The 72089-nt window shown below is 46.8% G+C and overlaps 1 long non-coding RNA gene across 1 annotated transcript; it reads left to right on the top strand.

Annotated features, from left to right (window-relative positions):
* The first annotated feature begins 36795 nt into the window (after positions 1 to 36795).
* LOC130388014 (uncharacterized) lies at positions 36796 to 38929 on the top strand. Its single transcript, XR_008896368.1, has 4 exons — positions 36796 to 37433; positions 38112 to 38184; positions 38286 to 38417; positions 38637 to 38929. It is a non-coding gene; the product is annotated as an uncharacterized LOC130388014 (long non-coding RNA).
* Positions 38930 to 72089: the final 33160 nt, after the last annotated feature.

Here is a 72089-nt window from a genome sequence, read left to right as displayed (position 1 = left end):
CCATTCTAGTCAATGTAGGCTATTCCACTGGCTATGGTTGCAGCACGGCAAAGAAACCGTCCCCAAACCGGCACTTCATTTACGATACTCGCCTCTTCTGTTTTTGAAGGTTGTTGGTTCGCAGCCGTGTCTTAGAACACTTCAACAGCCAATCTGTTTGAATTTGCTCATGAATATTCATGAGCTCACATCGAGCCCTATGCAATTCACCTACAGGGTAATATCATACAGTCCATCTATGTGTCTCTAATGAGTGGCACCTAGGTAATGATAGAATACTACAACAATTACGACGTAGGATTTGCTACAGACTCACAGAGAGCATTACTTATTTTTATCTGAAAGCCTACCTGTTAAGAAAACAGTCCAACACATTTCTCCCGAGGCTGAATTAAAAGTAGGCCTACATGATTTTATAAATGTTGTTCATCAACAAGGTTGTTGATGAAGAGAAAGTTCTCTCACGGACACGTCGGACAGCGAAATATTTGATTTAATCTTAAGGCATGATCATGGGAAAAGTACTGGCTCCAAAGGTTACCAAGAACACATTCGAAGAGACAATAGGTGAATAAGATTCTTATAGGCAAACTTCTTCATTGTGGGTAGGGAGTGGGAGTGACCTTAGGCCAAGTAAATTTGTAATACAATAGGTGGATATTGGACATGTCTGCAGGTCTGTAAGACATGGCTGTAAGCAGTTTACACAACAAAGAAGTCAGTAGATTGGCCTGATCTCAATACCAGACTGGCTGGCTCCAGTTGAGGAAGGGATGTGTTTTAAGATACAGGGAGAATGAATACAGTTCCTTCTAATGTAATAATTATATAAACAAGGTTAATATAATTTGTATGTGATTGTATATTTATAGTTATGATTGATATTTCCACGACAGTTGTAAAGTAGTAACATCAGGCACCTGTCAAAACAAATGTTTTTTTCTTCCGTCGTTTTTCTGATCTTTATTCATTCATTACGCCGAGGCCGAACTGACGGGGATATTCTCTGATATTATGAATCTTAAAGACTGCGTCGGGTTCTCAGACTCTCTGGTACTTCCACAACAGGTAAAGACTCATAGTGGGGGTTGAGAAGGTATTCGGGGAAAATAACTTAACTCTTAAGTCAAGATTAAAATGCGACAGTGAGGAGAAAGGGATTGTTGCCGTATGCAGAATCCCGCCGCCGGAGGAGCTCCCTGCCAATCACGTAGCATAGTCTATGAGTATTCATCAGTTTACACTTTCCGCCAATTCCGCAGAGTCAACAGATGATGATTTTTTTATCCTCGAGGTGGAAAAACACTGTGTCATCCTGTGACTTTGCTGAGCCATATCTCAGCCGGAAGGTGTCTGGACCGCTTCTAGTGTGGATTGCAGTACGGATCACTGCCGCTTTGCTGCCGTACCGCTTCTGAGACGGATCTGGTTGAAATTGGCCTCCTCTGGCCCCCTTCCGGCTCTCTTCAGACCCTCCTCTGGTCCTCCTCTGGCCCTCTTCAGACCCTCTTCAGACCCTCCTCTGGAACTCCTCAGACCCTCCTCTGGCACTCCTCAGACCCTCCTCTGGCACTCCTCAGACCCTCCTCTGGGCCTCCTCTGGCCCTCCTCAGACCCTCCTCTGGCCCTCCTCATACCCTCCTCATACCCTCCACTGGCCCTCCTCTGGCCCTCCTCTGGCCTGTAATGGGAAAAAAATCTTTTTTCATATTCTGTGACTCTGTATTTGTTGGAATGACATCATGAATGACATCATAACATCATGGATGACATCATGATCGCCAGCAACTCCAAGGCGGAGCACTTGACGCATCTGCAAACCCTCTTTGAGTGGCACAGCCAGCATGGCTTAGTTTTCATCGAGCCAAGTGCCAGTTTGGCCGGATCTCCATTGACTTCCTTGGCCACCCCATCACCAAGGATGGGGCTGTTCCCCTGCCATCGAAGGTGGCCGTAGTAGCGGACTTCCAGTGCCCTCTCACAGTTCGGGTCCTGCAGGAGTTTTTGGGGATGGTGAATTTTTACCACAGTTTTGTTCCCCATGCGGCCCGGCTCATCCGGCCCCTGTACGAAGCACTAAAGGGCAAGACCGCTGAACATATCCTTGACTGGACCTTTGGGGACACGGTTTCAGAGCCATGGTCTGCCCGTCAGCAGCGCCAGCTGGCCTACAACTCGGAGTTTACAATGGACATCCGCCATGTTGCGGGTAAGAACAACCACATGGCTGATTACCTCTCCCGGGCCATCGCAGGAGCTGTCCACCTGGGAATTGCAGGTGATCAGGCGGCCTCCAGCCCGGAGGTCCAGGCTCCGAGGTCAGCTGTCACGGGCCTCAGTTTGGGAGATATTACATTTGACATCGTCGGTGCCAAGCTCCTGTGTGACGTTTCGACTGGACAGCCAAGGCCGGTTGTGCCCGGTAGTTGGTGGTGTCAGGATTTTGATGCCATTCACCCACCATAGGCGGAGGCCGTCGCAGCAGCTGGTGGCCGGGAAGTTCTGGCATGGTCTTAAAAAGGTAATTCGGGATTGGGCTCGGGCCTTTGTGGTTTGCCAGCACAACAAGGTGCATCGGCATGTGATGGCTCCACTTGTGCATCTTCCAGTGACGAAACGGCGGTCTTACCACGTTCTTGTGGACCTGGTGGGGGCCCCTGCCACCCTCTGACGGGTTCACCTACCTCCTGACATCGGTGGACATGACAACCCGCTGGCCGGAGGCCGTCCCACTGGCATCCACTACGGCCTCTGACGTGGCCTGGGCATTCATAGGTACCTGGGTCTCCCGGTTTTGCCCCCCTTCTGGCGTCTCCTCTGACAGGGGACCTCAGTTTACTTCCGAGCTGAGGAATGTGGTTGCCGGGGGCCTGGGTGTGTGGCTCCATTGAACTACCTTATTACCCACAGGCTAATGGGTTGTGTGAGTGGTTTCATTGCTCCTTGAAAGCTGCACTCTGGGCCAGCCTTATGGATGATGGTTGGGTCGATATGTTGGGTCTCCGGACTGCCCCTAAGGAGGACCTGCGGGCTTTGTCGGCCTAGCTGGTTAACGGGAAGCCGCGGCGGGTTCCCGGGAATTTCGTCCCCATCGCCACAGCTCCCTGATCGGCGGCCCAGGAGCGGGCCTCGCTCCAGAACAGGGTCCGGGGTTTTGCCCTGTTGCCCACCTCACACACAAGCCTTTCGCCGCCACCCAGCCTGCGGACGGCGGAGTACGTCTTCATCCGCCATGATGCCCATCAGCAGGGGCGGATAAAAAATCAGCCCAAGCATTTTGGACCCGACCGGCCCAGCCGTTTCGGGCGGGTGCTCAGGTCTCCTCCCCGTTGGCCTTGACTGTTCGGGGGAGTGAACTCTGGAGGGGGCTTCTGTAGCGGTATCGTAATTCACTATTGTGTGTATGGTGCATGTCCCCTTCAAGGAAACTTTATGCATGCATCTCTGGCTGTGTAGGGGTTGTCTGTTTGGGGAAATAAACATCAAATATGAAGAGTATATTCATCTCGAAATGTTTTTAAAAGGTTGCATGTTTTTTCTTTTTTGATGACTGTTAAATGCATTGTAACAGATGATTGATTGTGATAATTATGTGTATGATTATCAAAAGGGTTGAATGTAATGGGAAAAATCTATGTCGCAGCCGTTTTAACGAGTCTATTGATATTCTATTCACTCTTATGTCTGACTTGTTTATTGTTTATGGAAATAGAAATTGTGAAATGAAAGCTAAATTTTGAATAGTTTATTTAGCATATTATTAATACTATTTATGGCTGCTTTGTTTTCTGATACCTGCTGTAGGTGTCTGTGGGCGGGCTTTACGCACTGCTCAGGTACTTAGGCCAGGTGTGTGTTTGGTTCGGATGAATAAACTAAGTGTCAAGGGAAAAGAGGCGGTGGGTTAAAAAAGTCTTTCGACCGCTTATATAAGTTCACTCGTTGCTTTCAATGATTTATTCGTTTGCCAGTAAGTTTTCCTTTATTTAGAAGAAAGTTTTGTCCTTTTTTGGAGCTGTAAAATAAATACAATCATTTTTTTGAAATCGCGAGTGCTTGGAATTGTTTGGAAGCGCGTCGAGCTACCTCGCCTTCTGTACCCACGGCTAAACGAAGAACAGCCGAGACATTTAAGTCGAAAGACTTTTTGAATTGAAGAAAAATAAGTTGTCTTCAAAAGAAAAGGACCACACAAGCAGCGGAGAAAATGGAAGGAGTTTCTGCAGTTTGTGAGTAGATGGATTCCGCTCTTAATTTTGGAAAAGTTTGGAGCCGCGGCGCTCGCAATGAGTGTTACTGTCAGTAACAAGGAAACGGCGCCGAATAAAAGTGTTGGATGTCTCTTGTGTGCCTTGGTCTAAAAGTGAATTCAAAGTGAATCAAATACCACAACCTGTGTTGCAATGTCTGTCACTGGAAAGGCAGATGAAACGCTTTTGATAAAGGCAATCGCATCGCGCAGGGGAAACCTCAGCGTTTTAACGCGTAAAAAGAATGAAATCAATGCTTCATTGGAGTTTGGGGAAAGTAACGAAAATGTTCGCAAACACGCAGAGGTTTTCAATAAATATGTGGAAGAATTTATTGAGGCGCATAACACCGTGCAAAACCTCCTTTCAAATGAAGAGGAAAAGGAGGCAGATAATACGGACTGGCTTGAGCCAAAGATCGGCCATTTCAGAGAGTTTATAAACGGCATTAACAAATGGATGGATGGTGTGGAAATAACCGAGGAGGTTGAGGACGAAGAGGAAAATAATGATGATGACTATGATGATGATGCTGAAATGAAAGGCGTGGTGGATGAGGGGCATAAAGATAAAGCTGTGGGACCAGAGGACAGTGTATCTCAAACAAATAAAGCCCCAAGGAAAGCCAGCTCCTCCAGCTCCGCCTCCGGAGCGTCCTCTGCTTGTTTAAAGGCTAAGGCAGAACGTGCTGCTCTGATGGCTAAAGTGCAAGCATTGACGATGAAACATGCTCTGGATATGCAACAAGCTCAAATAATAGCAAAGGGGGAAAGGCTTGCTATAGAGGCTGAATTGGCTGCTGCAGAAGCAAAAGTTAATGTTTACATGGAGAGTGAGTCATTGGCTGCTGGACAAGCACCCCAACCATCAATAACCACACAAAGAAATCACAAACCATCAACATCAAAGCAATTACAATCAGAAAGCATATCACCTATACATCAGTTGGAAATGTCTGGAGCATGTACCGAATACCTGATTCCAGTAACAAACCAAAAGCCTCCCAAACCTCAATACTCTGTGAAATCAAACATTTCTCACCAAGCTCCTCCCTTTAAAGCAACATTTAAAAGCAAAAACCTAGATCATGACCAAGGAGATGGAAACTCATATAAAAGCAATGAGAATGGTCTCACTGACTTCATGAGAAAACAAAATGAAATAACTGAATTGCTCGTAAAGCAACACCAAGCAGCTTTACTTCCTTCCAGAGAAATTTCTACATTTTATGGTGATGCCCTACAATACAGATCGTTCATTATGGCATTTGAACAAGGAATAGAGCGCAAGGTGGACAATGCACAGGACAAATTATTTTACTTGGAGCAATACACAAAGGGAGAACCCAACCTGCTGGTTCGTAGCTTCCTCCACATGGACCCAGAAAGGGGGCTCAGAGAAGCAAAAGAGCAACTTGAATGGCACTTCGGCAATGTAATGAAGCTGACATCAGCACACATGGATAAGGTCCTGAGTTGGCCTCCAATAAAAGCAGAGGATGGACCAGCGTTAAGGTCGTATGCGCTGTTTCTGCGAAGCTGCTTCAATATAATGAAAGAAGTTCATCTTATGGAAGAGCTGGAGACACCATCTCACTTGAGGGCAATGGTATCCAAATTACCCTTTAAACTCCGAGATAGATGGAGAACAATAAGCTGCGATGTTCAGGAAAGGAGCAAAAGGCGAGCCAAGTTTAAAGACCTTGTTGAATTTGTGGAAAGACAGTCCAGAGTCGTTCTGGATCCTTTTTTTGGTGACATACATGATGTGACTGATAACAAATGTGTGCTAAAGACAAAAAGGCCAGCACAAAAAAAACCTTATAAACCAGCTAGTAGGGGGAGTAGTTTTGCTACAACTGTTGCAACCATGTCAGAGTGTTCAGAGCAAAAGGAAAGTAAACCAAACCAACCCAAATTCAACCAAAAGGAGAAAAAACAAGAAACCTCAACCACTCTTGAGAACCCCTGCCTGTACTGTAGCAAAGACCACTCTTTGGAGTTTTGTGATGTCCTAAAAAGTAAACACTTTTGAAGGTCTGTGCTTTGGATGTTTGGGAAGAGGGCACATGAGCAGATATTGCAAAAACAGAATGACATGTCAAGTTTGCCACCAAAACCACCCAAGCATTCTGCACTTCAATTTGAAAGAGAAGGTGGAATCTCAGGTTACCAAAAGAGATTTTGGGGAATCAGCGAAGGTCACATCAAGCCTTGTCTCCTTGGATGCTGGCAGCCTTATTGGGGCCGGTAACGATGCATGTAAGCTGTCTATTGTTCCTGTTCAAGTAAAGCTGTGCAAAGGAACAAAGGTTGTGCAGACATATGCTTTCCTTGACCCAGGAAGCACCGCCACCTTTTGCACAGAAGAATTAATGACAGAGCTAAATGCCAGAGGAAAGAAAGTGAAGGTTCTGCTCAAAACTATGGGCCAGGAGAAGCCTGTGACCAGTTATAAGATCCCTGGAATGGAAGTGGCTGGGCTCAAAGGTAACACATTCATTCAGCTGCCAGATGTTTTCTCACAAGAGTCAATCCCTGTAGGCAAAGACAACATACCTACAGAAGAGGACCTCAAAGAATGGCCTTACCTGAAGGATGTTGAACTGGAGCCAATCGAAGCCAGCATCGGGCTACTGATTGGTGCAAATGTTCCTAAAGTGTTGGAACCATGGAGAGTCATTAACAGCAAAGGTAATGGACCGTTTGCTGTCGAAACCCTCCTAGGATGGGTAATAAATGGCCCACTTGGTCACAAGGACTGCATGAGCAACTGTCATCCTGTATTGGTCAACAGGATAGACATTTCCAGTTTGGAAGATATTCTAACCCAGCAGTACAATCAAGATTTTGCTGAGCAGCATTATGAAAAGCAAGAAATGTCTGTGGAGGACAAGCAGTTCTTGAACATAGTCTCAGACTCAGCAGTTCTAGAGGATGGACATTACTACCTCAAGCTGCCATTTCGTGAGCCAGGTGTCAACATGCCCAATAACAGGCGCAGCGCCCTACAAAGAGCACAACAGCTGCTTAACCCATTCAGACCGGATCACGCATACGTGTGTATTTACCTTTAAGACCGGAACACGCATCTATGCGTAGTTACCATTGAGACCGGGAAACGCGTCTGTGTCATTTTCAGCAATGCGGTCTTTTTCAAGGCAAATGACCAGTTATACTCACTGTGATTGGTTGATATATTCTTGGGGTGAGCGAACGAGATGCTTGGGATTTTTTTTTAATTAATAGCGAAGCATTCTATTGGTCGAAATACACGTGGATCATGTTTTAGTCAGTGGGACGTTTAAACTTTAAATCGCCGAAGCGATCGAATATGGCATCGAACATCACACATTCGAGTGAAGTTAGTGACATCGAAGACACTGAATTAGATAACTTAGATGAATTAGATAACTTGGAAGAAAATATTTTACCATCTGATCGCGTGGTAAGAGAGCAATGGATTCAAGCGATGTTTGGGGAAGAAGAGGATTTGAGCGAGTTTGAAGGCTTCGCGAACGAGTGGAAGAGTGGCAACTTTCACTCGCGGGAAAAGATTCCATTCAATCGCCAACCTGGCATAAAGATCGAGCTGCCAATGCCAGATGTTATAACACCGGTGCAGGTATTCTCCCATATCTTCACGGAAGAAATGTGGATGCGTCTTATAACGCAAACCAACCTCTATGCTGAGCAAACGCGGAGTGCAACGCCTTCGAACAGCAAGTGGGATCCCGTCACAATCCATGAAATGAAGACGTTCGTGGGACTGTGTCTGGCCATGGGGATACGATAATGATTTGATCCTGATACTAATTACAATACGTTATGTCACAAGTCACTGATAATAATGGATGATTTGAATAATAATATGATACATAAAAACAATACAAATGACAATTATAGATTATTCTTACGATAATAATTCATGTCTGATGATAATGATTTGATCCTGATACTAATTACAATACGTTATGTCACAAGTCACTGATAATAATGGATGATTATGGATAATAATATGATGATAATATGATCCATCAAAATAATACAACAAAGAAAATGAACATTAATAAAAATTGAAATTATTAGGTAAAGAAGAAGTAACCCTCTGTTTTGTTTTGTTCTATATCTGTGTTTCAGTGTCTATCACTTGTCACTTTGGTAGCCTACCTCAAAAGTATGACATAGAAGCAGATCTGTATTGATTTTCAAAATGTTCTTGAGGTTTTTGATGTCTATTGATTTTTTAAAAATATGCAGTTGAAGTTTATGGCCAAGCAAGTCAGTCAAGTTGACAGCCAAAGAATTAATCTCTCAAATGCCTTTTACCTCATGTTTTTATCTGCTATAGAGCCTGAGAAATTAAGGTTTTATTAGGCGTTGACAAACTATGAATATTGTTCTGAAAACCTTCAGGTTTTGAGAGGGGGTTTACAGAAAAGTTCTTAGGCATAAAAAGGCCTTTTTTAGTAGGCGTTTTAGGCCTAAATGGGTTAAGAGGTTTAACAAAGACCAAACATTCTTTGAAGAATATAAGGATTTCATGCAGGATGTGCTGATAAAAGGATACGCGGAGGTCATACCCCAAGATGAGTTGCAAACAAAAAGTGGCAAAGTGTGGTACATACCACATCATGGGGTCTACCACCCACGCAAAAAGAAGTTACGTGTGGTGTTTGACTGTGCTTCGACGTTTCATGGAACCTCTCTGAATAGAGAATTGCTGCAAGGGCCAGACTTGACCAACAAGCTGATCGGGGTGATGTTGAGGTTTCGTCTGGGTCCTATTGCTCTGATGACCGACATCGAAGGCATGTTCCATCAGGTGAGAGTGGCAAGAGAAGATGTGGACTTCTTGCGCTTCCTCTAGTGGCCAGACGGGGACATTACTAAAGAGCTCATTGATCATAGGATGACAGTCCACATCTTTGGAGCTGTATCGTCACCCAGCTGCGCCACTTTCGCCCTGCTAAAGACAGCAGAGGATAACCAGCATGACTACCCAGCTGAGGTTGTGGACACTGTAAGACAGAGTTTTTACGTTGATGATTGTCTTAAGGCAGTAAGCTCTGTGGAAAAAGCAGCATGGCTGTACAGAAACCTCAAAAGTATGTGCAGCAAAGGAGGCTTCCATTTGAACAAATGGATCAGTAATCATCGCTCTATCCTTGCCATGATCCCTGAGGAAGAAAGAGCTAAAGAGGTCAAGACTCTAAATCTCGACAGGGATCAACTTCCCATGGAACGGGCCCTCGGAACTCAGTGGGATGTCGAAAGTGACGCATTCACCTTCAGCACAGTGCTGAAACCACAGCCAACAACAAGACGTGGCATCCTGTCAGTTGTGTGTTCAGTCTATGACCCTTTAGGGTTCTTGGCACCGGTCGTGCTATCTGCCAAGCAAATCCTTCAGGAGTTATGTAAGGCCAAGCTGGGGTGGGATGACAAAATTCCACAAGAACATGCCGACAGGTGGCAGAGATGGTTAAGACAATTGACGCTATTGGATGAATTCTCTGTGAGCAGATGTATCACGCCCAAAGGCTTTGGTGAGATCTCATCCATACAGCTGCACCACTTTTGTGACGAAAGTGAAGTTGGCCTAGGAACAGTGTCATACCTCAGACTCACTAACCGCAAAGATGAAGTGCACACTGTTTTCATCATGGGCAAGGCAAAAGTAGCACCCCTCAAGCAGACCACCATCCCCAGAATGGAGCTTGCAGCGGCAGTCTTGGCGGTGCGTATGGACCGCATGCTGAAAACAGAGCTGCAAATTCCATTGGAGGAATCAAAGTACTGGACAGACAGTACGTCCGTTTTGAAGTACATTGCAAGCACAACAGCAAGGGTCAAAACCTTTGTGGCGAACAGAGTTGCCATCATACGGACACTGTCCAAAGTCCCTCAATGGAACTACGTCAGCTCCAAGCTCAATCCTGCTGACGTAGCTTCACGTGGCATCCGGACAGACGCCTTTCTTAAGTCCAAAACATGGATCCATGGCCCAGAGTTTCTAAAAACACATCCATGCAAATGGCCAGGGCACGATGAAGATCCAGGCGTGATCTCTGTAGAGGATCCAGAAGTAAGGAATGTGGTACCGGTCTATGCAGCAGTGCTACAGCCCAGTGAATCTCCCACTGCTATCCTCCTAAGTTACTTCTCAAGCTGGATTGACTTAAAAAGAGCAGTGGGATGGATCCTCAAATATAAAGACCTGCTTAAGCAACTGCGTCAGGAACGAGCCAAGGCGCTTGCCATGCACCAAGGCTCCAGCAAACAAGATGACATAGTAGCCAAACACATGCAGCAGTTCAAAGCCAGCCTTAAGACACAAAGGCTTGCTATTGAAGACATGGCTGAAGCAGAAAAGGCCATTATATGCTTTGTGCAAAAACAACGCTTCCCAGAAGAACTGGCTGCATTGGTAAAAGGCACAGTCAAAAAGACAAGTTCTTTGGTCCAACTTGACCCAGTTGTAGTAGATGGTGTCTTGAGAGTTGGTGGGAGGCTGAGCAGAACAGCTCTTCCAGAAGAAACAAAGCACCCAGCCATACTGCCTAAATCCAGCCATGTTTCTAAGATCATTCTTCGTCACATACATGAAATGGTCGGCCACAGTGGGCGGAATCACATGCTTTCCACTCTCCGTCGTAAATATTGGATACTCCACGCCAACGCAGCAGCCAGAGCAGTCATCAGGGAATGCTTAGCCTGCAAGCTCCGACGCCAAAAAATGGCAGACCTTCCTGTCGACCGCGTCTCGCCAGAGCTCTCTCCGTTTACCCACGTCGGGGTGGACTACTTTGGGCCCATCGATGTTAAACAGGGCAGAAGTACAGTAAAACGATACGGGGTAATATTTACCTGTCTGGCATCACGTGCAGTCCACCTGGAGGTAGCACACAGTCTTGACACAGACGCATGTATAAATGCTCTCAGGAGATTTATATGTCGAAGAGGACAAGTGAAGGAGATGAGGTCGGACAATGGAACTAACTTTGTGAGCTCTAATCGAGAGCTGAAAAAGGCCCTTCGGGCGCTCAACCAAGGGAAGATCCAGAAAGCTCTTTTGCAAGAGGAAATAAAGTGGACCTTTAATCCTCCCCACGGAGCGCACCATGGAGGTGCCTGGGAGCGCCTCATACAGCAGGTCAAGAAAGCGCTCTATTCAGTGCTTAAACAGCAAACTCTTAATGATGAGACCCTTCAAACGGCTATGTGTGAGGCAGAGGCTATACTAAACGATCGTCCCATTACACCATCCAGTGATGATCCTAATGATATCGAAGCACTAACGCCCAATCACATCCTGCAGCTCAAAGGTAAACCAATAATGCCACCCGGTTTGTTCATGAAGGAGGACTCATACACTCGTAAAAGATGGAGGCAAGTGCAATATATCACAGACATGTTCTGGAAAAGGTGGGTCAAGGAATACCTCACAATGATGCAGAAGCGCCAGAAGTGGCAGAAACCACGGAGGAACTTCACAGTTGGGGACCTCGTTCTTGTGGTGGAGGATGCATCACCCAGGAACTCGTGGCTCATGGGACGCATCACAGAGACAATGGCCGACTCTAAAGGACATGTTCGCCGTGTTCGTCTCAAGACAAGAACATCCGTATTGGAGCGGCCCGTCACCCGGCTGTGTCTGCTGTTGGAGGCAGAGTAAAGTCCCCAAGTTCTGGAGTCTGCCCCGGCTCTAGGCTTACTCTGTTGCACCCACATGCACCTACATGCACACACATGCATACACAAGACATTGCGACGCTGCATCGTGGCAGCGTGAAGAAACCTTTTTTCACATAAGAAGAGACATTTGACCTTTTTGAATGAACTGTTCACACAAGTAAGCATTTAGGCTTCCCTTTTTTTCGTGTCTCATGGACAATTATGTTTTGCTCAACTGGATTTTGAATAGCCAACAAGGCTCTATGGAATGTAAAAAAAAAGAAAAGAAAAGTTGTTTTGTTACTGTGTTATAACGGCTTCTTAAAGATGTTTGATCTTTGATAATTGGTAATAGAGTATTACAATTAGGGGCCGGAATGTCGCAGCCGTTTTAACGAGTCTATTGATTTTCTATTCACTCTTATGTCTGACTTGTTTATTGTTTATGGAAATAGAAATTGTGAAATGAAAGCTAAATTTTGAATAGTTTATTTAGCATATTATTAATACTATTTATGGCTGCTTTGTTTTCTGATACCTGCTGTAGGTGTCTGTGGGCAGGCTTTACGCACTGCTCAGGTACTTAGGCCAGGTGTGTGTTTGGTTCGGATGAATAAACTAAGTGTCAAGGGAAAAGAGGCGGTGGGTTAAAAGTCTTTCGACCGCTTATATAAGTTCACTCGTTGCTTTCAATGATTTATTCGTTTGCCAGTAAGTTTTCCTTTATTTAGAAGAAAGTTTTGTCCTTTTTTGGAGCTGTAAAATAAATACAATCATTTTTTTGAAATCGCGAGTGCTTGGAATTGTTTGGAAGCGCGTCGAGCTACCTCGCCTTCTGTACCCACGGCTAAACGAAGAACAGCCGAGACAATCTATTTTCACATTCTGTGGCCCAATCCCATTTCTAGCCCTTACCCCTTCCCCTTACCCCTCCCCCTTACCCCTTCCCCTTACCCCTTCCCCTTGCCCCTCAATACAGAGGGGTAAAACGTTCCCCTAAGAAATGGGACGCCCCTCCATTACGTGGCTTCATCGTCGCTGACTGCGGACAGCTGACTGCTATGTCAACAGAGGCCACGAGTAGGCATGTTTCAGATCAAGCATACGTTGCGTTGCGTTGCCTCACATAACATAATGAATTAGTGGATAAAAACGTCAGAAATGCTGGCGTTAACTTCCCTATGTGATGTGACGCGTCACATGGCTTTAAAAACTCGCAGGATCTCCATTGTAACTCCGTCCGTCTGCTTTTCTGTGCATATGCTCTTTCAAATAAATGCAGACATAAGACACTCCCCTCAACATATCAAAACATTGCCATAGGATAGGATAGGATAGGATTTTATTTGTTGTCATTGCACATGTTACAGAGCAACGAAATGATCAGTTACATTCCGTCCAAGAAACATAAAGGACAAGGGTAATGAAAAACAGTTATTTTTATTTGACTGCCAGGTATCCACCGCCGGGTTACATGCTTTTAGGTGATGGTGGGTACCCCTGCCTCCAGACGCCCATATGTCTGTTGACTCCCTATAAAGAGCCGGTGATTGGGCGGGTGAAGCAGCGCTTTAATTACCGCCAATCCAAGGTGCGTTCTGTGATAGAGCGGGCCTTCGGGATGATGAAGACAGGAGTCGAGTAATGGAGGTTTACACACACACACACACACACACACACACACACACACACACACACACACACACACACACACACACACACACACACACACACACACACACACACAATTACAACAAAAACAATGGTCTCATTTTGGTTGATACATTCATTAGGCAATTGGTAATTGTTTATTTCAAACTAGACACATACCTTGTACTTCTTTTTAAAGTTCTCCCACTTCTTAGAAGCCTGTTGCCTGCTCACTTACCCCTCCACCCCCATTTCTTCCAGAAAAAGCCTACATCACAGCCAACGTACAGTATAACGACACAGACATTCAGTGGGCTATTGAGCTCAACACAGAAATACCAAAGTAGAAAACAGACGCAAGAATGAAAAGATTGAACAACGTAAGACTCACTCCCACTGTTTTCTGGCGATCATTTTCGATTTTAGGAACTCATTGTCCCTGGTCGCCCTGAAATTAATGAGCCGTCTGGTCTCCTGTGGTGTCCCTGAGGTAAAAGTGAAAAGGAAATCTTCAGTTTGACAGGCGAGTGACGTAGCCTAGGAGGCAGCTTTACCGATATCAAAGCAGTGCGCCGATATAATCAACCAAGTAATAGTAGTAGTAAGCAAATCCACTGCACACAAATTTTACTTGAAACCTTAACATGTCATGTCAAGGGTTATCGGATATCTATCTCAACAAATAGCGATAGCGGAACACATTAGCATCGGCTTCTAGTGATTCAAAACAAACTTGACTAGTGATTCAAAACTAACTTCACAACCGCTCGAAAATAGTATTATTACACAAGTCTGCCGTAATTAAATTGCTGAAAATACTTACATTTGTGCGTGTCCTTCGCTTGAGCCATCGCTGCTGTTTGTTTATTTGGCGATTTCGGTTGGCCACTAGAGAGCGCCAAAATCTTGTATGTATAGTTCAACGGTTATTTACCGTTATGTCATGTTTTATATCGAGCTCAGAGATCGCATTGTCCGTGTATGACTTTGAGCTGAATATACAGTCAACTTTACATCATGAGTCCGAATGATAACAACTAGTAAAAATGCATTTTCGGCCGGATTTTCCTCGAAGCCCTCCCTTTGAAGTGTGGTCCTTGGATAGCTTAGTTTCAAGGGCTACGTAGCCTTTTGTCTTCGCCCTACCCCTTAACCCAAATGAGAATTGGGACACCCTTACCCCTTCAAACCAAGGGGGAGGGGTAAGGGGGAGGGGTAAGGGGTAGAAATGGGACGCAGCCTGTGTCTCTGTATTTGTTAGAATGTGCCTGTGTTCAGTGAACCCCTTTCGGGGGATGTATCAAAGGCTGTTTTCGTGACCCCCCGGGGAGGGTCGTGAAGCCAAGCTACGTCCCCCTTTATTATAATAATAATAATAATAATAATAATGCATTTCATTTATGGGCGCCTTTCTCGACACTCAAGGTCACCTTACAAAATCAAAGATTCATAAGAGCAAACAAACAACAATAACAACATAATAAAACAGTGTACAAGAGAAAAACAGTGGGGTCATTCTAGTCCGAAGAATGCAACTAACTTAAAGGGAGTAGGCCTGGCTGAATAGATACGTTTTCAGGTGAGATTTGAAAGTGATAATGGAACTGGAGTGTTGGATGTCATGAGGCAGAGAGTTCCAGAGGTGGGGGGCTGAGCGACTGAATGCTCTTGACCCCATGGTAACCATGCGTGCAGGTGGGAGGATGAGATGGATGGAGGAAGACGATCTGAGAGAACGGGTGGGTGTCTTGATATGGTGCTTGGTCGTTTACTGAGGGGCAAGATTGTTGATGGCCTTGAAAGTGAGAAGCAGGATCTTGTAAATAATGCGATATTAGATGGGGAGCCAATTGAGTCGCTGCAGGACAGGTGTTATGCGATTGATGGAGGGGGTTTTAGTAATGATCAAGCTGCAGAGTTGTAATTTATGTATGGACTTATCAGGTAAACCAAAGAGGAGAGTGTTGCAGTAGTCCAAACGCGATGCGACCAGGGTGTGAACCAGAATTTCAGCACTGTTGGGGGAGAGAGATGGACGCAGGCGAGAGATGTTACGTAGATGGAAGTAAGCTGACGAGTGACATTATTGATATGGGACTGAAATTATAGGGTGCTATCAGGGATGACACCCAGACTCTTGACCTGGGGAGAGGGGAAAACTGATGAATTGTCAATGGAGATGGAGAAGTCATTTATTTTAGAGAGGGTGGATTTGGTGCCAAAAAGGAGGATTTCAGTTTTATCACAGTTGAGTGAGGTTGGAGGGAGGGTCGTGCTGGGTTTGGGGGACAAGTAGAGCTGGGTATCATCTGCATAACAATGGAGCTGAATATTATATTTATGGAAAAATGGCCAAGAGGGAGGACATAGATAATGAACAGGAGGGGTCCAAGGACAGAACCTTGGGGTACACCAGAGGAGAAGGGTGAAAAATTGGGATCTAAATGTTTTGAGTGGGACAAACTGAGTACGTCCAGAGAGATATGATTTAAATCAGTCCAGGGGTGCATCAGATATTCGAAGGGAGGCTAATCGGTCGATGAGGATGGTGTGGGAAATGCTGTCAAAAGCTGCACTCAGGTCCAGGAGGATCAAGATGGTGAGTCGTCCAGCCTCCAGTCCGTCCCATCTGGAGATCAAAACAATACAGTCTTAAAACAAAGATGCTCCTATTCAACAGCAATGTAAAGTCTGTTCTTCTGTACGGTTCAGAGTGCTGGCATGTTGTCAAAACAGACATGAGGAGAATGGAAGTGTTCCATAATGGATGCCTTTTGTTCCCCATGCGGCCCGGCTCATCCGGCCCCTGTACGAAGCACTAAAGGGCAAGACCGCTGAACATATCCTTGACTGGACCTTTGGGGACACGGTTGTCATGTCCACCGATGTCAGGAGGTAGGTGAACCCGTCAGAGGGCGGCAGGGGCCCCCACCAGGTCCACAAGAACGTGGTAAGACCGCCGTTCCGTCACTGGAAGATGCAACAGCGGAGCCATCACGAATATGCCAAATCTTTTGGATTACGCACAGACGCCTGAGATGGCTGGAACATGTTTTGAGGATGGAGCCGGACCGCATCTCAAAGGTCGCCTTAAGATGGACACCACCAGGCAAAAGAAAACCTGGGAAGCCAATCAGATGAACTCGTCATGGGGAGAGGCCCAACATGCTGCCAGGGACCGAGTGAAATGGAGGGTGCTCATTGAAGCCTTATAGGCTAGGGGACGAAGAGTAGTAGTAGTAGTAGTAGTAGTAGTAGTAGTCGTCCAGCGTCCGCAGCCATGAGGAGGTCATTGGTTATTTTAACAACAGCTGTTTGGGTGCTATGAAGTGGGCGAAAGCCTGATTGGAACTGTTTGTTAGGAGTATTGTGAGAGGTTATCATGAATCTGAGAGGCAACTGTTCTTTCCATAATTTTTGAAAGGAAGGGGAGGTTGGAGATTGGGCGGAGATTGTTGAAGTTGTTGGGGTCAGCACCGGGTTTCTTAAGAATAGGGATTATTGCAGCTGATTTGAGGGGTGACTGAACAGTACCAAAGATGAGAGAGGAATGGATAAATAGTATTGTAGGGAGAGGATCAAGTTGGCAAGTGGATGGTTTAGATTTGCAGACAAGGTCGGAAATTTCAGCAGAAGGGAGGTTAAAGTCAGAGAATGGACGGGAGAAAACTATTTGAAAATCAGGGGAGGGTAGGATGGTTGAGATCAGGGGGGCTAACTGCTGAAGAATTTGGTCAATTTTAGTATTAAATGTCATAATTGAATTACAGGAGTCAGTGGAGTAAAAATGGGGAGGGAGAGAGTCCGGTGGGAGTAGTGTTTTGTGAACCAGGGTCAGAGAATCCTAGAAGACAAAATGGGTAATGAACATTTCCTTGTGGATGGTAAGCCCAGTCTTCCTATAGAGGCATTCCAGTTGATGACCTCTGGCTTTCAGTTGGCGAAGTTCAAGAGTAAACCAAGGTGCAGATTGTGTAAATGAAACAGTCTCTGATTTTAAGGGGCCAGTGTATCCAGGAGATTTTGAAGGCCACTGTTTTAGTGACTGAGCACTTCATCAGGGGTGGATGTAAAGTGGATGCTTGGAAGATTAGAAATGCCAGTGTCCAGTGCTGTTGAATCAATGTCCTTGATATTACGAAAATAGATTGTACGGGGCAGTTTAGTTTTGAATAGTGTCACCTTTACATTAAATGCGATTAACATATGATCGGAGATGGGAAGATCAGGGGCCGTATTCACAAAGCATTTTATCTTACCACTAGGAGTGCTCCTAACTCGCGCTAAAACATTTTACGTAGGAGTTTTTTCTTAAAAGTTATTCACAAAGCCGCTGAGACCTAATCTTACTAAGGATGAATCACTAAGAATTAACCAAGAGTGACGCGCCGTTGCTATGGATTACGTCAATTCTCGTGCACGAGTTTAGAAGCGGTCAGTTCGGTGATTGGTTGTTCCGACGAGCCCACTAAATCACCGAAAAACAAGGAAATAGCCTAGGCTAGAAATGAATTCCTATTGAGTAGTTATAGTGCAGTTAGCAGAATACACGCATGATGACAATTTTGTGCAGACCAAGATGATGACGTTGTAGCCTTCACGTTCAAGAGAGAGGGAAAGCAAACAATAAAAATACGTAAAATTTAAAAGAAAATAAATGTTATGAACTACAAGTGTTGACTGATTTGTGCCAAGGTGTTTACCTAAAATGTGTTTTCAAAGTGATCCCTAAATGCCAGTCCACTCGGTTCCACACGGCCAAATTCATTGTCATGTTGATCGCCATCATCATCATCATCATCATCATCATCGTCTGGCTGTGGAATGTTCCTCCGCTTGCAGAGGTTGTGTAGGTTGGTAGAATGGCACATACAGTGATTACTGTGCCTGCATATATGGAGGAAATCAGTAAACAATAATAAATATGGATTCAACAAATAAAAGGCGTCAAAGAGCCAATACGATGTGTTTTACGCATAGGACTAAGCGTAATCTGCGTAATCACTTACATGTTATACTTTAACTGTGCTCCCGGTTGTGGATTGAGGTAGGGTGTCTAGAGCCACGTCTTGCATGGATAGTCACTGTCACCCAGCAAGTGACACCCAACTGATACATCTCAAAAAGCTGCCTCATACCGCTCACCATTAAAATGCGCGAATCATGGGTAGCTGAAGCTCCAGGCCACTTTGCAACAACATCCAGTAGGCTATGTTAACATTTGCATGAAAAACAACCTGCGAGTTGATGGAATGCACTTTCTTCCTATTGACGAACACGTCCTCGTCTTTTGATGGAGCAATTATTTGTATGTGCGTCCTGTCAATAGCACCGACCACACCGGGCATACCTGCAATTGCCATGAAGTTGGCTTTGATCCTGTGTAATTGTTGAATGTCCAAAGGAAAGTTTATGGCACTGCTGACTGATGGTTGCGATATTTTTAAATCGTCGGCATTGCAAAGTTGCATTTCCCCTGTTGCTAAATAACGTAGTGTGGCCAAACATTTTATTTCGGGACTAATCGGATTATTCCTGTTAGTCAGGGATGTTATTGCATCGCGCACTAACTCCACAACAAGTTTAATACCCTAACATTTCGTCTCGCAGGCATTTTACGATTCTTTGTGAATAGGTCTTACTGAGTTAGGAATCCTCTTGAGGACTTTTAAGCTCTCCTAGACTTAGATGCTACTTTAAGGCCTAAAATACTTTGTGAATTGCTCTTAGTGAAAAAAGTTAGGAGTCCTAAATTTAAGAGTGACACGCCCATTATTTGTAGGAGTTACTCCTAAATTCGCCACTTAGGACCTACTTTTAGCCCTAAGATCCTTTTTGAATACGGCCCGAGATGCAGAATAATTAAAAGGATTGACACCTGAGCAGCAGAGTAGATCCAGGATATGGCCTTTTGAATGGATGGGAAAATCAATAAACTGCTGCAAATCAAAGCTGTGAAGGCATGATACAGTCTTTTGTGAGGTAATTATTGCCATTATTAATATGGACATTGAAGTCACCAAGGAGAATTACATTTGGGGAAAGGGATGAAATAAGAGTGAGGAAAGTAGAAAATTCATTGATGAATTCTGAATTGGGCTTAGGCGGATGGTAAACAGTGGCTACAGTGATAGGGGATGGTCCATTCAATGTTATTACAAGTGACTCAAATGACGGATAGACTGGCACAGAGGCAGGTGAGACTTTTGCGAGACCTCCGCCGCAACCGGTAGTGTGGGGTTGACAGGTGTAAAACAAACTTGGGAGGAGTTCCTTCGTTCAGCTCGGAAAAGTCGTTTGGTCGTTTGGTTGTCTCTGTCAAACTTAAAAAGTCGTATTTACGGTCATTGATGAGATCCTGGAGGAGATGTCCTTTGCCAGAGAGTTAGCAGATGTTGAATAATCCGAAATTGAAATCAGTATGGTCGCTCTTGTGGGAGACAACGCTAACTTTAGCCGACCTGGCTAGGTTGGCTAGCACATCATGGTCCACCCCTCTACTGGATATTCTCGGTTGACGGCGAGATGAAGACCAGAAGGAGTTGATTGTAGTGGAGTCATCGGTGTTGAAGCTCCGTTGGGACCCACGGTGAAGATATCTCCGACAAGGTAAACGAGCGTAGTCCGGGCCAAGGTGCAGTGTTGATTGTAGCGGATTAAAGTGAAGTTTGCGAAGCACTGCAGCCAAGTATTGAAGCAGGGCCGATGAGGACTTCATCAGAATAAGCACGGCAGTCCATATGTGTAGCCGATTTGTTGATCCGCATTCTGGCTCACAGAACAGGGCAGATTAGAAAGGTAGGTGTAGCCCCGGGTATGGCCGAACAAACAGTGTCAAACAGGTAAGCAGCTAGAGTCACATACAGAGCTGATCAGATAGTATAACGCGATATCAGCATCAATGTATCAGCAGGGCAATAGACAGTAAAGGAATGACAAGTCACACAAGTCAAGTTTAACTAAAAGTTAGTTAAAAAGCCGGAGAGCAGTGGCAGCAAGTCACACCAGCGTTCACTCAGCCGGAAGCCCAGTATCAGTCAAATAGGTAAAAAGTAGTTATTAACGCGTTAACGCAAACCAATTTTAACGGCGGATTAAAAAATTATCGCACGATTAGCGCTCTTTTGGTTTGGCAAACGTTGTCGTTTTTTCACCTGCTGTCTAGCAACAAATAGTCACGTTAGAAAAACGACAACACCATACCGGATCAAGCCACACCAGAAACAAAACAACAAGCATGCCGCACAAACTTGTTGGGACACAACTCCTTAAAAGTGTGTGTGTGTGTTTGTGTGTCACTCTGTTTGAGCCTGCACGAGAGTTCAATGTTGTCATTAGCTGTTACGTCTTTCTGACCAATCGCAGTTCAAGGCCCAACTGGGCTGTACCACTTCGGGAGGGGCCGCTCAGTTACTCCCCTCTAGACAAAATCGACTTGGCTGCGACGTTGACAGTTTGTGAGTGTTGAGTCTGAGTAAGTGAGGTTGCGTGCGCACAGCTCAGGCTCAACTTTTATAAACGCAATATTGTCATCCTGCGTTAATCAGCCCGACAGCCCCGAAAAGTTAACGGCCCACTGGGAATTCTCCCGACTCTACCGATTACCAGGCCGCCACTGTGTGTGTGTGTGTGTGTGTGTGTGTGTGTGTGTGTGTGTGTGTGTGTGTGTGTGTGTGTGTGTGTGTGTGTGTGTGTGTGTGTGTAGGCGTTATTCGATAGCCTGGTAATGTGTATAGGCCTACGTACGGTAGGAATATTCGTGCTGGTTTAAATAATAAATGTTATAGTATTTCCTATCTTTGAGCAAGAGTTTTGTTCGAAAGTTCAGTGATTGAAACAAATGAAAGCCTACCACTGTAATGCACCTACCCAATGTCAAGTGGACCAGGTTGAATTCACTGCGGGTTTCATCTTATATCCATCTTACCAAATATATTTTATTACTGTCCTTCTCAACATTCTCTGATCTCACTAAAAGGCTAGCAGCATGATATCAATTTTATTTAGAATAGGGAAAAATGTGTGATTAATTGCGAGTTAACTATGACATTAATGTGATTAATCGCGATTAAATATTTGAATTGCTTGACAGCACTAGTAAAAAGGCATCCCGAGATAGTTCATCGATAGTTTACCATCTGGTTAACAAAAATGTCTTAGTCTTATTGGGGGGCAGAGCAGACAGGTCTCAGCATTCCTGAGACCTGTCTGCCAGTGTGTATAAGAACTCCTCTTTTAGTCAATGCTGGACTTCAGCTCGTGGAGCTCTTGGAGCTCTTGGAGCGAACCACAGGACATACGTCCTGTGGTTCGTGCCGTCCATAGGACGGCACGAACCGTCCTGTGGACCTCCAATTCTGGGACGGGTAAGGGGAGATCTAATACGTACTGGGGGGCAAGGGCATGGAGGGATTTCTAGATCCCACCTCTTCTCCTCCACTCCCTCCCTTCTCCTATACCTCCCTCTCCCCCTCCCTCTCTCTCCCCAGCATTAGGCGTCAGACCTCGCAGAGGGGTCTGAGGTTGCTCTCCCCTCTCTGTCCCTGGTTCCCAGCATTAGGCGTCAGTGCTGGGCAGTGGGGCCTGAGGGATTGTGTTGCCATCGAGGAGACACGGCCACTTTCACGGCCAGCCACTTCCAGAGGACATCTTAGAAAACCACCAGCGTGAACCATGTGAGCTCTTTTGTGTTCAGGAGACACTGAGTTCTCCTTAACCACCCCCAACAGGCGTCTCCTTCACTGCCTTCTCATCACAACTACAAATGGACTCATCTCCTTTTAATTGCTCACACCACTTACTGTAAACGCACACACACACACACACACACACACACACACACACACACACACACACACACACATGTAAGCTCACACACACACACATACACACACACACACACACACACACACACACACACACACACACACACACACACACACACACACACACACAAACACAAACACAAACACGCACACACTCACACACACACACACATTAACAAACACACACAGGCTGACATAAGCAGACACTGTGGCAACCCCGACCTTCGGCGGCTGAGATTCAGGAAGGAGATGCGCCAAACAGGGTGTGGGTTAACGGGTTTTTATTAAGTTTTCCCACTCGTGCCAAAAAGGGTAAATTAAAAGTTAAATGAGGGTGCGCCATCGAGGAGACACGACCACTTTCACGGCCAGCCACTTCCAGAGGACATCTTAGAAAACCACCAGCGGGAACCATGTGAGCTCTTTTGTGTTCAGGAGACACTGAGTTCTCCTTAACCACCCCCCACAGGCGTCTCCTTCACTGCCTTCTCATCACAATACAAATGGACTCATCTCCTTTTAATTGCTCACACCACTTACTGTAAACGCACACACACACACACACACACACACACACACACACACACACACACACACACACACACACACACACACACACACACACACACACACACACACACTTAAGATTGCCCACATACATACACACAACACACACGCACACACACAAACACATGTAAGCTCACACACACACACACACACACACACACACACACACACACACACACACACACACACACACACACACACACACAAACACAAACACAAACACGCACACACTCACACACACACACACATTAACAAACACACACAGGCTGACATAAGCAGACACTGTGGCAACCCCGACCTTCGGCGGCTGAGATTCAGGAAGGAGATGCGCCAAACAGGGTGTGGGTTAACGGGTTTATATTAAGTTTTCCCACTCGTGCCAAAAAGGGTAACTTAAAAGTTAAATGAGGGTGAGCTCGATGCGCGCTCCCGTGTCGCTGCGCCGAGCAGCACATATCTCCCGCGGACTACCTGCCCGCGGAGAGGGCGCTGGCGGGGCTCGAACTCCTCCGTCGGATCGGGGTTGCCACACACCCCCACCCTCAGCTGCAAGTCGGGGACCCCCCGGGACAGGCCTAGGCAGGCGTCCCTCCGGGACAGTGCGTCTGCGTTGGCATGTGCGCGTCCGGGCCGGTGGACCACCTGGAAGTGGTAATCCTGCAGAGCCAGGAACCAGCGCGTCACCCGGGCGTTGGTATCCTTGGCCGTGGCCATCCACTTCAGGGGGGCGTGGTCTGTGACCAGGGTGAAGGTGCGTCCGAGGAGGTAGTAGCGAAGCTTCTCCAGGGTTCACTTTATCGCCAGCGCCTCCTTCTCCACGGTCGAGTAGGCTTTCTCGCTGGCCAGGAGTTTCCGGCTGATATAGGTCACCGGGTGCTCCTCGCCCGTCCGGACCTGGGATAAGACCGCTCCCAGCCCCACCTCGGACGCGTTGGTGTGGACGACGAAGGGGAGGTTGAAGTCCGGGGTGATCAGGAGGGGCTCGGTGCAGAGGGCCCGTCGGAGGCACGAGAACGCCTCCTCGACCTCCTCTGTCCACTCGACCCGGTCAGGCAGAGCCCTCCGCGTCAACTCGTGGAGGGGGCTGGCCAGTGTTGCGAACGCCGGGATGAAGCGTTGGTAGTGCCCCACGAGTCCAAGGAATAACTTCACCTGCTTCTTCGTCCTCGGCCGGGGCCAGGTCCGGATGGTCTTCACCTTCTCCTCTTGTGGCTTCACGCTGCCCCTCCCCACTCGGTAGCCCAGGTAGGACGCCTCTTCGAGGCCCAGGCGGCATTTCTTAGGGTTGGCCGTGAGGCCGGCGGCTCAGAGCGCACCCAGGACGGCACGGAGGTGATGTAGGTGCAGGTCCCAGGTGCTGCTGTGGACGACGATGTCGTCGATATAGGCGGCGGCGTATTCCCTGTGGGCCCGTAGGACCCGGTCCATCATCCGCTGGAAGGTAGCGGGTGCCCCGTGCACCCCGAACGGGAGGACCGTGTACTGGTACAGCCCGTCGGGGGTGGCGAACGCTGTCTTCTCCGGGGCCCGCTGGATGAGAGGGACCTGCCAGTATCCTTTTGTCAGGTCCAGGGTGGTAATGAACCGGGCCGGGCCCAGCCGCTCTATCAGTTCGTCTATGCGGGGCATGGGATAGGCGTCGAAGGCCGACACTTCATTCAATTTCCGGAAGTCGTTGCAGAAGCAGTACGTTCCATCCGGTTTGGGGACCAGGACCACCGGGCTGGACCATGCGCTGTGGGACTCCTCGATAACCCCCATCTGTAGCATGCTGATGACTTCCCCGCCCGCCGTGCCTCCGGAATGCGGTAGGGCCGGAGTCGGACTCGGACTCCCGGTTCCGTCCTGATGTCGTGGCTGAAGATCGCGGTCCTCCCGGGCCGCTCCGAGAAGACGCCGAGGTGCTGGAGGACCACTTCCTTCATGTCCTGGGTCTGGCTTGGGCTCAGCTGCTCCCCCACTGGTACCTCGGGCAGGGGTAGTCGTGCGGACAGGGACAGGAGGCCTGGTTCTCGCGGGGCTGTCGGTGGATGCCACTGCTTCAGCAGGTTGATGTGGTAGACCTGGACGTCCTTGCGTCTCCCCGGTTGCAGCACCCGGTAGTTGACGTCGCCGACCTGCTCGATGACGTCGTAGGGACCCTGCCATTTGGCCAGGAATTTACACTCGGCGGTCGGGACGAGGACCGGCACCTGGTCCCCCGGGTTGAAGGTGCGGAGCTGGGCCCCTCGGTTGTATACCCGGGCTTGGGCTTGCTGGGCCCGTCCGAGGTGCTCCCGGACCACGGGCCAGATCTGCGCCATCCGGCCCCGCATCTGCTCCACATGCTCGATGACGGTGCGGTGGGGGGACGGTTGGCTCTCCCAGGCGTCCCGGGCGATGTCGAGCAGCCCTCTTGGTCGCCGGCCGTAGAGGAGCTCGAAGGGCGAGAATCCCGTGGAGGCCTGGGGTACTTCTCGAATGGCGAAGAGGACATGCGGAAGCAGCTGGTCCCAGTTTTTCCCATCTGTTTCCATGACCTTCTTGAGCATGGACTTCAGAGTTTTGTTAAACCTCTCCACCAACCTCTTTCAGAGGTCTTTCAGAGGTCTTTCAAAACCCGGGACATAAAACAAGACCCTTGATCCGTCAGGATCTCTCGGACTATCCCCATCCGGCTGAATAAAACCATTAGTTCCCTCGCCACAGCTTTGGCTGTGGCGGCACGGAGAGGAACTGCCTCCGGGTAGCGTGTGGCGTAATCCACCATAACTAGGACGTAGCGATGGCCTCGGCTAGTCTTGGGGAGGGGACCTATGATGTCTAGACCCAGGCGGTCGAACGGGACTTCGATCAGCGGCATCGGTATGAGGGGGTTCCGTACCGTGGGTCTCGGGGCGGTGCGTTGGCACTCGGGGCAGGCCCGGCAGTAATCCTCTTCATTCCGTTTTACCCCCGGCAAGTAAAACCGGTTCAGGATTCTGTCACTCGTCTTGTCCATCCCCAGGTGAGCCCCCAATAGGTGGGTGTGGGCCATATAGAGGACTTTTCTCACGTACGGCCTTGGAATGACCAACTGCTCTACCTCCTTACCCCCTCTCTGTACCACCCGGTAAAGTAACCCCCCCCTGGTGCTGAAGTGTGGGTACTGTCGGTCACTCACCGAGTCCCGCGAGAGTCCTTCATGGACCTGGACGTGTCCCCAGGCGTGGCGGAGGGCTTCGTCCTCCAGCTGGGCGGTGGCGAATTGTCCTCCCTTGTCGGGGCCTCCCCCGTCGGCCAGGGGGTAGTCTGAGAAGTCTATGAGGGGTGGAGTCTCCTCCCCGTCTGGCAGAGGGGCTCGCTCGGAGGCAGTCATCGTGTCCGGGGTCCCTGGGGAAAGGGACACCGTGGACGAGGCGTGGGTTTGCCGTGCCGCCCCTCTCGGGGGCCTGTTGGGGGACTCGTCCGAGTCGGACCGGGAGGGCGCTGGGTGGGTGGCCATATAGGCGGGCCGGCAGGTGGAGCGGAGACAGACCCCCCCTTCCGGTCGGACGGACTGGCCGTGGGCATGGATACGTCCCCTGCTCCGGGACAATGGCGGGCCAGGTGGCCCGTCCGGCCGCACGTGTAGCACCTCCACTCCTCTCTGGGTCGGAGGGGCGGGCCCTCGGCGGTCCGCGATGGTCCGGTTCGGGTAGGCGGGCGCGCGGGAGGGCGGTGCCTGGGTGCGCTGGCTCTCCGGCGTCCGTCCGCGCCGCTCGGTCCGGGTCTCACCCCCCCCCCCGGGGGCCGGGGTCGCCCCGCTGGGTGACCTGGTTGTTCTCCAACAGCTCCACAAGGTCGTTCACCGACCTGGGTTGGTTCCCGGAGGCCCAGCGTTTGGCCCCGGTGGGCAGGGCTCGGATGAAGCGGTCGATCACCAGCTGATCCAGCAGCGGGGGACCCTCCCCCTCAACGAGCCACCGCTCCGCCAGGCGGGCGAGTTGCGAGATCTGGCTCCTCACCGAGCCCAGGGGGTCGTACACCCAGTCGTGGAACCGCTGCGCCTGGGCTGGGAGGCTGTGACCGTAATGGGCGAGGATGGCCCGCTTGAGTGTGGGGTAGTGCGCCGCCTGGGCCAGGCTGAGGTCCCGGTAGGCGCGTTGGGCGTCCCCGGACAGGAAGGGCGCTAGCATGTGGCCCCACTGGTCCGCTGGCCACCTCTCCCAGGCCGCGGTCCGTTCAAAAATCTCAAGTTAGGCCTCAACGTCATCGTCCGGTCCCAGCTTAGTGAGCCGCTTCGTGGGGGCGGCGTGGGCTGGTTCCTGTCCGAGCTGCTCGGCCATCCGTACCAGGCATCGCCGCAACACTTCGATCTCCTCCTCCCACGTTGCGGGCTGGTCTCCGGGTGGGTTCATGGTTGCTCCGTCTAAGGTCTGCCGAAGGATCGCGTTGCCCGCATTCTCCACCACTGTGGCAACCCCGACCGTCGGCGGCTGAGATTCAGGAAGGAGATGCGCCAAACAGGGTGTGGGTTAACGGGTTTTTATTACGTTTTCCCACTCGTGCAAAAAAGGGTAACTTAAAAGTTAAATGAGGTTCTTCCTGGTCTGGGGAAAAAAGGGAACCGCCCCGGGTCTGGTCCTCCTGCGGGGTCGAGGTCTTGCTGCCTTGGGTCTCCTTCTGCTTAGTCCTGGGGAGAGGCGAAATGTCAGTAGCGTGGGCCTCGGAAGTCTCCCCCTACCGCGTCTCTCCAGCTCGGACGCACTCCCCTGACTGGTGCGCGCTTGGTCCTTAAGAACGCTCCGCCGTCTTCTTCCGCCGGGTGCTCCGCATCTCCGTGATTGCGCGGGTGCGCTCGATGCGCGCTCCCGTGTCGCCGCGCCGAGCGGCACATATCTCCCGCGGACTACCTGCCCGCGGAGAGGGCGCTGGCGGGGCTTGAACTCCTCCGTCGGATCGGGGTGCCACAACACACACACACAAACTGGCCCCTCTTGTGGGTGCATTAGATGTAAATCACAGGGGGCCTATTAACTCGATCTCCGTGTGTTGTAACTTTCTATAGGCTGTCGTTTAATATGGAACATCTTATACGACCACAAACACCCACAATCTTGGCAGTCACTCGCCCACTCAGGAAAGGATTGATTCTGTACTTCAGATACCCACTGAAAAGAAAGTAAAATGCCAGTGTACTTTCTTTGTGTGGTCCACAACAATTAAATCAATAACAGACAAATGAAGATAAGTATAATTGCACTTTGAATTTAATCAAGTTTGCTATGAAGGTGGGCCAATCCTCTGATGGTATTTTATCCATTGTTAAAGTTGCAAGCCATCTTAATGGTTTTTTTAAGTTTTGACTGATCCATCTTGGCCAATCAGATTCCCTACCTCAGACATCACACCATTCACGTCCTGTTTTAGTGCTAGTGCGTGTGAACCCCCCAAAACAACATGCAAATGAGGGTTTGCTTCAACTGTGCATGTACTCATTAAGACTACAACTCACACGCACAGGCACACACGAACACACACACACACACACACACACACACACACACACACACACACACACACACACACACACACACACACACACACACACACACACACACACACACACACACACACACACACACACACACACACACACATAATATGCATCCAATCAATGTGCTCCATGTTGTTACCTCAGAGGACTGGACAGAAGGGGAAAGGTGTAATTGTTTTTGCAGAATGCCAAATAGCCAATAACATCTCAGTGAATTGTGTTCCATATTATTGCACATCGTTGTTGTGTTTTTCATTAGTTTCAGTGCTTATCTGTTGAGTTTTAGTTTGTTTTCACAGCACAACACAATAGAACCAAACTGACTCAATAGTACGTTTGACCCTAGAACTTTGCAGGATAATTTGGAGCCAGATTTCAGATGGCAGCTTCACCTTGTTCTCGTGGAGGCCCATGTCTTACATGACATGGTTTTTCAAATTAAAAACATTAAGCAGCAGAGCCGGACAGTAACAGAGTACATTTAATTGAGTACAGTACTTAAGTACAATTTTGAGGGATCTGTACTTTACTCGAGTATCATTTTTGGGGTCCGCTACATTTCTATCCATAACCGTACCCGTTACTTCTTCTAAAATATAAAAAATAAAAGGAGAAAAGAAAAATCTCGGAAACCCTAAATTTGTTGTTTCCCTCTCAAACGTGATTGGATTGTGCAGGCGCCACTGATTAGGACAGCCTTCACCCTATCAGCAATCACCTTCGCTTTCCGCCAAAGTAAACTCCATGGTCAGATTTAAATGAGAGACGATTGTTGATTTGATTGATGAAAAAACAGAAACTCACACATACATACAATCTTTTCTGAAATTACATATTTATGTAAGCTGAGCAATTGTTTTTATGTTCTTGAGAATACTGTTATACTGTAAACAATTGTGCTATTGCCTTGTGGGCAAGTGAGAAATGTTAAATAAAGAAACATGGTAAAAAGAATGAAGATGAAAATGACTTGATTTTACTTTAGATTCCTTTTACATTCTCCGAGGTATTACAATTTTTCATAACTCCATGTAGGACGTTTTTATACATAAATGTAAGCACTGTGGCAGTAGTAATGCAATATTTAGAAAATGTACTCTTGTACTCTTGATACTCAAGTTATTTTAAAAACAAGTACTTCAGTATCTTTAACTTAAGTAGACATCTGACTGTAGTACTTTTACTTGTACTTGAGTCAAATTTAGCAAGGGGTATCTGTACTTTTACTCAAGTATGGAAGCTCTGTAATCTGTCCGCCTCTGCAGTTGAGCACCGGATACCAGGGGAGGGAAGTACCGAAGTACAAATAGTTTGTTACTGTACTAAGTACTACTAAGTACAGTTTTCAGGTATCTGTACTTTACTTAGATATTTCTCTTTCTGAAAAATCTTTACTTTTACTCCCTACATTGTTCCACAAATATCTCTATTTTCTACTCATTACATTTTCAAAACAGGCTTGGTACTTTAGTTTTTGTGAATTTGAGGGAAGATATCAGTTATTGTTTATTTTGCATCATTGCCGGTCTTACCAACATCAAGACGGATATCAATCCTAAAAGGATGGAACGAAAAAACAAAGAAAGACAATCCCTGGTTATCCAGTGCATATCACAAACGACATAACACGAATGAGGTAAAAGAGAAGAAAAAAAAGTGGGCATGCAGGAGTGGTGTGTATGGGTCTTCTTATTATTTATTATATTAATGTGACATAAGGTTAGCTTTGCAAAGCAACTTCAGGTAGAAAGGTCAGAGGGCTACTTTGTACTGTTATACTTTGACTTCATTTCAGATTCTGTACTTTCATCTTTTACTTCAGTAGAGAAGTTTAACCTTGAATCTGTTTATACACATCTGTAGGTCCTACTTCTTCTTGAGTATAGAATGTATTCACTTTCGCCACCAATGCACAATACCATTGAATTCACTGATCTGTATCTGAAATCTCTTAATGCAGCTTTAACCTTTCCTTAACACACAAGAAGGCACACTGTAAGTGTTGAAAAGTATGGCGTCATTCTCTGCTCATTTAATTTGACTTTCTTGCTCTCTAGGGAATTCTCCACAAAATGATACTGAGGAGGGCGCTAGGAAGCAAGCTATGGAGTAGACGCATCCGACCAGGCTCCGCAGAACTTTTAATTTAAAGTTGGTAAAAAAGGCACCTTTCGACAAAACACTCTTCTTTATTTTACTTTTTACGTTTTTATCACACTATTGCATATCGGCATACGGAAAATAATGGCTGGCAAGTCTACAAAAACCCGCAAGATAACTTCATCATCCACGAGGCCTAGTGGTCCCGGGTCATCCCCGGATCAACGTGATAAACCAAACACAGCCGACGAGACCATGGCGCTGTCCACTCAAGCTTTCAGGCAAGAGTTGCTTACGTCGCTCCGTGAAGATATCGGACATATAATCAAGTCGGAGATTAGAAGCGTGCTGGAAAAGGAAATGGAGGGATTCAGAGCCGACATTAAGGTTGTACGGTCTGAACTGCAGTCTTATCAAAACTCGGTTGCTACAGAGCTAGCCACGCTAAAAGGTACCACTGGCGAGATGGAGAAGTGTCTGTCTTCGTGTACGGATGATATCGTTACACTGCAACGTGAAGTGGCGCGCCTCAAGGCTCAGTCGGAATCACTACAGGATAAGTGTGAGGACTTAAGAGTCGCGGTCGAGGAGAAATAACATCAGGATCGTGGGGGTACCGGAGAGCCACGACAGCTCCACAGGCGCCGTGTCAGCCCTACTTCAGAGGGCGTTCAGCCTAACGGAGGCGCCGGTGTTGGATAGATCCCATCGCGCGCTGCTGCCGGCGCCCAGGCAAGGCGACCGACCACGCGTAATCGTGGCCCGCATGCACTACTTCCAGGACTGTGCCAACATACTTCGCCTCGCCAGGGAAAAACAACAGATCAAACTGGACGGGATGACCACTTCAGTCTACCCAGACTACACGGCGCGTATTGCCAGAGCCCGAGCAGGATACAACGGGGTGAGACAACAACCTTGGGGAATGGAGGGGGTCCGCTTTGGGATCCTCTATCCGGCCCGGCTGCGCATCACACATAATAACCAGGAGCGGATCTTCACGACGCCAGAGGAAGCCCAGACTTACATCAACAAAAACTTTCCTGCACGTGAGACCACATCCAATAAGTAACTGCTGAGCTCCCCTTATGGAGTTTTGTTATACTGCATATCTGAGTGAGTAATATCCTCAACCAGCTCATAGCTCTTCTTTTACTAACGATCTATCCATCGTTATGGTTCACCCTAACGTTATTGTTACTACAATTTTATATCAACCCTCTGTTGTTGGATGTGTGCATATGCACGTGTGACTGTATGTGTGCATGAGGAGGTTGGGAGTCATGTATGCTCAAGGGTTTCTTTTTGCTTTCATCAAAATTGTGTAACCATTACTACTGACAGTACCACCTCCTAATTTCATTCTTCAATGCGACATAACTATACACATAAGAATGAATGTGTGTGTGTGTGCATATGCATACCCAGATAGCAAGCATACGTTGGCCCTACGTTGGCAAAACGTTGTGAGCCAACGCCGCATATCGTTGGCCTGACGGTGTGAGCCAACGCTGGCCCTACGACATTTTGGCCGCTGGCCTAACGTTGGCACACCGTTGGCATAGCGACGTAACCGCGTCATTTCGGCCGTAGGGCCACCGTTTGACCAACGTGCATTATCCCCCGATGGCCACCGTTGGCTTATAGCCAATTGCCAACTTATAATTAAGGTAGCCAAATTGTATTAATTTGCCTTTACCAAATAATTTGAATTTCCTTTTAATTAAACCTAGCAACAAGAGTTTTGATTTCAAAAACCATTCAAACATCATGGAATTAAACCGGAAAGTGTTAACATTTATTCAATACTTATTAAATACTTGTAATGATAATGATAATAATAATAATAATAAGAAGAAGAAGAAGATGAAGAATAAATTAATTAAAAATGAATTAAAATCCGAGTCGGTGTGCAGGCGGAAGGCGGGTCACTCCAGGCTGCTGCAGTCGTCGTCACTGTCGCTGCTAGTTGTATCATGATCCAGGATGACCGGGGAAGGACTCGGAGGAGGAAGACTGAACTGCTGGGGACCTGGGGCCTCATGTACTAAGACTTGCGTGGATTTCATACTGAAACTAGGCGTACGCCAAAACCCAGAAACTGTCTTACGCACAAATAAATTCAGATGTATCAAAGTGTGCGAACGCATGGATCCAAGCACGTTTCTTTTGTACATCTCAATCAACGTGGAATTGAGCGCATATGCCGAGGTGCCAAACTCCTCCCTGTCCACGCCCTCATTTAAATATGCAATTTCATTTAAATAGGCCTCTGGACCTGAGATTCACCTCTTAATCCGATCACCTGGCACCATGAACAGAGGCAAAAAACGAAACTTCACGGAGTCCGAGCTCGAGATTTTGCTCCACGAGGTAGAAATGCGCAAGCATATGCTATTTGGAACCCTGTCAACAGGGATAAATGCAAAACAAAAGAGAAGTGAGTGGGAGCGTGTTTGCGAGGCCGTCAATGCAGTGGGGTATCAGCAGCGCACACACTCTGAAATTAAAAAAAAGTGGTCAGACCTCAAGGTGGAGGTGATGTGGAGGGTTTCTGCCCACCGCCGAAGCGTGACCGCAACAGGAGGGGGGACGGGAGTGGGGGAACTCTCCCCCTTCGATTTGAGAGTGGCCGCTTTGATCGGTGACACCAGTGGCGTAGCCAGAAACTAGTGGTGTTCCTGTTTTTTTTTTCAAATTTATTAACTCAAAAATAATACATTAACCATGTATTTTAACAGAGAACAAATGCAACCGCTGCAAAACATAAAGGGACGCAGTGCCCAGAGATGAAGAACACATAGAACGTGTGCGCATACTCATGGAGCCATACTATTACGCATGGTTAAAAAACCCATTTAATCAGTATCTGAACAACACCGCTGCTGGGTTAAGAATGTAACGTATTTGCTGCTATATTTGCGCTGCAACTGAATTCACAGGGCAAGGCGGCGTGGCTCGGCTTTGAATTCATTAATTATCTCATATTAATGCATTAATGCATATGAGGCCGGTCTGGACTCATATTAATCTCATATGATGATTCCGTCCCACACAGCTGGCATGGCTCGGCTCAGGGTGGACTGGCACACTCCTGACTGATCGGCCAGCTCCCGCTGGAAGGCCACTGTTGCCAGGAACCCCAGCGTGGTCAGCACCTGTGTGGGCACGGACAACCCCTGGCTCCTGGCTGTGTGGCGCTCTAGGGCCGGCCGCAGCTCTGCGCACAGCTCCAGTAATACTGGCCTGGGGAAACGAAATCGGCTCATGAGCCAATTATCATCATTTGCGAGTAAGTCCTCGCGTTCCCTAAATATACGTTCCCTTCGGATTTGACCATTTGCGATGTCCTCTAACAACGCTAACGCAGCCATTTTTAAAACAATTTTCTTCATCCATTGCGCATGCTTTTATAGCCACCCATATAATTGCAAGGTGTGTTAATCGTTCATTAGTGTGTCTCTGATGTGCAAATCACTCTGATGAGTCATGGTTTTCACCTTTTTTCCCAGTTTCCCAGCGTCACCTCTAAGTGTCGCCAAAGGAACAATAGCTGTAGAAACGTGCGTACGACAGCTCTGGAGCTGGCGTGGGGACCGCACATTTTTACGGTCATTTCACGTTTTGTACATCTGAACGTGAGCGTGGAAAAGGACGTGCGCCACGTTTTTGTGCGTACGCAACCTTAGTACATGAGGCCCCTGGAATGTAGAAGATCATCGTTAAGCGTACAATTTGGTGACATGGGTAATGTTTGGCTTTCTTGCTTTCTAAATCAAGCTTTTTGTATCAATGCCATTGACTTGAATATTATTCTGTTCAATATCAATGATGAAGCCCTGTGATAGTTTTAGCAGCATTTTCTCTCAACACGTGGCTACTGATTGATGTGCTAACTAGCTTTTTTAATCTCTAGTGCTAGTTAGCTGTTTGCAAAGAGTTAGTGGGAGACTTTCCCACTTCCTTACTAAATTCGTTCAAATTCGCTCATCATCATTGTTCTAAAATTAAAGAAATAGTGTTGAGCAAAGAAGGCAAGTTTGAGGGGAAAATAACATCCCTGAGACCGACGTCGTACAGTAGCCTAGTTATGCTATTTTGCAACCATGCTTTTGGCGATAGCGGGAAAACATGCTTTCTACATTTTATGGTGAAATCCAAACATTACTTACCGATTTTCAGAACTCCGATTAAAGTTACCAATTGTAAGTGGGAAATGTAAAAAACGGGTGGATAGGATATTGTGCCAATTTGCCGTTTGGGGAGTTTATTTTTTTTGTCATTACGTTTAGAATTGACTTTATGTCTTGTCTTTCCATAAGATGCAAGGAATATGGCTATATGGGCTTATATTAGAGGGCAAATGTTAAAGAAATACAAGTCATATAGTACATGTACCCACCATTGACTCCAAAATGATACTCTACTACAATTGCCTATTGAACCACACGCTGAAGTCCACCTCTAAAACTTTCACATACATAAGTAGTTTCACCTCCTCTCTTTGTTCTCACATGCCACATGCTCACACCCCACTCAAAATAGTGTTAATTGTACTCTTTGGTCAGTAGCATTCTCAGAGTTAAATGTACTTATTGTGTAACCTATTAAGAGCTATAAAGTTGAAACTGGCCACATTCAGAATTTACACCGATTTTTGACTCTGTTAGAGTAATTTGATTCTCCATGGTGTTGTAAATAGTCTATCTGGATTTATTTACTAGTAAATTACTTAAGGTGCACTAGGATGGTGGATTTCAGGGTCTGGTTCAACAGAAAATCAAACACCTTGAAGAATAACTTTTAATTCCATGTTAGGTAAAGCTCCAACTGTAAAAGGTTCAGCACATCCCTCTTGCCCCTCAAACGCTTCAAGAGAAAGCTATGTAAGTCTCATTTCCAGTATTTGATTGTTTGCTGTTCATGCATACCTTCATGCACTCTGCTTTCTCTCCTCTTTCTTCCTCCACTCCGGTCACCGCTGCACTTCAGCCAGTTTTTAATAACTGCCTCGCAGTCGCTGGCCGAAATTTTCTGGCTAGCCGATGCACCTAAACAGAGAAAGTGGATTTATTTAGTTTATTTAACATTGATTTATTGAGGAGGAAAGATCCTTTGAGATTAGTAATCCGTTTTTCATGTCCTGGCCAATAATACAATGGTACAAAGTGCATTACAGGTGTTTAATGACAAGATGCATGCAGTACATTCCATGGTTATTCAAAATAAATGAATCCATTTCATAATTCATAGCTCAATGAGTGATTTGTTTACATACCTCTTACTAGGGGTGTAAATCTCTGGTTTCATCACGATACGATATTATATCGATTCATTGGACAACGATACGATATTTGCCGATATCAAAAGTCTGCCGCGATACGAATTCGATTCAGGGGCATGCGATCGATATGAGATGATATCATATGCCCATTTAACACAACCTCTTACAATCACATCAACTCACATCAACTTAATTATAATTTCATCATTTTATTTCTTTGCTCTTCCGGATATTTAAAACAAAAAAAACAATTTTTAATACAAATAATAAAGTGCCACATAATTGCATTTAAGTGCCAAAGGTTTTTTATGGCTTAAATTAAAGAGCCTGTAATGATCTTTCATTTTGAACGTAGACCATTCCCAACCTATCTGTGTGGATAGTTTTCTTCTAAAAACAAAACATCCCTCGGAATCATCTTGGCTGTTAAAATAAGCCGTCCGTGTTGCCAGATTGGGCAATTTTTTCAGCCCGATTTGGCTACTTTTAATCACGTTAGGCTGGAAAAACGGGACATATGCCCAATCTGGCAACACAAACCGAAACTAGACATCCTCGCACTCACACATGTGCTCGCTGTTGCCTCGTTTAACCGGTGAATGGATACGAGCGGCTTGGCGCTTTGCGCAGAAATAGTTTCACAAACACCCGCGAAAGGAGATATATAATAATAAAAGGGTGTAATACTGCGATATGCATCGATGTTTGGCCGTTGCATCGATGCAGTTGGATCGTTCGCTAATCAATCGATGTATCGATCTACATCGATGTATTGTTACACCCCTACCTCTTACTGCATTGCACACCTTCCCTCCTCTGCCAAGCCAGTTGAATTTCAGCGCAAAGTGGTTGGTGAGGATGTGGCGAAGGATTCTTCGAACCGCGTCACCAGGATTGCAGCCCCCAAGCGCACTAAGGTGTGCTGCCTGCAGGTAAGAATGGAAAGTAATGTTTTAGAATAACTTATTATGGCTTATAGTCAGCATACCGTTCAAAATGAACATTTTTGGTAATGCGAAAAGTTCATTAAACACCAAACACTGGATACTGTTCTTTTTTCTCAAAGGCGTTTCGCCCAATGCGTCTTCAGGTTCGAACCTGAAAACGCATTGGGCGAAACGCGTTGTTCGCTCCTAAAAATAAAGAGAAAAAAGAACAGTATCCAGTGTGCGGTGTTTAATGAACTTTTCATATTTGATCACGTTTTCCTGCCTAACACCTGCACCTGGAAAGCTGAAGGGTTGTGCACAAGGACTTTCATGCACTTTGATCTTTGGTAATGCATTGTAGCAAAGAACTGAAATATATCAGTATTATAGAAGTCATGACTATACCAGGGCCTTTTCCTGGGATTTCTCCCTCAGAAGATCCTCCACCCTTTGAAGGTCTTCCTCGCAGTTCATTGGGAACTTAAATTCCTCAGATAGAGTGTCTGCTGCTGCTGCTGATGTAGTTTTTTGCCTAGTAAGGGCCTGGAGGAGGAGGTTGTTCTGCCTCACCAAGGCCTTCAACTCCTCCACAGCACGCAGGAGTGCATGATCCCGTTCTACAGGACAGAAAAACATCATGACTGTCATGTCAAGAGTAAGACCCTTTGCTAAAATTAACAGACTTAAGTTTAAACAGATTTTCAGTATTGCTGTGTAAGGCCAGATGTTTGTGTACCGAATTGACTTTGAATGTTGCCAGAGATCTGGGCAGAGGCCTGTTCAAGAGCAGCTGATGTGTGGGCAGCAACTGTAGGCAAGAAGATGTATATTTATAATCAGAGTAGTCAGTGTATTGAAGTTCATTACATTCAAATTTCCCAGATTCGAGACATTCAAAAAAGATAGTGAGTAGAATAGCAGAATTCAGATTTGGAATGATGTGTTATACCTTTATGTATGTCCTGCTGTGATCTAAAAGCAGGTGGGGAAAGCAGGGGCTTGTGGAGGACTCCTTTTTTTTCTTTTTTCTTAGCCCTATACATTGGAACAGTACAAGAGTATGAACAACAACAGTTTTGTAAGACTGCAAACTTGCCAATCACAAAATGTCTTCATGTGAGTGATAATGCATGGCCATCTGTAATCAGACCTTGTATGCTTCTCCCCCTCATCTGCAGGCACAGTTTCTTTCAGCTTTGAGGAAGGGCTGCATTAGAAAATAAATCACTTAATAAGCATGCATTGTTTTGTGTAGCTGATGGTTTTCATAGTATAGATTACTGCACAGTGCTTACATTCTCCTTCTTTTACCCCCTTCATCATCTGATGTCAGGGTGCTCCTGGTTTGGGCTTTTTTCAGGTTCATACGCGCTGCATCATAATTGGCTGTTGAAGACAACAATGAAGTGAGTAAAGCTTTTAAAGCCTAAGGGGAGAAAAGTGGTACATCCTACTTTTGTCGGTCTCACCAAAGGTTTTCACCACCTCCACAAAAAACTCTCCCCAGGTCTCATCTGGCATAGCGCTTTGGATGACTGCAATTTTCGTCCGCTTGGTGTCTTTATACGGTGGCCAAAAAGACACCTTGCCGTCCAAACTTAGCCACGAGCAAGGCACAACCTCCACCTCGTTTGACTCGGTAAAATGAACTACCGCATACATCTAAACAGAAAATAAGTTTTGAAAAAGTTGAACACATTGAATTTAGATAACCGATTTAATTGATTGAAATATGAATCATTTTTAAATTAATTTAGTTGTGGTTGAGTGGAACTGCCACAAGTTTGTTCTTGTATTCTAATGTGACCATCTTAAAGTCAATATCTTTAACGGCAATTGACGTGGTCTCTTCTGCCAGGTTCCCAACCACAGCTGTCCCCAGTGCAGTTGAATCAACAGGGTGGTTGAAAAATGGACGTTGGTCTAAATATTGCCTCGCCACAAAAGACGTACCACCAAGTGTCCTGCTAATTGCCTCTATTTTAAAAGTGGCACCACCACACAAAACTGTGTTGTTCCCATCCTTTGTGGACAGGGTAAATCTATCAGTGGCGTACTGTGTTGTTGAGGGTGAACTTTGGTTATGGGAAGATGGACAGACTGGGTTGATGCTTGATTTTTCCGTTAATCGTTTAACAATTTGTTGTAATGTCTGGTTTGGCCTTTCTAATTAGTTTCTTTAATTTATACAAGAAATTTTCGAAGGGAAAGGCTGAAATTTGGGGTAGTGGGCCATATTTTCTAACATCACTTGCCAGGTGGATCAAGCTGTGGACGTTATACACCAGAAAGTCCCCATAGATGGCGTGAAAATTCTGAACGAACACTACCAGGAGATTTTCCGCATAGTCACAATAACGGTGGTGGAGACGGGGGGAACATAAAATTGTTAAAAGAAAAGAAATGTTGATACATGTGTTTTGGTATTTTTTTTTTTTTAATGCAATGGGGCCAGTGTAAAGTAAAAAAGTCCTAAATTCAGTGGCCTTCCACCGATCAACCTCACGGAGGGACCTTCCCTTGCGTCCAAACTCCTTTGGCAGCCTCTTGCCCAATTTGATTAAGTTCTCCGAAATAATGCAGATGGATTGACTCCCAATGCGGGTTGGAAGGGGCCCTCTCTGCCACAGCCAGATCAACTTTCTCATCACTCCTAGGCACACCAGGTGCATAAAGTCCAGCACAAATTGGGTCACCAAGCCTACATCTAGGTGTTGTAATGGACTGTCGCCCTCTTTGTGATGTTCCTGGTTGACTTTTGTGGCAAAACTGTCATCGGTTCTGAGAACCGCATCTGTTTCGGAGTAATTTAGGCGTCGGTTTGCCCATGAGCCCTCTTGCATGCACCTTTCGCAGCCGTAATAGGAATTGTGTGCTTTATGTTTTTTAGAAATGCCCCTTGCCGGTGCATCACAGACAAAACAGGAAATTTCGATTTGAATTTTTTTGGACTGATACTCCAAGCCATCAGATGCAAGCTTCCCCATCTCTGCCACAAAGTCAGAGAGGTACTCGCTTGCATCGGTTGGCTTGGAGTATTCACAATATAAACCAATTAGAAATGGGGATCTAATGGGGTCCTCTTCAATTAGTGCAAGAATTGGCCAAAATTGCTGGCTGCTGCTTTTAAAAAGGGGCAGGCCATCCACGTCAGCCTAAATGAAAGGGAAAGGGGAAAATCTTTTTCAGATGAAAATGTATAACATTTCTGAAAAAAAAAAAAAAAACTACAATGGTGCAGCTCAAACGGGCAGTCATGGGTAAGCGGTTAGGGTGTCAGACTTGTATCCCAGAGGCATAATGCAATTTCGTTGTGTGCAGTGTTCACTTGTGTGCTGTGGAGTGCTGTGTCACAATGACAATGGGAGTTGGAGTTTCCCAATGGGCTTTCACACGTTTCACACAAATGTGCTTTTTTTTTCTTGGAACTGCTGTACCTATTGGTTCAGGCTGTGTTTACAATCATTGCTTCTGTTACAATATACAGCATTGCCTGAAAAAAAATACAAACACACAAATACACAAAAAAATCCTCTAACTCTTGATTTTTTACGTCGGCTTTCTGACCAAACGCCAACGCTTGCTGCTGCTTGAGGTTGGGCCAACGATGGCCCGAGGGTGGTTTGACGCCAAAGCTTGGTGTTGGGCCAAACGATGGCCCGACAATGTTTTGACGTTGGAAGTCGGGGTTTAAAAAATACATTCAGACCGACTAAATAGTAAAGGGAAATGTTTAATTCGACAGCGCTGAGTTAAAATGTATAGGAATTGATCAGCCTGTGACTTTTTTTTAATCTTCTAACTCGTGATTTTTTACGTCGGCTTTCCAACCATACGCCAACACTTGCTGCTGCGGAAGCCGAGGTTGGCATGAGGGTGGCCCAACGTTGGAATTCCACCGCCAACCTTTCCAACCAGTCGCCAACCAATGCCGCAGTTGGGCCAACGTGTGCTTGCTATCTGGGTATGCTTCTATTCTGAATCGCCTATTTAAAAAAAATATATATTTTTTTTTTATTATTATTATTATTATTATTATTTATTTTTTCACAATTTGTCTGCAATATCATAACAACATTTGATCTCTAAGCATCCATTGAGTCGGTCTTTAGTTAGTAATTATTTTTTACTTTTTCAAATGCTGCCCTAGTGCCATAATTGTTTCATAAGCCATGTTCTGTGGGTCCTGGTGTATAGTTAGGAGTTACCCAACTATATCCATGTTAGGGTTTAGCCTTATGGTAGGTAAGGTTAGTGCGACCTGGGAGTTCAGATCAGAGCCCTGTTTCAGGTAGCTGGTTTTGAGGCAACCCCGAGTTTGTTCGCTCTGAGTTAGTGGAAACTCTGGGTTTTCCGTTTCAGGTAGCAGGTTCAGCGCAACCGAGAGTTAGTTGCTGCAGCAACATACGCCGTGGACCTAACCTGCTCGGGAGGTGGTTAGACCTACTCTGAGTTTGTTGTCTATAAGGCTGAAGGCAGCTCTCCGACAGAAGGAAGTGTTAGAAATGGCATGTCCTTTTCGACGAGAGCCTGTGGACGTAGAGGCTGCGATCCTCAGAAATCCGTGAGGAACGATTATTAAGACCCGGTTGGATATACTTTTTTTTCCTGATAATTTTCTTCACGAGCGCTATCGTTTTTCAGCGCAATATATCATTTATTTAGACCACCTTCTCAGCCCCCATGTTAACTGTCAAACGCACCGGGGGCATGCTTTAAGTTTATTTTTTTATTTTTTATCGCAATTAAAGGGACTCTTACCTTTGTTGCATTTTTACACTTTTTTTGGATAAGGTTAAATTGTTATTAATAAGGTAATAACACTCTAATATGCATGACAGACCCACCAGGAGTAAAAACAAACAATTATTTTACTCTCATAATATTTAGTGAAAACTTCAACCAATAAAATTCTTCGGACCCGAATTACCTTATTGGCCGACAGACCTGTGTTTGCTGCATGGATATATAAGGTTTTCTGTCTGCTTCTTGTGGCGCATTCGGGCCCGCGTCATCAAGGCGCGTCCTCAACTAGAGGGTTTTGTTTTGATTCCACGGCAGACAGTAGCGAGTAGCGACCGTAGCGACTGACGATGGCAGACCAAAGTGGTTCCACGGCGTACTGAAACTGCACCATTCAGTCCGATTAGGGGACTCATCTCGGACTCAGACTCACAGAGTTTACCCTCCTCTGGAGCCTCAGGAAGACCTCCAGACTGTTGGCCACCAACTGCACCATTCAGTCGTACAAGGGGACCCGATTCGGCCTCAGAAGCCAAGTGGTCCCGCTCCCCTGGATGATTCTCAGGACCTCCAGACCGTTGGCAACCAACCGCACCACTCAGTCCGATTACGGGACCCATTTCGGACTCAGACGCGACGTTGTCCCGCTACTCTGGAGCTACAGGAAGACCTCCAGAACGTTGGCACCCAACCGCACCACGCAGTCGATTACGGGACCCATTTCGGACTCAGACGCGACGTTGTCCCGCTACTCTGGAGCTACAGGAAGACCTCCAGAACATTGGCACCCAACCGCACCACTCAGTCCGATTACGGGACCCATTTCGGACTCAGACGCGACGTTGTCCCGCCTACTCTGGAGCTACATGAAGACCTCCAGAACGTTGGCACCCAACCGCACCACTCAGTCCGATTACGGGACCCATTTCGGACTCAGACGCGACGTTGTCCCGCTACTGTTTGTAATGCTCATACACCTTTCTTATCCTCAGTGGGACCACTGTCCTTCTAACATGGGCCTCAAACGGTATCGCATGAAGCCCATAAAATGACAGTGAGCCACCTGCTAAATTTCTTGTTTACTAGACCCCTGGTAGATATTATGACCCCTGGGAGTCTAAAACATAACCCATGGGAGTCTAAACAATAACCCATGGGAGTCTAGAACTTTTGTATTGTAGCGACCCTGGGACAGTAAATAGTTTGTGTGTTATGTGTTGCATTATATTTCGTTGTCCGTTATGCCAGTTGTTCTATGTGCATGTATTGTAATGTTCTTCTTGTCAATCAGTGTGGGGGCGAATCATTAGGTCAGCTGGGGGAGGGCCTTGGAAGAACAGGAGGGTGGGGGCCTGCACGCGAGTGAGACCGTGTTGGGGGTTGCCGGGGTAACCGGGGTTTGTTTTGGGTCGGTTTTCTGCCGTTGGTTACGATGTTACGGGTTTCAGTGACCTGGTTTTTGGTTAATTAAAACTACCTTCAACTACTAATGACTCGACATCATTATGTCACCGGCGAGGTCGTTACAGTACTCTAAAAAATAACGCTTAGTTTTGTACGCTTAGGGGGTGGGGCATTGAGGAAGGCGGGATGATTTGAATGTGCTGTAATTCTCAAATGCAACAAAGGTCAGAGTCCCTTTTAAACGCATGTGCAGAATGATCCGCCCCGTGCATCCCACCCGCTCCTGTACTACAGTCACTTCAACGTTGTGGCTTTCCATGATCAGAGTAGCTGACTAACCACGGACCTATAACTGCTGCAAGTCAAGAACTCATTTTAAGAATGCAAGGCAGAAAAGACCCTGGTACTGCTTTTAACCAGATGCTGTTCTTCTCTACATGCACATGCCTCAGCATAATCGTCTGCATTGTTCACTGAAGTAAAACCCCCTTTGAGGTAAACTGTTCAACAAAATAACTTGTCCCACCACAGCCCGTGTTCTAATAAAGACATCTACTTATTATGAGGATTTTTTTATTTCCTGAAAGCACAAAAAAAAAAAATCATTTATATTGGGTATGTTTTTATAGCAGGGAACAGTAGCCTATCCCAGTTTGCACCTCACCCACCTATAACTTATGTTCCAAAATTTGGATCTTTTGAATTGTTACAATTGCATGGAGGTTGGTGAGGGCATCTGGTTCAAGTAGGGTGATGACGCCATCAGTAACTGGAAGAAGATGATTAGACAGTGCAATTATTACTTGGGGCAATATTCTGGCTCAAGTAATAATTGCACTAATATGCAACGCGCTGGGTTGCGTGTACATATTTAATTATTTTGAATAACCAACCTCTTATACTGTAAAGGCACTTCTATCCTGGGGGGTGGGGGGGATCAGAGGAGCTCCCCCCAGGGATGCCCTCAGCCACAGGACGCATACTCTGTTGGCTGAGGGCCATCTCCTCAGCCTATGTGAGGGCTGCAGGTGGTGGACTCCCTCCAGTCTGCCGGGCCTCTGCATTTTTTTCGATTGCTAACATAGAGGAAAACTGTTACCCTAATATTCAGTAAGCGCTATTTTGAAGACACATATATGTTTATACATTTATTTTGCCTAGGTGTAGCCTTCTAATATATCTAAATCCTATTAAATATTGGCAGTGTTGGGGTGGCTAGAAAATGTAGGCCTACTACTTACATTTACTGCTTAAATATAGTATACACATATATAATACATGTTGAACATAGCTGTTAAATTAGGTAGAGCAGGCAAAACAGCCACAATGATTTGATTTCAATTAAACATTAGTTTACTGTTTAAACTATATTTTTGTACTTCATTTGCTGCCAAGTCCTCGTGGGGCAACTCGGGGTTGCGTAAATTGACACACACACACACACACACACACACACACACACACACACACACACACACACACAATTTACATATTGAATAAGTGGAATATATTAAACTTTCCTCTTATTTTATTTTATTTACTAATTTATTTGACTCACGCATTGACTTGTTCAGCTATTTCCTTGCCAAGACTCTCTCTCGCGCTCTCGCTGCCGCGGCGGTATTCCTTTTTTTTTGTTAAAATGGGTAACTGCTTCGGCATACACGTTCATTAGAATTTCCAATTCCGTGGGGGAAAAGTAAGTGGATCTACGCTTTTGGTCCATGTTTGATCATGTTATCAGAGATCCATTGATGATGGCTCTTGATAGTCAACAGGCACGCCCTCAACCCAGAGTGAACATACTCAGAGTTGATTAACCCAACGCTGATCACCTGTTCTGAAACCGAAAACCCAGAGTTGCTTTTCAACCCTGAACTCTGAGTCAACCAACTCAGAGCGCAGGATTAAACTCAGAGTATGTTAAACCAGCTACCTGAAACAGGCCTCAGGTCAGCAAGGGGAACCAAGGTCATTTTGTTTTTGTTTGTGTGTTTTGTGTTTTGGGAAGCAAATCAAACTTATTTGTACACTCCACTCTAATTTTTCTGTTATGGTAGGGTCCTGTATCCCATCTGTTATTACCCAATTGGCTAGGGAACAATATCTGGTAACAATACATCAAGACAATGGCTAATACAACAGCCTTAGGTTCAGTCAGATTCATGAGTTGGAATATTAAAGGGATACAACATCCTATTAAACGTAAAAGGGTTTTCACACACCTAAAATCACTGGGTTCAGATATTATGTTTCTTCAAGAGACCCACCTTCGGGCTAGCGAGCACACTAAGCTAAAGAAGGGCTGGATCGATCAGATATTCCACTCTATGGAGATAGGTCTAGGGGGGCAGCAATATTAATAAGGAAAGGTGTTCCGTTCGTGCCAGGCAGTGTAACACCAGATAATAATGGCCGGTTTGTCATTGTGACGGGGAAGTTATATGGCAATTTAGTCGCACTGGTTAACCTCTATGGCCCCAATTGGGACGACCCTCAGTTTTTCTCTTGCCTCATAGGTAAACTCCCTGATCTTAACTCACATTTGCTAATATTAGGGGGAGATTTCAACTGTACGCTACAGCCAGCACTAGACAAGTCTAGCCACAGACAAAGCAAATCTGTGTCCAAATCGAGTGCACTAATTCTGTCGATTATGGAGTCTTACAAATTATTTGACCCGTGGAGACACTCCAATCCCACTGCTAGACAGTTTTCATTTTTCTCGCCAGTTCATCTTTCATATTCACGAATTGATTTTTATTTGATTAATCACAGGAACATTTCTCTGGTAACTAACTGCCAGTATCACGCAATAGTGATCTCCGACCACAGTCCTGTCCAATTAGATATGTCATTTCCGAACAATCCCAGACCTCAGCGTTCATGGCAACTTGACCCACTTTTATTAACAAATAAGTCATTTCAAAATTTAATTTCTAACGAAATTGACCTTTACCTAGAGATCAACAGCACCCCTGGAATGTCATAGGCTACTATATGGGAGTCACTCAAGGCCTACCTCAGAGGACAGATCATCTCATATGCAGCTCATAGAAAAAGAGAACGGACCAAGCGTCTTACAGAACTAACCAGCAGATATCAGACATTGACGACGAATTATCTCATGATTTCACACCTGATCTTTATAAAGAACGGCTATTGTTGAAAACAGAATATGACAACCTCTCCATAAAACAGATAGAACGGTTGCTACTTAAAACAAAGCAATCATATTATGAACACGGCGAAAAGGCAGGAAAATTACTATGTCATCAACTTAGACAGGCAGCAGCGCGTAGTGCAATTCCTGAAATCCGTGTTTCACCAGGCTCGACCTCCACACATCCCCAGATCATAAATGACCAATTTAAGGCATACTATGAAGAACTCTACACATCGCAATCCTCAATGAACGCAGCCGAAACCCAAGCCTTTCTAGATGGCCTAGAATTACCAAAAATAGTACAGAAGACCAAGCTCCTTGATGCTGAGTGGGAAAGCACCCCCGGACCTGACGGGTTCTTCCTATAGAGTTCTACAAGTCATTCTCACACAAGCTGGTACCTATTCTGAACTCTCTGTTCAAGGAAATCATCTCAGTAGGGAAACTAACCTCTAACCATGACTCAGTCAACTATATCGGTCCTACTGATGAAAACAGACAAAGATCCCTTGGAGTGTGGTTCCTATCGCCCTATTAGGCCTGTATATGCTGTGATTACAAAATCCTCACTAAGGTGCTGGCACGTTGCTTAGAGACGGTGATATGCCTAACATCATTGATCGCGATCAAACAGGCTTTATACCGGGGAGGCAGTATTCTATAACATGCACGGCTGTTCAATATTCTTTACTCTTCTCACTCAACCCGTCAGCCGGAGGTTCTGCTCTCCCTTGACACGGAGCAGGCCTTCGGACCGCGTTGAGTGGAATTACCTGTTCATGGTGTTGGATGGGTTTGGGTTCGGTACGTCTCTCATTTCATGGATTAAAATATTGTATACCTCGCCAACAGCTTCAGTACGCACTAACCAGATCAGGTCCAGCCCGTTCATGCTACGAAGAGGAACTCGACAGGGGTGCTGCCTCTCACCATTTCTATTTGACTTAGCCATTGAACCTCTTGCTGTAGCGCTGAGGATACAACAGGATATTCCAGGTATTGTTAGGAACCAGGTAATACATAAAGTTTCGCTATATGCAGACGACCTTCTGCTCTACATATCCAACCCAGCAGAATCGATCCCTAAGCTCATAGACGTAATACATCCATTGGAAAAACTATCTGGCTACACACTAAACTTCTCAAGAGTTCACTTTTTCCTATTAATCAACTGCCAATTTCCATTAATTATAGTAATCTTCCCTTTAATTGGAGCACCAGTCCTTCCACTTATTTGGCCATAAGGGTTACACGACAATACAAAGGACCTATACGGACTGTAATTTTAAACTGTTGCTGGAGCGCACCAAACAGGATTTCCAAAGATGGTCTGCACTCCCTGTTTCACTGGCAGGCCGAGTAAAACACAGTAAAGATGACATTTCTGCCTCGATTTCTTTATTTATTTTCAGATGATCCCCATTCATATTAACCAAGTCCTGGTAAAAAAGTGTTTGAATAGTAATATTACCTCCTTTATTTGGAACAACTCCACCCCACGTATTAAAAAGAGCTTACCTGGAGATGCCTAAGGAGGCAGGAGGGACTGGGTCTGCCACATTTTTTATTTTATTACTGGTCAGCTAAACATTTCCAAGCTGAATTACTGGATTTCTACCCACGAAAACAAAAGAAGGGCCAGCATGGGTGTCACGGTCTGTCCGTCACGCCCCCTTCACCCTCGCAGCTGGGCTGCATCAGGTGGTTAGTGGGGCCTTTAAGTTGGCTGTACACTGTTCACCTGTTGCCAGATTGTCTTCGATGTTAGGTCATGCAAGTCTCTCCAGCTATTCGCCTATCTCCGGTTTCCGTTTTCCCGATCCTGCTGTCCTCGACTACGTTTCCCCTCCTCGTCCTTCTGGTTCCCCCTCGTTCGCCTGTCCTCCCGTCCCGGCTTCCCGGCCCTGCCTGCGCCCGACTACGTTCCCCGCTCGCCCTTTGTCTGGATCCTCGTTCCCGCCTTCTTCTGCCCCGTTTCCCGATCCTTCTCTGCCTGCCCCCCGACTTTCTCGCGCCCTGTCCCCCATTTGATTTGCTTGACGAAGTAAGGTCGGAAGTCAATTGTGTTTGCCTTGTCTCTGATCGTGCTTTTGGGTTCTATATACTGCATTCTCCGTCAGTGGAGCCTGACAGTACAATCTGGCCTAAACATGAACCCAGCCGACTCAGATTCTTTCCAGAACGAACTACAGGCGCAAGGCAGCGTCCTGCAACGCCATGACCAACAACTTACCACCATGGCGGAGGGTCTGCAGACGCTGGTCGCTCGCCACGAGAGCAGCATGGAATCGGTCCGGGATCACTTGCGGAGGTTACTCGTCGCCGCTCCTCATCCCGTTTCCGCTTTGACGTCTGAGGCTCGTGTGCCTCCTCCGGAGCGCTGCTCCGGGGCTCCTGGTTCTTGCCGCCCCTTCCTGGTGCAGTGCTCCCTCTCCTTTGAACTCCAACCCTCAGCCTTTCCCACTGAGCGGTCCCGGGTGGCTTACATTGTCTCTCTGCTCACCGGAAGAGCCAGGGACTGGGAACCGCCGAATGGGAGAGGGACTCGCCTATCTGCGCTTCGGTTAGTGATTTCTCTACGGAGTTCCGTAAGGTTTTTGATCTTGAGACTCCGGGTAGGGAGGCAGCTCGGGGGTTGCTGAATCTAACCCAAGGTGGGAGAACCGTCGCGGACTACGCTATCGAGTTCCGCACTATCGCGGCTGATAGTAGCTGGAACGGCCCCTCCCTCATAGACGCTTTCTACCATGGGCTCTCCGGCCGCATCAAGGATGAGCTGGCAGCCCGGGATCTCCCTACTGACCTGGACCACCTGGTAGCCCTTGCCGTTCGCATCGACGGACGTCTCAGGGAACGGTGGAGGGAGAGAGCTCAGGTTTCAGTCTCTCCAGCGCCGCCCCATTCTCCGCGAGATCTCCAGCCGCCTCCAACGTCTCAGCACGCCCCTAGTGGCTCACCTGAGCCTATGCAGCTGGGTCGGTCTCAGCTATCCATGGAGGAGAGGCAGCGCCGTTTACGTGCTAACCAATGCATGTACTGCGGTCAGGATGGCCATTTTGTTTCGACTTGTCCAGTAAAAGGCAGGGCTCACCAGTCATCCAGAGGGCGCTGGTGAGTCGGACCGTGAACTTTGAAATGCCCTCTCGACCTCTGCTCCAGGCTCGTTTCCACTACTCCGGAGAGGACCACACATTCAGTGTCCTCATTGACTCCGGTGCCGACGCCAATCTCATGGACATGTCGCTGGCCTCCCAACTGGAGATTGGTCGCGAGCTCCTGGAGAAACCCATCCTCGCCACGGCCCTCGACGGCCGTCTTCTTTGCCGGGTTACCCATCGATCAGTCCCCCTCCAAATGAGCATGTCAGGTAATCACACCGAGACACTTTCCTTTCACCTCATTCACTCTCCTCAACAGCCAGTCATACTGGGGTATCCTTGGTTAAGAAGACACAATCCACACATAGACTGGTCTACAGGAACCATCCTACAGTGGAGTTCACACTGTCATGCTGTCTGTCTTAAAGCTGCATTTTTGTCTGCTCCTAGTCCGCCTGCCATTTCAGATTTCCCTGACCTGTCTAGTGTTCCTGGGGAGTACCTGGATGTAAAGGAGGTCTTCAATAAGACCCGGGCTACCTCCTTGCCACCTCATCGACCGTACGACTGTGCCATTGACTTGCTCCCTGGCATGTCGCCCCTAGAGGGGGGCTCTACTCCTTGTCTGCTCCGGAAAACAGAGCCATGGAGCAGTACATCCAGGGGTCACTGGCAGCAGGGGTCATCCGGCCTTCCTCGTCTCCTGCTGGAGCGGGGTTTTTCTTTGTTTCGAAGAAAGACAAGTCCCTGAGGCCGTGTATCGACTACAGGGGGCTCAACAACATAACCGTCAAGAACAGGTATCCCCTTCCACTCATCTCATCAAGCTTTGAACTTTTGCAAGGGGCCACCATCTTCTCTAAGCTCGATCTCCGAAACGCCTACCACCTTGTTCGCATCAGAGAGGGGGACGAGTGGAAGACTGCTTTTAATACACCTTGTGGACACTATGAATACTTGGTCAACCCATTTGGACTCACCAATGCTCCCGCTGTGTTTCAAGGTCTGTTAAACGATGTGCTTCGGGATATGCTCAACATCTGTGTGTTCGTCTATCTGGATGATATTCTAATTTTCTCTAAGACCAAACAGGATCATGTGCAGCACGTGCGTCGGGTGCTGCAGAGGCTCCTGGAGAACCAGCTGTTCGTCAAGGCCGAGAAGTGTGAGTTCCATGTCCCAGAGGTATCGTTCCTGGGGTTCACCGTCGGTACAGGGAATGTTCAGATGGATCCGGCCAAGACGAGAGCAGTAACGGGATGGTCCACTCCCTCAAACCGCAAGGAACTTCAGCGGTTCCTTGGGTTCTCTAATTTCTACCGGCGATTTATCAGGAACTACAGCTCGGTGGCAGCCCCCCTCACGGCACTCACCTCCCTAAGCGTTCCCTTCCGGTGGTCATCGGTGGCCGAGAGGGCGTTCGGTGAGTTAAAGAAACGCTTCACCTTCTGCTCCCATTCTCGTCTTCCCAGGCCGTCAATTCATCGTGGAGGTGGATGCCTCTGACACGGGGGTGGGAGCTGTCCTCTCGCAACGTTCGGTCAAGGACCAGAAGGTCCACCCATGCGCTTTCTTCTCCCGCAAACTGTCTCCGGCGGAGAGGAATTATGACATTGGGAATCGGGAAGTTACTGGCGGTGAAACTGGCCCTTGAGGAGTGGAGACACTGGTTGGAAGGGGCAGAGCTACCGTTTGTGGTCTGGACAGATCACAAGAACCTAGAATACATCCGTTCAGCCAAGCGTCTGACTTCCAGGCAAGCCAGGTGGGCTCTATTCTTTAAACCGATTTGACTTTTCTCTTTCATACCGTCCCAGGTTCCAAGAACCTTAAGCCAGACGCCCTATCCCGGCAGTACCAACCCGACGCGTTGTCCTCCAAGCCGGAGAATATTCTCCCTTCCACCTGTGTCATCAGGACAGTCACCTGGGAGGTGGAGGAAAGGTCAAGCGCTCCCTGACGGAGCATCCTGCTCCAAGCTCTTGTCCCAGTGGTCGTTTGTTTGTATCTGCTAGTCTCCGCTCACAGGTTCTTCAGTGGGGTCATTCCTCCCGCCTTGCTTGTCATCCTGGGGTGAGGCGCACCCTGGCTCTGCTGCGTCAGCGGTTTTGGTGGCCGTCTATGCAAGAGGATACCAAGGAGTTTGTCGCTGCCTGTCCAACGTGTTCCCAGTGCAAGGGTTCACATCAAGCCCCGCCCGGTCTCCTCCAACCCCTGCCGATTCCGCATCGCCCCTGGTCTCATATCGCTTTGGACTTTGTCACTGGACTACCTGCCTCTCATGGTAACACTGTTATCCTCACTGTTGTGGACCGTTTCTCTAAGACGGCGCATCTAATCCCGTTACCCAAATTACCCACCGCCAGAGACACTGCAGAAATTATGTTAAGACATGTGTTCCGCCTGCATGGACTACCTTGTGACGTGGTCTCAGACCGAGGGCCACAATTCACCTCTCGTTTTTGGTCTGAGTTTTGTACCCTCCTAGGAGCCAAGGTCAGTCTGTCATCTGGATTCCACCCACAAACCAATGGTCAAGCTGAACGCATGAACCAGGAGATGGAGACTGCCTTGCGCTGTCTCGCCTCCCGCAACCCATCCTCTTGGTCCAAACATCTCCTGTGGGTGGAGTATGCCCACGACACCCTTCCCAGCTCGGCCACTGGCCTCTCTCCCTTCCAGTGTTCCCAGGGGTTCCAGACACCTCTCTTTCCCGAGCAGGAACGTGAGACCAGGGTTCCCTCAGTCCAGGCGTTTATTCGGAGGTGCCGACACACCTGGAGGCAGGCTCGTTCGGTTCTTCTCCGCACCTCCGACCGCTACCGACGGTCCGCCAACCGACGTCGCACTCCGGCCCCCTGCTATACCCCAGGACAACAGTGTCTGGCTGTCCACTCGTGATCTCCCGCTCCGTGTGGAGTCCAGGAAGTTGGCGCCAAGGTTTGTGGGCCCGTTTCCCATCTCCAGAATAATCAATCCTGTGGCCGTCCGTCTACGTCTACCACGATCCATGAAGATTCACCCCACATTTCATGTCTCCAAGCTGAAGCCTGTTTGTGAGAGCCCGCTTCAGCCCTCCTCCAGACCCCCTCCACCCCCCCGGCTCATCGATGGGGCGCCAGCCTACACCGTCCGTAGACTCATCAGTTCCCGACGCCGTGGAAGAGGCTTTCAGTATCTTGTGGACTGGAAGGGCTATGGCATCGAGGAGGGGTCCTGGGTGCCGCCCGCAACATCTTAGACCCGTCCCTTATCAGGGACTTCCACCGGGCCCATCCTGACCAACCTGGTGGGACGTCAGGAGCCGTCCCTTGAGGGGGGGGGTCCTGTCACGGTCTGTCCGTCACGCCCCCTTCACCCTCGCAGCTGGGCTGCATCAGGTGGTTAGTGGAGCCTTTAAGTTGGCTGAACACTGTTCACCTGTTGCCAGATTGTCTTCGCTGTTACGTCATGCAAGTCTCTCCAGCTATTCGCCTATCTCCGTTTTCCGGTTACCCGATCCTGCCTGTCCTCGACTACGTTCCCCGCCTCGTCCTTCTGGATCCTCGTTCGCCTGTCTCCCGTCCCGGCTTCCCGACCCTGCCTGCTCCCGACTACGTTCCCCGCCTCGTCCTTCTGGATCCTCGTTCGCCTGTCTCCCGTCCCGGTTTCCCGATCCTGCCTGCCCCCGACTATTCTCCGCCCTGTCCCCGTTGATTTGCTTGACGAAGTAAAGATCGGAAGTTCATTGTGTTTGCTTGTCTCTGAGTCGTGCTTTTGGGTTCTGTTCTGCCAGTCTCCTCAGTGGAGCGTGACAATGGGCTTCTATGGAACCTTAATTCCCATTCTCCACTCTCACCCATATCTATCCTGAGTGGCCCCCTTACCTGTCAGCGTAAGTCTTCAAGGTTTGAGCCCAGTTGTCAAAAACATTCACAATTCAGGAAACATTTTCATTTCAGTCAGGCAATTACTTTGCTCCCGCTAGCAACAACAAACCATTTGTTTCCTCCATCTCAGATTGACGCTGCCTTTCAAGTGTGGCATAGGAATGGTTTAGTGTTTTTTGGTGACCTCTTCGTGGAAGGCACATTTGCTTCATTTAATATGCTACAAAAAGATCACAACCTTCCCAACAATCACTTTTTCAGGGACTTACAGGTATGTAGTTTTGCCAGGAAACCACTTTCCCATTTCCCTCCTTACCACCTAAAATGCAACCGATATCATACTGGACCTGGGACCCTATGTTGAAAAAAAGGGTGTCTAAAATCTACAAAACAGTAGTAGGCATTAGCCCCCCTCAGTGGGACAATGCCAGACTGGCATGGGAAGAGGACCTAGGTGTTGCACTGTCTGACGAGACATGGCAATGTAGCTTAAAACGCATACATACCACTTCTTTATGCTTAAAACACGGTCTTATTCAATTTAAAATTGTGCATCGGTTGCATTATTCACCAGAGAAACTGGCCAAAATATATCCTGGCACCAATCCTGTGTGTCCGAGGTGTGGCCACAGTCCAGCTAAATTAGGTCACATGTTTTGGTCTTGCAATTCGCTTAATAACTTCTGGGTCAGGGTCTTTGAAGCAATCTCCTCCATTTGTGACTTGAGAACAGTGAATCCCGATCCAACAGTTGCTATTTTCGGGGTATTCCCATCAGAAGAACAATTCACTGTCCCCCAGGTAAATGCTGTAGCATTTATAACACTACTAGCCCGGAGACAAATTATTTTGCTCTGGAAGTCTGTAACACCCCCCTCGTTTGAACACTGGATCAAAGAGGTACTCTCTGTGATCCCATTAGAGAAGTTAAGATATAATCGGAGTAATTTATGGGACAGGTACATTAAAACCTGGGCCCCCTTTATAGAATTTGTTGAAAATTTATCCTTCACATGATGTAATTCTTTACATATCAATGTACTGCCAACTGGATCTACTGATGTATGTCATGATGATATGTGGTATAACGTTACAGGATATTCCCATTTTGAGCATTGTAAAGTGATATACAGGAAACGTTTGCAACTATGTTTTGTGTACCTACCTCTACTGTTTGTCTGTTTTTGTTTGTTTCTTGTTTTGTGTTTTGTTTTTTGGTTGTCTTTCTTTTTTTGAGCCTTGGGGGGTGGGATGGGGTGGGTTTGTGATACATTGTATCTTTGTCATTCTTTGTTTTGCAAATTGAAAATCTATAAATAAAGTACTTAAAAAAAAAAAATGATAATGAACAACCTTCCAAAATCCTCAAAAAAAAAGAAAGCCAATCAAAAGTACAGCGTCTCACATAATAACTATAATCATTTAAAGTCTTAAAAGCATATACTAGAATTGGTTGCATTGGTATAATGGCAGCAGCTTTGTAACCAGGTGCAAGAAATAATCTATCTTTAAAATTACTCTTAAAATGGCCTCAGTGTGCCATGAACAGGGACACTTGGAACAATTCAGAAAATGGTCTTTAAAAATCCCAACTAGGCAGGTGTCCGGAATGGTGCTCTGTCTTTGAGGCTCTCCTCTGCTCGGTGACTCAATCCTTACACTTCATGATAGAGCTGGGACACTCCAGGGTTTTCTGTCTCTCACAGTGTGTTATCCATCCATCTCTTTCTCTATTTATTAATCTCTATTTATTTACACTCACAGGCAGGCATAGGCAGACAAGTCCTTCAGTCACTCTCTCAACTGCCTCTCTCTCTCTCTCTCCTCTCTCTCTCTCTCCTCTCTCTCTCTCTCTCTCTCTCTCTCTCTCTCTCTCTCTCTCTCTCTCTCTCTCTCTCTCTCTCTTTCTAAGCCCATTAGGGCTCTGAGCCTCCAGACAGGGCTTGGGGCCGAAGAGCGGTGAGTGGAGGTGACAGGAGAGGAAGAAGAGGAGAGGAGGTGACACAAGAGGAGGAAGAGAGTGGAGGTGACAGGAGAGGAGGAGAGAGGGAGGAGACAGGACAGGAGGAAGAGGAGTGGAGGTGACAGGAGATGAGGAGAGGAGTGGAGGTTACAGGAGAGGAGAGGAGACACAAGACGAGGAAGAGGAGTTGACAGGAGAGGAAGAGGGAGGAGAAGGAGTGGAGGGAAAGGAGAGGAGGAAGAGGAGGGAAAGGAGAGGAGGAAAGGAGCTGACGGAGAGGAGGAGGAGGTCAGGAGAGAAGAAAGAGGAGGTGACAGGAGATGAAGAAAGGAGGAAGAGTAGTGGAGGTGACAGGAGAGGAGGAGAGTGACAGGAGCGAAGGAAGAGAAGCTGACAGAGAGGAGGAAGAGGAGCTGACAGGAGGAGGAGAGGAGTGGAGGTGACAGGAGAGGGGACTTAAGGAACAGTATTAAGCTTTATGATATCTAAGTGCTTGATATCGTTTTATTTAGAGTTGTTAATGTGAAGATGTGCTCCACCCTGACATGTAAGCCTGCTAGCTGAAATTCACATTGGTTATTTATTAAACAACCTGAATTAACTCCAGGGCAGGATGCTTACAATGTTCTTAGTCTCACCTGTAAGCTGCTGTGGATAAACGTGCAGGATGCTACACTAGTCAAATGCTGTGGATGTGCTCGGTTTAGCTTCTTCACACTCCACCACGGCCCTCTTTACTTCATCATGAACTTGTTTGAGGGGAGTTTGATTATCTCATGTTTCTGTTACTTAGAGTTGTTGACATCTAGAACATCGAGATAAAAGTCTGAAATGGCACCCAATATGCACTCGCACAGACTGCAAAACATGCCCGCACACACACACACACACACTGTGGGGGCGGGTTGCCACCCACGTGCCCGGCACGGGGATCGTTCTCCAGCTGATCGTGATCAGCTGGATGGGAAACAGCCGCCGCACGAGGAAAGCGTAGAGGGAATAAAGCAGAGCGGAGGACTGACTGCAGGGAAGCGACCCCCCGACGAAGGAGTAGGAGACGCTTAACCCCACAACGGCTACGAGGCTCACGGAGACCCTAGCCCAGAGACTCGATCGCTTGTGTTAAACTGATTGTTAAATAAACGCCGTGAACGGCTTTATACCCGCCTCAACCGTGCCTACTTCCCGTGTGAACCAGCCTCTCAGCCAGCCTGGGTGCCACAAATGGTGGAGAAGGCAGGCACTCGGTACCCACCGCGACCCACAGGGAAGTAGCCACGGACATGCAGAACTCAGAGGGAGCCGCCGCCCTGCAGCGCCAACAGCAGATCCAGGGGCCGGTCGCCGCGGCACAGCGAGACTCGGCGGAGAGCCTGGCTCTGCTCCGCAAAGCGGTGCTCCGCCTAATGCAGCAAGCTGTTCGCGACTCCCCGATCGCAGCCCCGACCAGCCGGCTCACCAAGCTAGGTCCGGAACAGTGTTGTTTTTGGCAGGCATTTTAGATTTAGTTTTAGTCTTAGTCTTTTGACGAAATGCTTCTTAGTTTTAGTCCCATTTTAGTCATTTCTATCTTTGAAAGTTTTAGTCTAGTTTTAGTCTGACGAAAACTCAAAAGGTTTTAGTCTAGTTTTAGTCAGACGAAAACTCGTCCACCAGCCTCTCTCTGTGGTGTATGAGTGTGTGTCAGCCGTGTGCGTGCAGGCGCAGATGCGCGCGAGCACACGAGCCAGTGTTGCGGGGGGGGGGGGGGGGGTGGAAGGGTCTCACGTGACGCGTTTTATCCAATCAGGTTGCTTGGATGCTCCCATTGAAACCCATTCTATTCTACGTGAACCACCTACATGTAAGCCGCTAGAAGCAGTTAAAATCGGAGCGGACTAGAGCGGACTGGAGCGGAGTCAAATCCCCGCTCCGGCCTTTGAATTTAAAACCGCTCGGCGCTCCAACCCGCTCCAACGTATTTCTTCCGCTCCGCTCCACCACCCGCTCCACGCTCCGCTCCGCTCACATGCTCTCACTAACAATTTAGTCTCGTCTAGTTCTCGTCTGACGAAAATGTCTAAAGTTTTCGTCACATTTTAGTCTTTATATGGCTTTGGTGACGTTCGTCTTAGTCTCATTTTCGTCATGGAAAAAAGGGGTCTGACGACGTCATTTTCGTTTTCGTCTTGCCTGACGAAAACAACACTGGTCCGGAAGATGACGTGGAGGCCTACCTGGAGGTTTTTGAGCGGACCGCCCGGAGGGAGAACTGGCCGGAGAGACCAGTGGCTCACATTCTGTCACCCTTCCTCACCGGTCCGGCACAACAGGCGGGCCAGGACCTATCGGCCGAGACCGCCGCCCAGTACCCGCCCTCAAGCAGGCCATACTGGCCTACTACGGGCACAACCTCGCGGCGAAGGCTCTCCGGTTCCACGACTGGCGCTTCAACGTCCGGGGCCCGGTGCGCAGGAATAGTCCTCTGGCGAGGAGGTGGCTAGTGACCAGGGAGGGACCCAGCGCACTCGACCGCGTGGTAATCGACAGCACCATTCGCCAGCTGTCGACCGACGCGCGCAGGGTCCTAGCGCACCACCATCCGGACTCGGTGGATGACCTCATACGTCAGCTGGAGAATTGGCAGGTGGCCCAACAGCTGAGCGCCAGCCCCAGGACTACCCCGCGATCGGCGGAGCCCCGCCGGGACCGGAGGGGACCCACGACCACGCCGCGGACACCCCCACCAGAACCACCGGTGGTGACCCAGGAGGGTCGCGAGGGCAGGCGGTGCTACACCTGCGGCCAGATGGGGCATATAGCGCGGTTCTGTCCAGGAGACCGTGAAGTGTCAATGCCATCGGCCTATGCGGACGAGGGGACACGCCGACCCTGCCTACTGGCCACCTGTTGGGCGCAGGGGGCGCCAGGGACCCCTACGATTCCCGCCCGGGTGATGAACCAAGACACACAGGCCCTTCTGGACACCGGCAGCGTTGTGACCCTCCTCCGACCCGACTTGGCGGGGGGGAAGGGGGGGGGGACCGATGGATGTAGCCTGTGTGCACGGGACACCCGGACCTATGAGTCCTGCCACGTGGTCGTTCGGACCCCCTACGGCGTGTTCACGGTCTGGGCAGGAATAGTGCCCCACTTGCCGGTACCACTGCTGATAGGGAGGGACTGCCCGATCTTCAACCGGCTGTGGAATCCGGAACGGGGGTCCCGACCCCGAAGAGAGCCTCCCCGCCGAGCCGGAGGGGCGCTCGACCAGCCTACGGGGCCACACAGCGTCCGGCGTCCCCGGCGGAGACGTCCGAGGACCAGGTCCGACGGGAACGGACCCACCCCCAGGCTCCCCGGTCCACGCCACAGGGTCGTCCGCCCAACGCAGATCGCAGGGGTCTCCACCAGGCACCACGGACACCCTGACGGCGTCCCGCCCGAACACTCGGGAACCGCCCGAGTGTTCCCCGCTCACCGAGTTTTCGGATTTCCGGCCGACAGGGGGAGAGGGAACTACCCGGCCGGGCCAATTCACCAGTGCGCAGCTGTGGGACGACGCTTTGAAGCACGCCTGGAGGACAGGACAGACCCGGGACTCGGTGAGTCGCGCACCGCACCCACATTTCAGCACCAGGGGGGGCCTGCTCTATAGGGTAGTGGAGAAGGGGGGGGAGGTGACGGAACAGCTAGTGGTCCCACGACCGTACGTCAGCAAGGTGCTTTACATGGCACACACACACCTTCTAGGGGCGCATCTAGGGATGGACAAAACCCGTGACAGGGTCTTAGCCAGATTCTACTGACCGGGGGTGAAAAGGGACGTGGAGCGACACTGCCAGGGATGTCCCGAGTGTCAGCGGGTCAGTCAGGAACCCCCTTATCCCTATGCCCATCAGAGACTCCGTTTGATCGCATAGCCCTAGACATTGTGGGTCCCCTTCCCAAAACCAGCCGGGGACACAGGTACATCCTGGTGCTCGTGGACTACGCCACCAGGTACCCAGAGGCCCTACCCCTAATAGCAGCCACCACCAAGGCGGTAGCTAGGGAGCTTATGCTCCTGTTCAGCCGGGTGGGGATCGCCAGGGAGGTGCTGACCGATCAGGGGTCATGTTTCATGCCCCGGGTGCTGAAGGAGCTGCTCAGTCTCCTCCAGGTCACGCAGCTCCGGACGTCTGTGTACCACCCTCAGACGGACGGCCTCGTGGCGATTCAACAAAACGCTGAAGCAGATGTTGAAGAAGGCCATGAGCACGGACGGGAAGAACTGGGACCAGCTGCTGCCCCACGTGCTGTTTGCGATACGGGAGGTACCCCAGGCTTCCACCGGGTTTTCCCCGTTCGAGCTCCTGTACGGGAGAAGACCACGGGGGATCCTGGACATCGCCAAGGAGGCGTGGGAGAGCCAGCCGTCGCCCCACCGCACCATGCTGGATCACGTGGAGCAGGTGAGGCGGCGGCGGCTCCCTCTGAGTTCTGCATGTCCGTGGCTACTTCCCCGTGGGTCGCGGTGGGTACCGAGTGCCTGCCTTCTCCACCATATGTGGCACCCCGGCTGGCTGAACGACGGCCGCCCACCACGACATCCGGACGGCGCCGGGGGTTAAGGTGAGAGTTCCCCGGCCACCTTCCAGAGGATAATGGACCAGCTCCTGCGACCCACCAGGCCTACGCTGCGGCCTACATACACGATATCATTATCAACAGCGACAGCTGGGACGTCCACGTCAGGCAGCTGCGGGCCGTTCTGGAGGACGGCCTACCTTGGGTACCGGGTAGGACGGGGGAGCATCCGGCCGCAGGAGAGCAAGGTGGCGGCCATCCGGGCTGGCCCCGCCCCTCGACCAAGAAATAGGTTTGATTGATTGATTGTCTTTATTTCTAACATGTATGCAATAAAAAAAACATGATTATTAATCAATTAATGATTATCAATTGATTATTAATAAAAGAATAAAAGACAACAAAAAAACAAAACACAAAAGAAGTCAAATTAAAAACAAACTTTCTACATGCTCTAAAGGGGGTAGGAGGAAGTAAAAAAACGTATCTAGTCCTACCCCTTAATAGATCAATTTAGCTTGGATAGATGTCACCAACATGTCAGTATAATACAAGCTATAATAATGCATAGATACAGAATAATTGTTGTATGTATATATATACGTATATTTATAAATAGTCAATATAATCACATACAAATATTGTAAACAATTATATATAATTGTAAACAATTATATATATATATATATCTATATATATATATATATATATATATACTATAAACAATTCATATTACATTATAAATACCTATACATGTATATTATAAGTTACTATATATATAGATATTACAAATATAAACACAAATACCATGTATATTACAAAACTACAGTCTACATATGTCAATGTTACAGAGGCTTTTCTAAATTCTGTACTTTGTGAAGATGATGTCTTTATATTTGTTTTTGAACTGTCGTATGCTTTGGCTTTTCTGTACTTCCACACTTAACTTATTCCACAATTTAACTCCGTAGATGCTGATACAAAAGCTCTTTTCGTTGTGCGTGTGTGGTGGACCTTGAAGTTCAGCTGTCCCCTTAACTTATAACGTCGCTCCCTTTCAGAAAACATTGCCTGAATGTTTTTTGGTAGCGTATCATTTCTGGCTTTGAAGATTGTTTAGGCAGTTTTGAATTCAACCAGATCAGGAATTTGAGAGTTTTGCACTGTATGAATAGTTTATTAGTATGTTCATGATAAGTTACATTATGGATTATTCTAATGGCTCGCTTCTGAAGAATACACAACGGTTGTAAAGAGCTTTTGTATGTGTTTCCCCAGATTTCTGAACAGTAATACAAATATGGTAATATTAATGAGTTATAACGATATGGAGTGATTTATTATTCAGGAAGTGCTTGGCTTTGCACAGGACTGAGATGCTTCTTGATAGTTTGGTTTGTATGTTTTTATATGAGGTTTCCAGCAAATTTTGTCGTCAATGATTGCCCCCAGAAATTTGTTTCATAAACCCTTTCTAAGTTTACACCCTCTATTTACCTCAATGTTTTCCGATTTTTTACAGTTTCCAAATATCATAATTTTAGTTTTATTTAGGTTTAGAGATAACTTATTTCTGTCAAACCATTTTTTAGTCTACTAATCTCTACGGTCAATGTGGACAGAAGTCGCTGCAAATTTTCCCCAGAAACCAGTATATTTGTGTCATCTGCAAAAAATATGAATTTCAGAGATTTCGATACGTTGCAAATATCATTGATATACATGTTAAATAACATTGGTCCCAGCACTGACCCCTGCGGAACCCCACACAATGTCCAAGCATTCTGACTTAAATCCATCCATCATCACAAATTGTTGCCTTCTCTCTAAATAGCTCCTCACCCAATTCAAAACTACCCCCGGATCCCATATTGTTCTAGTTTTGTAATTAATATATTGTGATTTATAGTATAAAATGCTTTTTTTAAGTCTATAAATGTCACGATCACAAATTTCTTATTGTCCGTGGCGTTAGTGATTTCTTCTATGAGTTCTGTTAAGGCTAGTGCTGTTGACCGGTTTGTTCTGAATCCATATTGACTGTCGGTGAGTAATTTGTATTTATCTATGAATTTGCATAATCTGTCATTAAAGAGTTTTTCAAGAATTTTAGATTTTTTTTATCATTTTCGCTGAAATACTGGGGGTAAGTGATAGGTCTCGGGGTATCTCTAATCACATTATTTAATATGGTCCATATGCTTTTAATATTATTTTTATTATTTTCTAATATTGTACTATAATATTCTTTTTTACATATTCTGATAATACTTGTTAACTTATTTTTGTATTTCTTATATTTATTTTCTGAGTGTTCTTTTTTTTACAAGCATTTTGTAATCCTTTTGAGATCCATGGGTCATTTGTATATGTTTATTTTTTCTGCTGTCTTCCCTAACTGGACAATTTTATCATATAACTGTTTTTATATGATAAAAGTTTGGGAAAGATTTCCCAAACTTATCATATGCTATATTCACATCATTTTCTTTATATATTGAGTCCCAGTCATGTGCAATCAAATTGTTTTCTAATGCAATCATAGATTCCTCTGTTCTGGCTCGTCTGTATTGTGGTCTGATGTCTTTGGAGGTTTTTTTGTAGTCGCAGTTATAGACATTAAATACAGGTAAATGGTCAGTGATGTCATTTATTAATAATCCACTTATTATGTTGTTATCTAGGACGTTTGTGAAAATGTTGTCAATTAACGTCGCACAGTGTGAGGTGATTCGACTGGGTCTAGTTATTTTAGGGTACAGACTGAGACTGTATAAGGTGTTAATGAATTCGTCTGTCATTCTGTGCTTGTTTGGGTTCAGAAGGTCAATATTGTAGTTTCCGCAGATAAACATGGTTTTATGGTTTGTTTTTGTATATTTTTCTGCAACCCAGTTAATGAAAGAATCTATATTGGAGCCTGGAGTTCTGTACATGCAACTCACAATGATGTTTTTCTTTTTTTCCATTAATAATTCAATTGTAACACATTCAAAAACACAAACAAAGCCACACCACCTCCATTCTTGTTTTCTCTGTTTTTACAAATCATTTCGTACCCTTCGTACCCACTCAAAGTCCATGCCCCTTTCATTGTTAATCCAGGTTTCTGTAATGGCAATAATGTTGAATGGCTGCGAGAATTGTCCGAGGTAATACTTTATGTTGTGAAAATTGGCATACAGGCTTCTGCTATTGAAATTAATGATTGAACGTTTATGACTGGTCTTGATGGTATTATTGAATTGCTCTTCATTGTAGTATCGGCAGTCATTGTTTAAGCTTCGAAAGAAATTAGTCTCGGGATCTACATCATTTTCAATGTCATGTGTGTGATAGTTACTGTGTTGAAAGGTCCGTATTTCCACATCCTCATAATTAGCAATCCTTTGTGATAAATCATTCTGTCCGGGATATGTGTGAGTTGCGTTTGTCATCAGAGTGCATTTAACGTACCTGGGCCCCGTTTCCCGAAAGCGTCGTTAGCCTAAGTGGATCGTGAGGTGCGTCGAAAGGGCATCGTAGAGTTTTCACCGCGTTTCCCGAAAGCATCGTTGGGAATGAACGTCTTGAAAACGCTCGTAGCTAACGAGTACTCCAGGGGTGCTCGTAGGTACTCGTAGGACGCTAAGAGCATCGTCAGCTATAGCCTCAGTGGCGTCACCATCGGACATTCCGTCTATTGGATGCGTTTTATTAAAACGCATTGCGCCTTTATGTTCTTAGTTTGGTAATTAATTAAAGATTATTAATTAATTTATTAATAAAGATGTTAAATGGCCAAAATAAAACGGGACAGTCCAGAAAAGTTTTGCGCAGGCAGGGCACTCAAAATGTGTGAGAGAAAGTGGGGGGATTTGTGCAGACTGACATAGGCTACTCATAAAACGTAGCATAAAATAATGTAAAAGAAAAATTAAATTAAAACAATTAAAAAAAATAAAGAAATAAAAAAAATTATAGAAAACAAGCAAAGGAGCAGGCAAAAGGCTGGGATGAAGCCGGGGATGAATGTTTAGTGACATGAGGGAGGGTGGAGGGGGTTAAAAAAAAGTCTCAATCACTCTTCGACGCGCAAGAAAACCAGCCGCGTAGTTATGAGGGAGGCCGTCCTCACACCGATCTTCCTCATCGTCATCGTCCTCAACGTCCTCCGGTTCAAGCAATCCAACCCAGCCTTAGCTGCAATGTTGTGCACATTCGCCTGTCACACATATCACGCGGCGCATGACTTGGCCGCGAAAACTGGAGCCCTCCGCCTAGACTTGTGAAGGGCATCTAAAAGCGCAACTTCCACCACCGATCGTCCTCAACGTGCACCGGGCCAGACGGTGGGCTTCGTTGTATTCCTCTCAGGACGCTCCCGGGGTTATTCACGGTGTGAAGGGAATTATTTAAGGGGGGAAAATGCAGTGAAACGCACAGTGCATTCAGGATTAGGACTGATATAGGCCTATGTCGGTTTAAGCATAATCAATTGTGTTTTAATGTCTTTAGCATTCATATAATTGCAGTCTATTTTTTTCGTAGGCTACTCTGCTGTTGTCCTTGATGGGGATATATTTTAACCCTTTTTAACACAATTTTCCTGCGACATTCCTGCGTCTCCCCCTCCTACGGAGCCAATTTCAGCACCGTGTCGGTAGACAGTTACAATCCTACGACGTCGTGGTGCAGCGAATCGCGTTCACGGTAAAGAGGAGTTACGGGAAACGGCGACAAAGAAATTATCGATGGGCGGAAGATCCATCGGGAGAATGAAGGCGGACGAGCGAAGATCCATCGTTAAGCGGGAAACCGGGGCCCCTGGTTTGTATATTATGTGTGTATCTGGATTATGCCTGGGATGAGTGTGTTATTTAAACATCTCTGGGTGGATTTGGTGTACTGGTACGAGGGTGGATAACTAGCTTGTCGTGGCGTAAGTAGGCTATATCACCCCTCTCTCTTGCAGCTCTTAGCTCTGGCATCAGCTCCTTTCTTTTTTGCCTCACTGATTCTGTGAAATCTTCATTTATGAAGATTCTGGTTCCTTTGAGTGCCTTTGTGCGCTGTAGGATTGATGTTCTGTCCTTGTGTCGGAGGAATTTAACCACGATCGGCCTTGGTCGTTCACCTCCAGGTGAAGGCGTTCCTGGGGCTGGTGGGGTACTATCAGCGGATCATACTGTTAGATTTCAGCTTATTTCTAAACTGTTCGGACAGACTCTGCGTTGTGTATTTTCAGTCGTAGTAGTAATTCTTGAAGTCGAAATCAAAGCAGCTTGACAGGTTGGATTAGAGGGTTGAATAGATGGTTTATTTTCCAGGAATACATCGAGATACAGACTTAGGTTGAATAATCTATAGTGGACCCGGTGGTCGATGACTTGTTCCTTGGCTGTCGAACCCTCTTCTCGTCGAACCAAAGGGTTGGGGCGAGTATTATACAAAAGGGGATATATGAAGAACAAGAAACAGACGCACTCTCAGCATTGATAAGGTATCTGGCCCTGGCTATGTCCCGGAGGACCAGGTCGGTTCAACCTTGTTGGACATAACAATGGCAGAACACCCTGTATCAGTATGAGAGGCCCTTGCCTGTTCCTAGACTAGAAATGTGAACAAAATAGAGACACTAAAATACACCAACATTCTACAATACCAGGCTTCGCGACTCTGGCCAGCCCACTCAACAACCTGACCCGAAGGCCCTGCCCGACCGGATCAGGTGGTCAGAGGCGGCAAAGGAAGCTTTCGGGACACTGAGGGGGCCCTGTGTGCGGAACCGGTGCTTGTAACCCCTGATTTCGCTTCACCCCTCATTGTGCACACGGACGCCTCGGAAGTGGGGCTAGGTGGGGTCCTGTCCAGATCCGGGCAGGAGAGGAGCACCCGGTGATGTACATCAGCCGGAAGCTCCTACCAAACGAGGAACTATCCACGGTAGAGAAAGAAGCCCTGGCAATCAAGTGGTCTCTTGATAAACAGCGCTATTACCTCGTAGGTCGAGAGTTCACCCTGGTCACCGACCATGCGCCCACTGAAGTGGATGGCGGGCGCCAAAGACACCAACGCCCGGGTGACGAGGTGGTTCCTGGCACTCCAGGACTTTCGGTTCCAGGTGACCCACAGACCGGGGAGCATGCCAACGCAGATGCCCTGTCCCGCAGGGACGCCTGCCTGGGATGGAACCCGAGCGGCCGGTGGCTTGGTCTGACGGTGGAGAGTGTGTTGGAGGGCGTGTACCGGCGCCACCCACGTGTCCGCACAGGGATCGTTCTCCAGCTGATCGTGATCAGCTGGATGGGAAACAGCCGGCACGAGGAAAGCGCAGAGGGAATCAAGCAAGCGAGGACTGACTGCAGGGAAGGGACTCCCCGACGAAGGAGTAGGAGACGCTTAACCCCGCAACGGCTACGAGGCTCACGGAGACCCTAGCCCAGAGACTCGATCGCTTGTGTTAAACTGATTGTTAAATAACGCTGTGAACGGCTTTATACCCGCCTCAACCGTGCCTACTTCCCGTGTGAACCAGCCTCTCAGCCAGCCGGGGTGCCACAACACACACACACACACACACACACACACACACACACACACACACACACACACACCACACACACACACACACACACACACACACACCTTTCTTTCATCTTTGCTCTTCCCTCCTTTTTTCTTCTCTCCCCTCATTACCTGAACTCCCACTTCTCCTCCTTCTTTCATCTCTTTACCCTCTTTTCTATCCTCTCATTCCTCTCCTCATTTCTTCTGCTTTCTCTGTTGATCTCCACTTCCTTCCCTTGTCTCCTCATATCATTTCCTCTTCTCCTTTCCATCCCTCTCTCCTCCTCTTCTTCTCTCCAATGTTCCTCTATACTCTCTGCTCTGCCACTTTGTTTACGAGTTTATCATATTATTTATATGCATGTAGCCCTATAGAGAGGGACTAAAGAAGATATAGCCGCTTTAGCGAGCAGAATGATGCAAGCAAGACCTGAGCAAGAAAAGTAGGAGAACAATTTAGAAAAAATGAAAACATAGAAACCAGAAAAAAAAAGTGTGCCCAAAAAAAAAAAGACTTCATAAAAGTAAGGTTTACTCTTTTCTATTCCCCTGTTCCCAATCCCCGGGACGCATCGCGGAGAAGCTCTCTTTAGCAGGTTTCAGACATTTCCCAAGCAAAAGGTAGAAGCGCCGGGCGGTTTAGGGGCTAGGGCTTGCAAGGGGCGGGATGTGACGCAAAATAAGGGCGGCCGCTGTCACTGTAGTTTGTTTTGGTTTGAGCACAGACAGCATGGAGGCAGAATGGGCAGAACTCATCTCGATCATCTTGAATGTTGCATTATTTGCATAATCACGATGCATTATTTATTCTGTTGCATCCACAGCATCCGAAGCATCAATCGATGAATGATTGCAGCATTAGTTAGATAAAAATAGAAAAAACAACAAAGAAGAAAGGCATCGCGAACGACTGCGTTACCGGAGATAGAAATGTTTCGCTGTTTAACCTGCATCGATAGCATGGAGGGTTTGGAAAATCAAGATAGAGCGGCGAAAGGTTCTTGACCAATGTTCTCGAGAATTTTTATAAAAAACAGTGGGACAAATTCTTGGCCTAAATGTTATAGATAATAATAATAAAAAACATTTCCATATAACTTGCAGCTGTGAACTCATTTATTGTTATTTATTGTATGATGTGTACTTTAGGGTGATAAGTCCTATCGTTAAGAGTTCATCTAACTGCAAAAATGGCCATAAACCCGCTTGGGACATGATTGGCTTAGTTAGCAGTGTATACAGAAAGACATGGATGGCTGTGGCATCATGCACATATCTACCTATTGCAACAAATATAGGTCATGAACCTGCAATAAGCTTGATGGTTTGTAGTTAGCAGGTGTATAGACCAACAAAAAAGCACAAATGACTATGAAAAGCAGTGGCAACATGCAAAGATCTTTTTTCTCATTTTTTTTTATAGGGTTAGGGTTAGGTTTTTTTATTTAACCAGGAAAGTCCCATTGAGATTAAAACCTATTTTTCGACGGGAGTCCTGGCAAGGAGGCAGCAACAAATAACATATATACACTCACAATATTACACTCACAACATATAGACAGAAATTAAATGATAAAACACAGTTACAAGTAAATTAAACATTCATAAAAACATCTACAAGTAAAAGAGGTGGTCTGAAACGCTCTCAGCTTAGATTTAAAAGCGTTCAAAGAAATCATTTCGGTTCATTTAAAATCGTTTGCAGCCAGTTCCATGTGGTGGGAGCAGAGTGGACGAATGCCCTTTTTCCTAATTCAGTGCGGCAAATGGAACTGACAGAAGCATCTGATTGTTTGAACGCAGACTGTAAGAAACAACACTTTTCTGTGTGATTAAATTACAAATATATGATGGCAGTAGCCCAAGCATGGCCTTATAAATAAAGTGCACCAATGTCCCAGCCTCCTGGTGACAAAGAGGGCCAACCCACTCGAGAATACAATTCACAGTGATGGGTCAGGGCTCTACAGTTAGTAATAAACCTCAAAGAAGCATGGGAAACTAGCATCAATCTTACATAGACATTTAGCTGAGGCATTCATATAAATCAAATCTCCATAATCTAAAACGGGATAAAAATGTTGCAGTGACAAGCCGCTTTTTCACCTCAAAAGAGACAACAAAATTTGTGCCTGAAGAAGAAGCCCAATTTAAGTTTCAATTTCTTCACAAGATGTCAATGTGGGGTTTGAAGGAAAGGCACCAAGATATTTATAGATATGAACCACCTCTATGACATTTCCCTCAAGAGTGGACACTGTGGGGACAGTTTGAGGTATTTTCTTAGAGTTTGAAAACACATTTGTTTAGTTTTTTCAGTGTTGAGGACTAATTTTAGTTGCAGGAGTGGTGCTGCACTACATCAAAAGCTTTCTGCAGAGATTCAACTGCTCAAAGCAGGAGTTGATACCAAACAGTAAATAATTGTGTCATCTGCATAAAAAATGCATGTTGCATCTGACACGTTTTTTCCCAAATCATTAATGTACATAATGACCAAGAGGGTCCTAATATGACCCTGTGGCACGCCCTTGTGGACACTCACAAATTCAGAACACAGACCATCATATTTAATACACTGAGTCCTGTCACTCAAATAATCTGTGAACCAGGAAACTACATGATTTGACAAACTCAAGCAAAAAAGTCTATGCGTTAAAACAGCATGGTCCACAGTGTCAAAAGCCTTGACAAATCAATAAAAAGTGAAGCACAGTGCTGCTTCTTATCAAGAGCAACTAATATATCATCGATCACCTTTTGTAGCTGCAGGTGATGGTACTGTGTTTTTTCCTGAAGCCTGATGGCAGTTTTGAGAGAACATCATTGAATGTTAGAAACTCTTTTAACTGATCACACACAAGAGATTTCAAGAATTTTTGAGCAAGGCACACAGATTTGATATTGGCCTGTAAGTGGGTTAAAGCTAGCTGGATCACCTCCTTTTAATAAGGGGGTAACAAAAGCTGACCTTCCAAACAGATGGAATTTCTTTGTTTTCAATGAGAGATTAAAAAGGATTGTAAGAGGCTGTGCTACAAAATCAGCTGCTATTTTAAAAAGTAGGGCTCTATTGCATCAGGTCCAGGGGATTTTCTGCTATCCAACGTTTTGAGGGCTTGATGCACTTGCTGCACATTAAAAGGGAAGAAATTAAAGGTTCTCCTGAAAACCTTGGAGCTTCTGTGCAGGGAGACACAGGGGCAGCTCCCATAGATTCAAATAAAGAACCAGATGATACAAAATGATTGTAAAACAATTTAGAACCTCAGTTCTATCATAGACTGGGACCGAGTCTTTTAGAACAAATATCGGAAGCCGGAGGACTTTACTTACAGATAGATTTAATTACTTTCCAAAATTTCTGTGGATTATTAAGGTTCTCAGTTGTGACAGATAAATAATATTCAGATTTAGCCTTTTTAATAAGATAGAGCATTTGTTCCGTAGTTGCCTGAAAAGAGACCAGTCAGAAGGATGGTAATCCGACAACTCTGGGAAAACCAGGGATTATCTCGTCCCTTAACCCTGAATTTCCCGATGGGGGGCATGTTTATTTACAATTTTCAACAAAGTGTTCCTTCAAGAGATGTCCAAGCTAACTCCACGATCCGGCAAAAGACCTATGTGTCCCCAATTACCAAAGACAAATCATGATGAAAAGCCTGTTCATTAAATATTTTTTAATTCCTCTTGAAAATAATGCGTGGTTTACGTCTGGGGTCTTTTTGTGTCCCTGCAGGTAGCAACAACACAATGATCACTCAAATCATTGCAGAAAACTCCCAAGGATAAGAATTTATGAGGAACATTTGTGAGAATTAGATCAATCAAAGTGGACTTTTCAGAATTCTTAGATTTGGCCTTGTAGGTAGGTTGACCAGCTGGATAGATTAATAGAGTCACAGAAAGATTTAAATTCATCCGAAACTGCCTTTAGCCAATCCCAATTCAGATCTCCAGCCATTAAAAGCTCATTATAATTTAATTTGGACAAAAGATGCTGCAATGACGATAATGCCTCCTTTGTGGCAGATGGAGGCCTGTAGCACCCGACAACAGTCATAGAGAGGGACTTGCTATTTCCACCTTCAATGCCAAAAATTCAAATTGCTTAGAGATAGACTCAGACAGAACATTGAAGCATCAAATCTTGATTTAAAACGAAATGGCTACACCACCACCCGCCTTTCTTGGGCCTATCACTACGATAAACATTGTATCCCAGTATGCTAATGTCTTCATTTGTAATAGATTTTGTCAGCCAAGGTTCTGAGATGACCACAATGGTCTGCATCTGTTGATTTAACCCAAATTCTGACCATGTCCATCTTTGGTACTAAGCTGCGCACATTAAGATGAATACATTTGAGACCAGACATTAAATTTAAATCAGCGGGAGTCTGGATACATTGCAATTCAGGACCAGGGTTGATTGCACATCTCCAGACAGAAGGTAAGAGTAGCGCAATCATCACTCCTCGTCTCACATTACATTTTGAAGACAGTTTTTTCATGTGTTAAAGCCAGCAATGCCTTTCCTTAAGGGAAAGAGTAAGATTATATAAAGTAAAAAAACTTAGAAGTTTAGGTAATCCCTAGGTGGGTCCGACCACAGGTTTGAGGCCCAAAACAAATCAGACTGTGGTTGCTGAAAAATGCCCGGCAACATTAGCAGTAGTGCCACTATAGTTAGTGTCTGTGCATGCTCGACACATAGCTAGTGGTACTCACCAAGGGGCAATTCCTTGGAGTCAGGTCCCAAAATGTCAACAAACATACTAAAATTAAGAAAAATGCCATTGTCTTTAAAATTACTGAGTTTACTATGCTAGCTGCTTGCTGCTGGGGCCTTGAGATGTTAGCAGGGCTGCTGCTGCCTGGGGCCTTGAGATGTTAGCAAGGCTGCTGCTGCTGGGGCCTTGAGATGTTAGCAGGGCTGCTGCTGCTGGGGCCTTGAGATGTTAGCAAGGCTGCTACTGCTGCTGCTGCTGGGGCCTTGAGGTGTTAGCAGGGCTGCTACTGCTGCTGCTGCTGGGGCCTTGAGGTGTTAGCTAGGCTGCTACTGCTGCTGCTGCTGAGGCCTTCGGAGTTAGCAAGGCTGCTACTGCTGCCTTTGTTCTAGCCCTTCAGAGTCCAGTAGTCCGCATTAATTTCATATGATGAATGATAATATCCTTACATCCAGTGTGCTCAATGAGTAGCAGAAACAAAATAGCGCAAAAAATGAACACATACAGAGAGACAAACTCACAACTAACATACAACCGAACATGCTGCCATCTTGGATTCTGTGACTCCCTAGACAGTCGTATGTCTTCTTGAAGTGTTCCCGCCACAGGGACCAATGAACAAAGCGTAATCAACACGCCTACTCAAGTGGTGGGAGAAATACAGATTTTCTATGCTTCATTCACCTATACAGTAATTTACATTTCCTCCGGAGAAAATACTACCTCAGGGATAGTAATTTTTCAGGAGAATTTCAGGGTACAAATTTTGTTCTGACATACAGCCCATCAGGAGAATATCAGGTTAACACGTATATCTGAAAGCATCTTAACACTTAATATACACTATTATTAGTCCTCTGGCTACATCTCTGCAGCATCTGGTCGGAGATGAGTACAGACCTGTTGAGGGTCTTCTCCGGCTTGTTAAAGTCTGATGAGTTAACAAGCTGCCGTCTTTTGTTTTTTGTTAGATCCTCCCCACTAAATCTGCCGTTGTGCAGTTACGACATGGGGAGTCTGGGAACTGCAGACCGCATGCAGGGGGAATTGGCTCCCTCCCAAAACCATCTCTGTGCTTCTGAGGTTCCTGGACGTCGTTTCAGGGCCCACCCAGTGTGTTGGACAGGAGGATGTGAGCTAGGTAAAACTTCGCTGGTAGTCTGACGTGCTAAGGTCCGGTAGTCTTGCAGGCCCCGGACAAGCTTACACTGCATAAATAGAGCTACTTCATGGCCATT

The sequence above is a fragment of the Gadus chalcogrammus genome, chromosome 8 (assembly GCF_026213295.1).
Source record: "Gadus chalcogrammus isolate NIFS_2021 chromosome 8, NIFS_Gcha_1.0, whole genome shotgun sequence".
In the NCBI taxonomy this organism is placed as follows: domain Eukaryota; kingdom Metazoa; phylum Chordata; class Actinopteri; order Gadiformes; family Gadidae; genus Gadus; species Gadus chalcogrammus.
The sequence above is the reverse complement of the archived record's forward strand: the minus strand, read 5'-3'. Positions and strand labels throughout refer to the sequence as shown.